Source organism: Dama dama, chromosome 11 (genome assembly GCF_033118175.1).
Source record: "Dama dama isolate Ldn47 chromosome 11, ASM3311817v1, whole genome shotgun sequence".
NCBI classification, from domain to species: domain Eukaryota; kingdom Metazoa; phylum Chordata; class Mammalia; order Artiodactyla; family Cervidae; genus Dama; species Dama dama.
In genome coordinates, this window is record NC_083691.1 from 28,467,308 (window position 1) to 28,539,396 (window position 72,089).

Below are 72,089 nucleotides of genomic sequence, written 5' to 3' on the forward strand. Positions count from 1 at the left end.
AGTAACCCTTGAAAGACAAGAGTAAGCATACCCAGCCCCTGCTTTCCAGAGCCAATAATTGATTAACTATCACGTATCTTAGTAAGTACCAACATACGCCAACTGTTGACGGATGCTCACAATCTCCACACGATCACACTCCTGTGTGCCCAGATGTGCCTCTTGCCTAATGAAAAACATACATGGAAAAATGATTTGTGGATGATTCTGGAGATACTGAAACCATTAAAAGAATGAGGTCAGAGAGAGAATGTGTGTGTGTAAGATGGAGAGTGAGTGCAAGAGCAAGCAAACGAGAAATCATATTTGCGATAAACTCCCAAGGTCAGCAATGAAAGTAACTAGAATAAATACTCTTAATAGGGAGGCAGACAAGCAAAAGGGAAAGAAATGTAAAAGAGATATAGCCTGTGACTAGAGCAGCCATGACTGTGATAGAATTTGCAGAGCTGTATTTAAAAATTACCCCCGTGATGAAGGGATCTGGGCCAAACCCCAGCTTCTTCACTGCACTTTTGCATTATTGACCCATCACTCTTTCCTACCACTCACAAACTTGTTTGGGGTGCTTTTTGGGTGTAGCAGGAATTGGAAAGCAATTGGAGCTGAAAAAATTCAGAAAAGCCGGGAAATTAAGAATAGGTTATGTGAAACCTATTTCCCTTAACTGCCGGCATAAAGGCCCAAACATGCAGGCGTATGAATAATCGAAGTAAATTTTAATTAGTTTTAATCTTTCCTTGTTCTCCTATAAATAGGGTGAGTGGTTTCCAAGGTTCTGACTATTACCTTGGCATGTATGTAATATTTACTGGTACACAGAAACACTATGCAACAATTTAGGATAGATATTAAAGAAAAATGCCTTACTCAATGTAAACTGCAGGGATAATTTAGGCTGGCAGAATGTAATTACCCAAACTGGAACACATTCCTCAGGGAGCAAGAATGCATGAGAAGACGGTGTGCTGTTGCCCCCTGTGATGAGAACAGCAGTTTTGGAAAATGAAAAGAAAATGAAAGTTACGCAAGAAGACCTACCCTCTTTGATGACCTTGAGTGAGAAATGGAGAATTTGAGGAATTGCATGAGCATCACTTCTTCCTTGGAGGAACCTTTAAGCTCATTACCTCTGACACTGTGTCCTTACTGTGTGGATGCTCAGTCTCTACTCAGGCACTGCTGGGAGAGGGAGTGGGTGGCCTCCCCAGAAGGTCACAATGATCTTTTATGGAGGAGAGAACTCACATCCTATAATATCTATCAGCTGGACTTTCTTTGGCCTCTGAGGGTCATACAGTAAGCCTGTCCCCTTCTCTACCAGATAACTTTCAATTATTTCAGTGTTATTTCCATAAACTGTCTGAATCTGCTTCCCCCAGCTAAGTGTCCTCTCTGCTTGTATGTGCACTAAATCATATAATTCTAGACTGTTTTAATCCACAAGATATGCTGTCATCTATTTTTTTTTTTTTCCCAATCCTGGTTTCCAGAATCAGACACATTATTTTGATACATAAGAAGGTTGGCTTACCACCTTTGTAGATCTGTATATTATACTTATGCTAACTCATCTAAAGAAGTTTCCTTGTCAGTCACATTATATTGTTGACTCAAGTTGGATCAAAAACTCTACAAATTCAACTCCTTTTCTGAGTGTTCTAAGAGAGATTGACTCTGAGGTCTCCCAGATTTGTCTTCTTTCTACATATTCTTGGTATGCGTCACCTCTTTTTTCAATACCTGTACTTAAAGTTTCTAATATGTCTACATTATCATTAGTACTGTTCATCATAATCATGTTAAAAATAATAATCCCCATTCTGCTATTTAAGCCATGAATGATTTCAGAGCCACATGCCGAAGTGTTTGGGGGTTTGACCTTGGAAGTCCAAAACTAGCTGATGGGGGTAGATGGAAGATTAAAGCACCTTACATCCCACTTCAGATGAAAAGACATCTTACATCCTATTTCATCTTGGTGTAATAGGTCATATTGTCTTTTCTGTTCTCCTAACTGCACAGATGAAGTCTATAAATTGTGACACTACCCCAGCCAAAAATTAATTAAAAATTTATGGGTCTATAGTTTTCTGTCCAAATTTTTCTTGGCTTTGGTCCAAATTCTATTAGTCTCAGCACCCCTATTTAGATAGCAAGGATATGTCATAGTAATATAATAAAGATCTTGCTGGTTAAGCCTATGGACACAATTTCCCAATGGCGGCCATGTTACATTAATGTGCAGTTAGATGTCAGGGCCCAAGGATGTGTGTGGATGTCTGTCCACACTGTTACTTATCGAGGAAGCATATAGGAACTTGCTTTGAGTTTCTGCCTTCATAGTCTTTTGCTACATGTTCCTTCCTTTCTGCACTGTTAGGTTCAATAAAAAGACGCTCTCTCTGTCAGTTGTTTTTTGGTCAGAGCTAAAGAACAGATTCTGGAAAGAAAGCTGTGTGGGCCTAATGGTTTCAGTCCATCCTGAATGTTGCTTGAATGAGATAGGTGATAACTTTGTGCATTAATAAAAGGCAAATGGGCATTTCAAGGAGCATTAGATGCATAGTTATAAACAGTTTCAATTATGTGTATTTTGGGATGATGTGGAAATGTTCCCCTGAAGGATTCACTAGGATCACAAAACATCCTGCCATACTATCCCTCACCTCCCCAAACATGCATGTGACCTTTGTAGCACTGAATGTTTTTGTGAGAGTCAAGATTTTCATGAATCTATCAGAAAATCCTTGGCCCGCTCTTTAACAGGGAGAAGAGGCTCCTCACCCAACCATCCATCCATTCATCCATCCTGTAGACCAGTACAGTGTGGAGACGCCCATTATTGTGACTGAAGAAGACCCCAGCTAGGAGATCCTGTCAGGAATGCTTATTTCTACTTATAGCTTATGAATATACCATCCAATGTTTTTTCCCAAGAAATTTTCATCTCAGAATTTCTCCACAGTTTACATCTTGATTCTGTATTCTTTGTTTTACCTTTCACTTGTTTTGGGGGTGTGGAAGTCATATTACATTAGAGTATTTGTTATCCAAACAATGTCAGGGAAAAAGAAAATTATTGTCTCCAACTAGAAAATTAGATAATGGAATTAGATTTCTTTGCCTTTTTCATTAACAATTGCTACTCATGTGCTGTTCTTAGGGGAATCAACAAAATTTAATTTCATTGTTTTGGCTCTCTTTGCAATGTAAAAGAAGAAGGAGACTTATGAAATTGCAGTCCTGGGCCTCTCTCCCCTTGGGCAGCCAGGAAGTCTAAGAATATGAACTAAGTTTTCCCAACACAGACCTTGGAAGCTGCTCCTGGCTCCTCAGGCAGGCCTTGTGGACAAGTGTCATCTGTGTCCCAGTGCCAGGCAGGCAATGGGGATATAGCCCTCAACTCAAGGCAGCTAAGAAAGACTGTGACACTGGCATGGTTGTTGGCTCCAGAGGCCACACGTGGAATCTGAGCCCCCAGACCGATTCCTGGGCCTTGCTGTAACCTGGACCCTGTGTCAAGGAGTAGTTACTGACATCTGGGCTCAGTTCCTTAGAGATGAACTTGGTCACCCTCCCTGCAGTCTTCTTGTCCAAACCCGGATGTGAAGAAGGCTCTGAGCCACGGCAAGCAGACATTCTCATCTGGCTTCTCTCTCCTGTGCTGTCAACTCCTCACAGCAGTCTTACCTCCCCTTCCCCGCTCCACACTCTCCGCCTCAGAAGCAACTTCTCTGCGTGGAATGGCACTACTTGGCTGTGCTTACTTTGGCTTTGCTAGAGGTTTTTAACCATTCATGACAGTCTTAAAGGAAAATGACTATAAGTCTCTTATTTCTTAAGCTATAAATAATTATAGATAAGAATATAAGTACTTTTCTCTGCTTAGGTAATTGTAGATAGTTATAACTGAAAAAGAGAAATGGAACTAATTTTTTTTCCAGTAATTTTAGACTTTGTTTTCATCTACTTACATAACTTTTGTAAGCTTACTAATTTATTTAAAAACATACCAAAATATTTATTTATTAACCCAGGATATGTGTGTATATATATATATATATATATATATATATATATATATATATCTCCCAGGTGGAAAATTCTTTTTTGTGTGTGATTTTTTTGTGGAAAATTCTTAAAGAGATGGGAATACCAGACCACCTGATCTGCCTCTTGAGAAACCTGTATGCAGGTCAGGAAGCAAAATTTATAACTGGACATGGAACAACAGACTGATTCCAAATAGGAAAAGGAGTACGTCAAGGCTGTATATTGTCACTCTGCTTATTTAACTTATATGCAGAGTACATCATGAGAAATGAGGGGCTGGAGGAAGCACATGCTGGAATCAAGATTGCAGGGAGAAATATCAATAACCTCAGATATGTAGATGACACCACCCTTATGGCAGAAAGTGAAGAAGAACTAAAGAGCCTCTTGACGAAAGTGAAAGAGAAGAGTGAAAAAGTTGGCTTAAAGTTCAGCATTTAGAAAACTAAGATCATGGCATCGGGTCCCATCACTCCATGGCAAATAGATGGGGAAACAGTGGAAACAGTGACAGACTATTTTTGGGGACTCCAAAATCACTGAAGATGGTGACTGCAACCATGAAATTAAAAGATGCTTGCTCCTTGGAAGAAAAGTTTTGACCAACCTAGATAGCACATTAAAAAGCAGAGACATTACTTTGCCAGCAAAGGTCCGTCTAGTCAAAGCTGTGGTTTTTCCAGTAGTCATGGATGGATGTGAGAGTTGGACTATAAAGAAAGCTGAGCACCAAAGAATTGATGCTTTTGAACTGTGGTGTTGGAGAAGACTCTTGAGAGTCCCTTGGACTGCAAGGAGATCCAACCAGTCCAACATAAAGGAAATCAGTCCTGAATATTCATTGGAAGGACTGATGCTGAAGCTGAAACTCCAATACTTTGGCCACCTGATGGAAAGAGTTGACTCATTGGAAAAGACCCTGATGCTGGGAGGGGTTGGGGGCAGGAGGAGAAGGGGACGACAGAAGATGAGATGGCTGGATGGCATCACCGACTCGATGGACATGGGTTTGGGTGAACTCTGGGAGTTGGTGATGGACAGGGAGGCCTGGCATGCTGCTGTTCATGGGGTTGCAAAGAGTCAGACATGACTGAGCGAGTGAACTGAACTGAACTGAACTGATATATATACACATACTTACACACTTATATATATGTACATACATATACAGACATATATATATAATACAAATATATATGTGCATACACTTGTGTGTGTGTACATATATTTGTTGTTGTTAAATAAACTATTTCTTGGTGAAAAACATTGAAGGGTCACAGAGAGATGAGAAAAATTAGCACTGCCAAGTAACATATCTAAAACAAGAAAGGGTTGGAAATACTCTAATTTAGAAGTATCAAGACAATTCCAGTAAAGCAATGGTCTGAAGTCAGAGCAGTTCCTTCTTTCCTCCTTTCATCATTGAGGTGAATTAACAATGTCCTCTGTATGACTATTTCCTGTTGTTTCTGACTTGGCTTTTCTCTTCATGAGCTTCTCTGCTTGCTTAGAACTGATCCTTGAACCAGAACTCTCAAGATCTAAACCTAACTTGATCCTAATAGTTTTTGCCTTACTTCAGTACCTTGTCTTTAAGAAAGCTTTATATTCATTCTAGTACCTGACACATGGGAAGCTTTTGACAAGTGTTAGTTGATGGAATAATTGCTGATACTCTGACCTCAGCTTCTATCTCCTAGCTATTTTCTGGTCATAGCCACTGATGCAGTGTTGGTTAGTTCTTTGCCTTAAGACTATTTTTATTCTATAAAGTATTTAGAAGATACAGTTGTTTAAGTATATTTTTTAGAAAATTCATTAAATGTTTAATATCAACCAATCCTATTAAGTATATCTAAACATTTATTTCATTCTTCTTTTCTTTTGTGGCCAAATATATCCAGGCTTTCTCACTGAGGAATAACTTTGTCCCTATCCTTAAATAATTCTATTGTGTGCATGTGTGGTATAAATGAGTTTCAAAATCATAATTAAACTTCAACATAAATTAAATATGTAATTCTCTATCCAAAAAAATGCTTTCCTGGTATGTAGACTCTTGCCTGCAATTTAGGAAATGATCTTGTTATAAAATCGGCACACAAAATTAGCGTTCACTCTGTTTCCCTGCTGACTTAACCAGGCTGTGCCCCCTGGAAACTCCAGGGAAAGAAGAGGCAGCTCTCTGCAGGCACAGGCCTGGGGTCCATGATTAACTTTTGGCTTTGAATTTAATTTCTTTCTTTCTGAGTGAAAAGAAGCAACAGGACGTATGTAGGTTGCCGTGCAGTTAAATGATTGAAAATCAGAATTGGAAACTTCACACACTCCTGTTGACCTTTCTGCAGTGAATTGCAAGGGCACCCTTTCCATACAGTTTCCCCAGTTGTGCTTTGGGCACTCTGCTGTTTCTCCTCAGAAGCCCTATGGCACTTCAGGGTTTTCATAATACACAGTCCAGCCCTTAGTGCAGGCGTGCAGTGTGGAATGAGGAACCGCTCTTTGACATGGTGTCCCCTTCCTGATGACAGCGAGCTCATTGAAGGCAGGACTGAATCTTTTTTTTTTTTTTTTTGAACTTTCTAAAGCTGGCCAAGAGCTTTGTGCATAAGTGGGCACAACCCAAATGTTCAGTACGTACTTTCTAACTGGCTTTTCCAGAATGTATATCAGGAGCGGTATTGGCAGAAGACATAGGAACACGGAGGGCTTAGAAAAGAAAATTTTAGGGTTTAGAATATGTGAGTAGTTTTGTTGTTTTCAGATGAGGATACTAGCAATGATCAATAATGACATGTGATTATGGCTATGTGTTCTTCATTGTGTTGGGTTCTTAGAAATGTATCATCTGGCAGGAAGCTTAAGAATACGATCCATTAAACAATATCTCACATTTTCACTTGGTGTAAGGATTCTATGTTTTCAGTTTCTCACTCACTTTCTGGGTCAATGGCTCCAATAGTGAGGTGAGAGGGGAGAGGCTGCAGACATCAGCCTCACCAGTGGCTGATTTCTCAAGACTCTGTGGACGGTCTTTTATCACCAGTGCTCTTCCCTTAAAGGAGGTAGAGTGAGAGGAGTATTGATAAGATATGCAGTTCTTGCCTTTATGTTTCTCATAGAATTCACAGAGAATCAATATTTATACTCACGTTATGTACAGATTGACACAAGACATTCTGGAATTAGGGTAAAAATAGTGGCACTGCTGCTAGCCTTGAAGCCTAATCCTGAGTATGAAGTTTACCATACTGTGCAGTGTCCTGCCCAGAGCCTTGTCTTGGTACAACAAAGCAGCAAATGGTGAGCAGATGGCCCTTTTGATCTGAATTTATAGGCATTCTCTCTGCTGATTGCAAGAGAGCTAGTTTTGCCTCCCTACATCAACACATGATATGGGCTATGTTCTGGTGGCAGAGCAAGAGATTGCCTCTCACAATGTCAGTCACGCCAGCACATTAGTTGATACACTGAGGTTAAATTTGTAGGGAAGAAGAGAATGAAGCTTTATGGTTTATGCTGTAGATTCATTTATACAAGCAATTAAATCAGTGTATCCCAAAAAAGTGTGAATGAATATGGCTAAGATAACTTGGATCAGAGCTCCTATCTCAATGTCTTTTTAATCAATGCCATGTGTGAAAACACTGGAGGCAGGCTAATTACATTTTCATTTGGCCCAAAGTTAGGAAGGTCAATTTAATAAGCAGTTTAATAGACAACATTCAAATAACCTTGCCAAACTAGAATAATAGGCCCAGACATATAAAATCATAAACATTTATTTAACATCTGCTAGACATAGAGGAAGCTATTGTACATACATTATCTCAAAAAATGCAATGTACTATTTATGAAAAGGCTATGAAGGAACTTCTGGTTCCCTATCCAGCATGTCAGAAGCTTGGAGCTTGCCACTTCATCCTCAGTTCAGTTCAGTTCAGTTGCTCAGTCATGTCCAAGTCTTTGCGACCCCATAAACTGCAGCACGCCAGGCCTCCCTGTCCATCACCAACACCCAGAGTTTACCCAAACTCATGTCCATCGAGTCGGTGATGCCATCCAGCCATCTCATCCTCTGTCATTCCCTTCTCTTCCTGCCCCCAATCCCTCCCAGCATCAGGGTCTTTTCCAACGAGTCAACTCTTCGCATGAGGGGGTCAAAGTATTGGAGTTTCAGCTTCAGCATCAGTCCTTCCAATGAACAGTCAGGACTGATCTCCTTTAGGATGGACTGGTTGGATCTCCTTGCAGTCCAAGGGACTCTCAAGAGTCTTCTCCAACACCACAGTTCAAAAACATCAATTCTTCAGTGCTCAGCTTTCTTCACAGTCCAGCTCTCACGTCCATACATGACTACTGGAAAAACCATAGCCTTGACTAGACAGACCTTTGCTGGCAAAGTAATGTCTCTGCTTTTTAATATGCTGTCTAGGTTGGTCATACCTTTCCTTCCAAGGAGTAAGCGTCTTTTAATTTCATGCCTGCAATCAGCATCTACAGTGATTTTGGAGCCCAGAAAAATAAAGTCTGACACCGTTTCCACTCTTGCCCCATCTATTTGCCATGGAGTGACGGGACCAGATGCCATGATCTTAGTTTTCTGAATGTTGAGCTTTAAGCCAACTTTTTCACTCTCCTCTTTCACTTTCATCAAACTTCATCCTAATGACAAGTAAAAAGCAGAACAAACTGAAAATTCAACAACTCTTCTTAGATCCATAAGAGAAATGAGTTCAGGGCAAACTAATGTTCCCAAAATTATAGAGACCAATGGGCAAATACAAAGAAGCATATATCATGATGTCACTTATATGTGGAGTCTAAAAAATAACAAAAATGAACTTATTAATATTTAATAAACAAATAGACACACAGACATAGAAAACACTTTTAACCAGTGTATTATTTCCCCCTAGCAAGAGCATGGAGAAGTATTTCACTAATTTTGTTGCATTGACTTTTATTATTGGTTCATATATATTATATATTCTGTGCTAAAGCCCTTGTCAAATATATATTTTGCAAATTAAAAAGAAAGCTATAAAGTAGGATCATCTGTTCAGTCCAGTTCAGTTGCTCAGTCATGTCCGACTCTTTGCAATCCCATGGACAGCAGCATGCCAGGCTTCCCTATCCATCACCAACTCCCAGAGCTTGCTCAAACTCATGTCCATTGAGTTGAGTCAGTGATGGACATCTCATCCTCTGTTGTCCCCTTCTCTTCCTGCCTTCAATGTTTCCCAGCATCAACGTCTTTTCCAATGAGTCAGTTCTTGGCATCAGGTGGCCAAAGTATTGGAGCTTCAGCTTTGGCATCAGTCCTTCCAATGAATATCCAGGACTGATTTCCTTTAGGATTGATTGGTTTGATCTCCTTGCAGTCCAAGGGACTCTCAAGAGTCTTCTCCAACACCACAGTTCAAAAGCATCAATTCTTCAGCACTCAGCTTTCTTTTTGGTCCAACTTTCATGTCCATATGTGACTACTGAAAAGACTATAACTTTGACTATATGGACTTTTGTTGATAATGTCTCTGCTCTTGTAATATGGAATTATAACTATGCCCAGTTGATAGGTAAGGAAACTGATGCTCAAAAAAGTGATGTAATTTATCCAAGTATACAAAGCTAGTAAGTGACAGAGCCAGGATTAGAACCTGAGTAATTGCATTGCCAGCAGATTCTTGATTATCTGAGCCACCAGTGAAGCATCAGTTAACCACTATGGTGTATTAAATGTTTAGATGTTGATATAGCTTTACCTTTTATATACCTTAAAATTTACTTTATATTTTAGGTAGAATTAGTAGCTGTTGTTCAAGATTGGGCAAATATCACTGTTAATATTTATGAGAAAGGATTTTCAGATTTCAATAACTTTAAGGTCAACCTGAACCAAAGGCATAAGAAGACTATTTGAAAATCCACATGTAAATCTGAGCTCCATGACACCCAGCTCAGGGGACGCAATAATCCCACTGTGCATCAAGACCCCATTTGAGGTGATACTAATTTTTAAAATAATTCCTTAAAATGTGTTGTGTCCAGAAGAAGCCAATAATAAGATTTATGAAGGACCTTGAACACACTGCCAAATTAATCCAACAATATTAGTTTAGTACTCCGTGGTATGCATTATGGTATAATGATGAACAAAACAGTGTTTATCTCAAGAAGCCTTGAGTTTCAAGAAATTTAGAGTATTTATTCCAAAGAAGTAACAAGTAGGATGAGGTGTGATTCAATTATCAAAAACATTAAAATACCTGTTCTATATCATTATGTTGGAGACTAGAGATACAAGGATGCATAAATACACTGTGGTGTTCTTTCTCAAAGAGATCACAGTCTGATGGGCGAGGAGGTCCCATACACTTACCTGGGAAATGATAAATCATATGCTAGTAATATACACAACAGACTAACATAGTAGAATATAGCTGAAATCAGCAGACATGCTTCTGTTTGTTTGAGGATGACACAGAAGGGGTTTATTTGATGGCTTTCTGCAAGTTTTAGGAGCTGTTATTTAGTACAAGAGAACAGATTTTTTTTTTTTTTTTTTTTAAAGAACACTCCTCATGGAGGAGCATGAAAGTTTGGAAATCACAGAGTAGAAAACTTTTTATTAATAGGTGTAACTTCTTTCAAAGCAATGAAAGATGAGATCACAATATAGGTTACCTTAAAAATGAGACAGCTTTTCACATCACCGCACATGTCCTAGCAGAGTCCAGCCCACCACCTAGCATGGGTATTGTGGACTCGATTCCAAACGGATGAAAGTTTGTACTGAATGAATTTTAAGGTCCCTCCAAATTCTGAGATGCTGTTACTGGCATTAGCAGCTTCCTAAATTAGGAAAAGCTGCTTACAGGAAATGTTGATTTGGTTTGTTCTCTAGATATTTTGCAGAACTGGGTTTTTCCTGGCATAAGCCTTCTGGGTAAGGGCCTTGCACCTGGATCTTCCTGTCATTTGGCTTGAGCTCATTTCAGGATTATAGTCTGGTTATTACATTGTCCAATAATTAAAGAGTGATTATTGCCCAGTGAACCTACACTGCAAGAGGCCAAAGCCAGAGACACAGCATTACATTTACCAACTAAAGCAGGCTGATGTCTTCAGCTTTCAGCCTTGAAAAGGGTCAAGCATTTCTTACCTGGTCCTGTCAGTGTATGATCTGGAAATTCTGTATCATGTCAGCTGAGGACATCACACTTTCCTAGGGATCTTTCTTTTAATCCAGATTATTCTAGGGACATTTCTAGTCCTTCATTCCTCTCCTTTTGGAGTAGTGGGCAGTGCAATGCATCAGGATTCAAGAATGGTAGGTTCAGTTTTTGCTTTGTCACTTTATATCTATATGAATTCTCTGCTCTGAGATTTGGATTCCTCTTTTATAAATCATGAGAGATGCGTTGAGTCAGTAGATAGCAGCCCGTCTTCTTTAAAGATTTCATGGAGAGCTTCTAAACGACCTCTTCTGGAGCTTCAGCCTCAGGGAGTCTGATTCAGTAGATCTTGAGTAGGAAAAGGAAATAGTATTTTTAAGTTCTTTTGAGGCTCCTAATGGTACAGCCCAATTTGGGACCTGAGTAAGATAATTTCTAAGTTCCCTATCTGTTCTAACAGTCTATGAGTTTGTGATTCTGTTTTTCCCTTTTCAAAACTTCAGCGATTTTATATATAGTCTTAAAAAGAAAAGGCTTTTACACACCACAGCCCATGTGGAAAAATTCAATTCACTTGTGATTATAGGCAACATCATTTTATTTTAACAATTTCCTTTTCTAATGCTGCTCAGGTAGTTTGAAGAAGTATCCAAAAATTTTTAAAAAGCTGGGAGGAATTAAATAAATATTTAGCCAAGTCAGGGCACAGCTTGCCCCCTCCCATCCCTGCCCTTCTAATTCCTTCCCTTCTTTCTCGTCTCAAACATTTAAGCAACACATAAGAGAAAAACACTCTCCCTTAAGCCCATTTTTGAAATGATTCTATTTTTAAACACTGCAGTTCATCTCAATTGTGCTCAAATTCAATTCACTTGTGATTGTCTGCTATATTATTTTCTTTATCAATTTCTCCTCAGACTCAGTGGGGTAGTGATTGAAATTTGAAAGCTTATGGGGGGAATGAAGTTCAAAATAGTATTGAGGAAAATGTGTCTTGAGTCTGTTGGCTTCAAGGAGCCCTTGCTTTTCCTTAACACCCAATCCACTTTCATCCATAGTCTCTTGATAAACACCATCCAGCCAAAATGACTTAAAAGTAAATTTAATTTGATTCCTCCATCATCAAAAATATTATTTTCTCCCTAGCCTTAAAATGTTTCACTTCCTATTGTTGCATCATGTGCTTAATGTTTTGGCTAAGACTGCCTTGCTTTTGGTTGCTAAATCTTTGCTGTTCTTTATTTAAGTTGGCATGCATCTATGCAAGGTATTAGGGGTGTTGGCTATTGCAGTCTTGGAATGGACAGATAGCACTTATTTTGTTCCCAAACTGGCTTGGCCTTTGAACATAATGAGAACTTATTTCTAATACATCAAGCTTTTTTAGTATCCTATTTGTGAAACTTGTGATTTTGTCTAATTTTTAATTCCATTCTTACTTCTCCCATCCAAAATTTAGTGTAAAACAGTCATCAAGTATATTAGAGACAATGAAGGGGACAGGAATTAACAAGAATAGGGTTCGAACACCAGTGTCAGGATGTACAGTTCTCATGCTTATTTGTACACATCACAAGAGTATTCTTCTCATTCATGTCCAAAGGTAGAAACACCCTCAGCTAACTGCCGCCTCTGTTATTTAACTCCATATGTGACTGGGGCCGTCTCAGTGCCTGCTTTCCTAATATGCTCTCTTGTGTCCTGTTACTTGTAAAATACTTGCTTCCTTGTATCATTGACCCCTAGGGTTTATTATACCTTGTTTGTTATTGAAGAAGTTGGAAGAGAGTACAGGAGATTTATTTTATAGGGGGGTAGAATATAAGAGGCTGATCAGTGCAGTTTCTCTCACCTTGCACACATCCAGATCTTTGTGTGACCTTTCATGTACAGCCATGGTCACCCCCAACTCTATGCTCATGAATTTATTTTTCTCTTTCCCGCTACCATTTACCAAAACTCTGCCCTTTCTTCAAAGTCTGCCACCTCTAAGAAGTCTTCTCTGACCACATACATTCCCACTCAGTGCGCACTTGCCTTGTGTTCTTGTTTATGCCCCAAGCTACTTAATGTTTCCAAGATGTATGTCATGCTTCCCACACGTGGTCAATCTGTGTCCTAACCTTGTCAGTGCTGACAGTCAGCCCATGCCCCTTGTTAGGCACTATCTGTGAAGTGTAAGATGAATAATAACAGATGAGCACTGATGTGCTCTACACGTTAGACCTGCTGTTGTTTAATCACTAACTTGTGCCCAACTCTTTGCTACTTCGTGGACTATAGCCCACCAGGTTCCTCTGTCTGTAGTATTTCCCAGGCAAGAATAATGCAGTGGGTTGCCATTTCCTTCTCCAGGGGAACTTCTGGACCCAGGGATCGAAACCGCTATTATGTTATAACACATCTATGCATTAAATACCACTCCTACTCTAATTTATAAATGCATATTTGATAAATTAGGTGGTTTGCCCAGAGTGCCAAGTGTTGGAGTTGGTATACGAAGTCAGAGCTTTACCTCGGAAAGAATACACTATGATGTGGTGAAGTTTTTCTCCAAAATTTTGCTTTGTGATTTATTCTTTCATATTCTCTCTCTGTTTCTACTCATCAAAACCATCCATCCTCTGGAGGTTGGAGGTAGAAAAGTGGTCTTTTATGGTTAAAAAAGACAGACTTGTGAGGGGCCAGAAATTATCCATGGAAGGCTTAGAGGAGAGTGATGTTGAGGGCAAGGAATAAAATCCCATGTACAATCAGCTAAGGCACATGGGTTCCCAGGGACTTATTCTGTGATGGTGGGAGTACAGTCTTCTCTCAGTATCCACGTGGTTTCAGGGACCCCCATAGATACCAAAATTGGCCTATGCTCAAGTCCCTGATACAAAATGACTTAGGACAGTCATCCTCCATATTCACAGATTCTGCCTTCACTGAAGATGTGGAACTGTGGATACAGAGAGTTAACTGTTTCTCCAACATGGGAGAGGCATCAAAGTGGAGTCTTCACTTCCAACATCTCTAATGAAACAAGAGCCTGCGGAGTCAGCTGATTCTGTCTCATCAGGCCGCTCACCTGGGCCTGCTTGACACGCAAGTCCTTATGCTTTCACAGCTGAAGAAAGTAAAGCAGTACTTCCCCTCTTGTGGATTTGCATAATTGTAAAGCGTCCATGATGCCATTGCTTTTTCAAAATAATTGTTGGAAAGTGATTAGCTACTACAAATCCCGGAATAAAGTGCATCTGTATATTTCCTGCCTGTACAAATGCCTGGAAGAAGACAATGGGCTGAGAAACATCCAAGAGGAGCAGGCACACATCTGCTAGATCAGTAGCCCCTACACCATCACTGTCCTTAGAAGGCGAACCTTAAAAGACCCAGAGCAAGAATTTTATTCATAAAAAAAAAAATAGGAGACAAAGGAGGCAGTATTTAAAAAGTACTTTCAAAATTAAAAGGAACTGTCCAAATGTGAGATGCATTGTTTGAACAGATCATTAAAAGACCCCCTAGCTAGGGTCTTTAGTACTTTGAGGGTGGTGAAATCAAAAAGAAGATGCCTGTGGTGTTAACATGTATAGGAAAGACCTAAAGCCTATAAAAATAGAATAGAAAAAAACCGCATGAATGAAATATCTTAATCTCTGATTATCATTGGAATGATCTGTACATTGAGCCGCTAAAATGTTTTCTAGTCTTTTGACAGTGCAGCCTCATTATCACAGTCTTTCCTATTTGAATTCTGGAGTTTAGGTCAAAGAGACAACCTAGTTTGAGGAAAGTGAATGTTCTCTCCTAGTCCTGACAATGGGAACCCACAGGGAACTCAGCTGCATGTGTTGCTATGAAGCCTGGAGAGGACTGGCAGGGCCCCACTGGGAGCCATCAGCAGCAGGAGCCCGTAAAAATGTGCTCAGCAGTGTCGCCTTCTGCAGTTCTTCTCAACTGCTATTGTGGTGGCCAAGAAAGAACTGTGCTGTCCCCTGAGTGGTGTGAAAACATTAAGGGTATGCGGTTCCCAGTTACTTTTCTAAAGCCACTTTCTTGGGGTATACAGTCGAGTGAACTCTACACACACACACACACACACACACACACACACCCTCACACATTCAGCTAGTATTCATTGAGTGTTTTTAGTATTAGATGCTTGGGAATGGGTTTCCACAATAGTATAGTAAGGGGCCTGATGGAGGGTAAAAGTTGAATAGAGATGGGAGTTCTAAGTTACTGATTGCATTATGGCAAACCAGTTCCCAAACTAAATGGCCCCAAACAGTGGTGATTTCTGATCTTTCACAATTCTGAGTTTGACTAGTTTCAGCTGGGCAGTTCTTCTGCTCTGTACAGTATTCAGTGGGACTACAGTCTTCTGAGAGCATGAGACTATCATGTCCAAGATGGCTCAGTCATGGCTCGCGGTGGGTGCTGACTGTCTGGTAGAGCCCAGCTGAGCCGACGGCCAGAGCTCCTTATTTCTCCTCCTCCTGGCCTCTCTGTGTGAATTATGCTCCACCGAGCATGGCATCTGGGATCCAAGACTAGAATCCCAGCCACAAGAAAGTGGAATCTGAAGATCTTTTTAAGACCTGGCCCTGGAAATTACAGTGTCACTTCTGCTGCTGCTTATTGGTCACAGGGAATCCCAGGACCAGCGAAGATTCAAAGGGAAGGGAAATAGGCTAAATTTTGTGTGTGTGTGGTTAGAGGCAAAAAAACCCCAACTATATTAAAATAAATTATGACTCCCTTTTATTCCACACTGTGCAGGAATGAATATATTTGGGATGAACTTTAGGAAAGCAAGTGGTCATAACAGCAGATCAGTGGCCACAGTTTACTTCTGTGTGTATATATATATATATATATATATAGTTGGGGGATGTGGATTTATTTTTAGCTTCTTACATATTCCATGATAAATTTAAAGAGAGTGAAAGGTCAGTGAGCCATGTATGCAAAGCCAAAGTCACGTGGACTCCATTTTCAGAGGTCAGAGTGTCCTGTCCCTCATGACTGTGGGGCTGTCAGGACTGACTGTTCCCTTAGCTTTGCTTCCAAAGCTTAGCTTTGGGCTGTGCTCCCATCACCAAGGGCAAGGAGGTACTGACCATACGAGCGATATTGAGCCTAGCACAGGTGTTAGCAAAAACTTGAAATAAGTATCTCAATTCTCACTCCCTAGCTTTAGTTCTATTTTTTTTACTCTTTATTATACAAGAAGACCATGTTCCCAATCCCTTGTGTGAGAACTTAATCAATACTATTTATTGATTAAATATATGCATCCTTTTAAATCTAAAGAACACTTTTCTTCTTTGGTTTCTCTGATGATTCTGGTTGTTTCTGATAATATATGCTCAAGGTAAAGACTTCCCTGATAGCTCAGTTGGTAAAGAATCCACCTGCAATGCAGGAGACCCCTGTTTGATTCCTGGGTTGGGAAGATGCACTGGAGAAGGGATAGACTACCCACTCCAGTATTCTTGGGCTTCCCTTGTGGCTCAGCTGGTAAAGAATCTGCCTGCAATGTGAGAGACCTGGGTTCAATCCCTGGGTTGAGAATATCCCCTGGAGAAGGGAACAGCTACCCACTCCAGTATTCTGGCCTGGAGAATTCCATGAACTGTATAATCCATGGGGTCAGAAAGAGTTGGACATGACGGAGCAACTTGCACTTTTACATACTTAAGGTACATATAGAATTCATGGTAAGAATATGGTCGAAATCACAATTTTGTTTATGTACAAATTCAGGTTGTTTTCCTTAGATACAAAATTTTCCATAGCCCTTATGAGCTATAACTATAGTCTTTGCCACTGGCCCAGAGCTGTACTATTGGTTATAAGGGGAATGTGGTAAGAATATGAATGTCTGACTAAGCAAAGCTCTTGGAATTTTCTAGCAGGACTCAAAATGCTGCAGTAGAATTCTTACCATCTTTGTATTCAAAGGAATATATAAATATTCAAAGGAATATATAAGTATTCAAAAGAATAAACACTCATATATGTATATGTAGTGATAAGTATTTACATAATGTCTTGAGAATAATGATAATCCAGGAAATATTTGCTAAATTATTTGAACTGAGCTATTTTTTTTTTTTGCCTTCAGTTAACTCATATCACAAGAAAGGTGATTAACCTCTGATTTAAGAGTTAGATTTATTGTTGTTTAGTCACTAAGTCATGTCTAACTGTTTCACAACCCGTGGACTGGCTCCCATGGACTGTAGCCCACAAGGCTCCTCTGTCCATGGGATTTCTCAGGCAAGAATACTGCAATGGATTGCTGTTTTCTTCTCTGGGGAATCTTACCAACCCAGGGATTGAACATGTGTCTCCTGCATTGGCAGGCAGATACTTTACCACTGAGAATTAGCACACTGAGGTTAGCCCTAATTCTTACTCTGAAAAAGTTATAATGAAATGCCTTTCTTGTCCACCGGTCATGTTGCCAGCGGTCCCATTCAACAAAGCAGTTGAAGTTAGTTAAACAGTTATCTAAGAAGCAAAAAAGCTCTTACAAATCCTATGCCCTTTTGTGGTTTGGGGAGGTATAACTACTTCAGAACAGAGAAGTTAGCATGGTTCATAAAGCTAAGCTTCTTAGGAGAGATCATTAGAAATGGTGGACCAGTAACAGTTTTAGCACAGAGGCAAAGCTGTATAATGGTTAAGTCTATGGTAACACAATGCCTAAGTAGTAGTTCCATGTTTAAATTTGTTTCACCTCCTTGATCTTAATTTCCTAATTTGTGAAATGGGGCTGCTTTATAGGGTTGTTTTAAAGTCTTTGCATCACATGCCTTAGTGTCATGAAACAGAACAAATCAAATTACACTTAAATTATATGGAAAAGTTATTTATATGAAATGGGTACTTTCCTAGTAACACTAGAAAAATAAGTATCAGTCTGTATATCTGCATTTCTATATTTTATGTTTAACCTGACAGGAAAAAAAAAAAAAACCACAAAACACTACTTCTGCAATTCCAAAGACATGCATACAAGATGCATACATTCAGCTCATCTCTGAGCTCCATGGAGAAGGATATAGTATCAAATGCAAACATATAGTTAGACAAAGATACCCAAATACACATGCACACACATGAAATTGTTAACATTCAGGAAGTATGAAAAGAAGGAGCCTGTAAAATTTGTTTACTCCAGAGTTTTGTTCATTTTCTGCAAACAGAATAATGATTGAAGGAAGGTACTTTCACTGTTCTCCCTGTCTGAAATTCTGAAGCCTGGAGGCCATCTGAGTTTTCCTTTTAGGTTTTGGCAGTTATTTGAGAAGTGGCAGAGGAGGGTAAGTAATCACAGCAGGTTCTGGGGAAGGAGGCACCACCTAAATTGCTATTCTAAGGTAGTAAACAGGTTCAGGCAACTTCTGAGAGTCGGGTAACTTCTAAGAGGTAAAACCCAAGATTGAAATGCGATATTTAGCCCTGTTCTATGTGCTTCACTCTTCTGTATGGTTGGCTGGTTTATTATTTTCTCTTTGGAGCATGGGTGCAATTTCAGCTTATTGAAGTAGGTTATTTTAGGCTGCAGGTTACAGGACTGGGTTACTGAAGAACTTTGATGAAGTTAGACAGTCACAGTTGGTTTGGGACAAAGATGAACTTAAGGTTGGATGGTGAGAAAAAGAAGTCAGGACTAGTGTAGTTACTGGAAGTTTTGCATTACACTAGTGTGTGTAGTACAAGCAGTGGTCCTTCTGTACTTGGCAGATCTCTATTAAACTGCTTGGTCATATTCTTAGTCTGGAATCTATACTTGTATTTTCCAGAACAGTAGCCACTAATCATATGTGCCATTTAGCAACTGAAATGTACTGGCCCACATGTGCATATGTGTAAGTGTAAAATACATACTAGATTTCAAAGATTGAGTATTAGAAAAGGGCATGACATATATATCATATTACTAGTTTTAATAGTTTGCATGTTAAATGGCAGTATTTTGGGTACCTATGGGTATCGATACATTATTTAAAATTAATGTCCCCTGTTCTTTTTATATTTTAGAGTGGCTACTAAAATGTGTAAAATAGATGTGCCTCACATCTTATTTGTATAGGATATCACTATTCTTTACAGGGACAGACTCATAAAATAAGTATGGCTTACCCAGCTGTACTGGGGTCTAGTCACATCCCTTGCAGGAACCTGTTTCCCTGACTGGGGGTGTGGATCAGACTGTGATGGATCTGTGTCAAAATGCTGTAGTATGTTTCAAAATTACAATTGGTATAATTGAGGTGGAGTGTTAGAGAGTGATTGAGTATCATCTATAAATGCAGATAGAGTGTCCTACCCAACTCCAATCAATACCTAACCTGCTGGCTGTACTAAACAGATTTATAAAAGATAAACTTTTCTGTATCAAGCATATGAGATATGCTGTATCTCATGAGTCACTGAAAGGCCAAAATCACTTCAGACAGTAAGCAGATCAGCTCTAAATTTGCTTTTAGTTCCAATAATCTGTGCTTGATTTTCTTGGAAAGAACTGCATTCAGTACCATGGAGAGCTCATGAGGAACATGAGTGAGGGTGAAAAGCATAGATTCCTTCAAAAGGAGCTAGTTTTGAAGAATAGTACCAGTGAGAGCTATACATACACACCCACACACAAGGACTATGGAGTTTGGAGGAGGTTTTTTTCCCCTATTTACCTTGTTTTCTGTCATACTTCTATAATTTATTCATAGAACAACCCAGCTGTCACAGGCTAATGGTTGAGTAAACAAAAATCTCAAAATGTTAACTATCCTTAGTTCACATAGAGAAGATAGTGATAGACTGGGATTCTGTTTCTAAGTTTCAAACGACTTACATTCTCAAGAAAGATATGTAGGGTAGAGAATATTTTACCCAAAGAGGGCTCCTCTTTGATTAATTTCAGTTCAGTTCAGTCAATCAGTCGTGTCTGACTCTTTGTGACCCTATGGACTGCAGCATGCCAGGCCTCCCTGTCCATCACCAACTCCTGAAGTTTGCTCAAACTCATGTCCATTGAGTTGGTGATGCCATCCAACCATCTCATCCTCTGTTGTCCCCTTCTCCTCCTGCCTTCAATCTTTCCCAGCATCAGGGTCTTTTCAAATGAGTCAGTTCTGCACATCAGGTGGCCAAAGTATTGGAGTTTCAGCTTAAGCATCAGTCCTTCCAATGAATATTCAGGACTGATTTCCTTTAGGATGGACGGGTTGGATCCTCCTTGCAGTCCAAGGACTCTCAAGAGTCTTCTCCAGTGCCACAGTTCAAAAGCATCAATTCTTCAGTGCTCAGCTTTCTTTATAGTCCAACTCTCACATCAATACATGACAACTGGAGCTTCTCCCAACCTTAAATGGCCAGGGTGGTAGAAATTGGCATTTTCTTTAAGAAAGAGCTCTGGCAAGGAGCTTAAGAGGATAGTTGTGGAAGACAGGCTAACTTAATGCATCAGCTCAGCTATTCGTGAGTTACTTAACCTCTCTGAAATTCACAGTCCTCACCATGGATGTGATAGTGATGCTTACCCATGGTGTCATCACCACACATACACAGGAAAGTGTTGATACATGTAGAGTGCTGAACAGAATAACTGATGCATAGTAAAGACTCAGTGTTAACTGTCATAATCTGCAAAGGCCCCATGAGGATTTAGCTACATAATAACACTTTGCTCTCTTTTGAAAGTTGAAATTCTTGGGGATCTGATTCTGAAATGGAGAGACATTTTCAGAAAGTCTACTATGGAGTGCTGTTAGAATCAACTCTTGTCACACACATAAAAGCAGAATTAGGCAGTATTGATTAGGAAGCAGAGTTCGCCTCAGGGATAAGATATGTTGTGATATAGTTTCTTGTTTTTCTGAAGTCATCTCCCATCCAGCTCTTTTTAATTGAAGTATAATTGCCTTACGATATTATAATTAGTTTCAGGTGTACAACATAGTGATTCCATATTTTTGTACATCACAAAATGATCGCCATAAGTCTAGTTACCATCTGTTATCATATCAAGTTATTACAGTATTATTGACTGTATTTGCTATGCTGTGTTTAACATTACTGTGACTTACTGATTTTTAACTGGAAGTTTGTCGCTGTCAGTCCCCTTCACCTATTTCACACATTTCCCCATCCCTTCCCATATGGCCACCAGCTTTTTGTTCTCTGTGTCTGTGAATCTGTTCCTCTTTTGGTATGTTGGATTATTTGTACTGTTTATTAGATTCTACAGATGAGTTCATACTGCGTTTATGTCACTGATTTATTTCATTTAACATAATACCCTCTAAGTCCATCCATGTTATCACAGATGCTCTTGAACGGCTGAGTAATAGTCTACCTATCCCTCTGTCTAGGTATAGGCATATAGATACGTAGGGAAAGAGCAAATGAGGTAAATGGTGGTGGTCAGGCTCTCTCACCCCATGGTTTCTCGCTCTCCCACCACGTTTTGTAAATACATGGTCGGGTAACAGCTGAGATCACTTACAGCACTGTGCATGTGTGTCAGGATGTGCCCACGGGGCCACAGGCCACGCTTGCTCTGTAAGTATATATAAGCTCTACCTGAAAAGCCACAGAGGCTGCATTTTGGCTGGGTCCTCTGGGTCAGCCATCAAAGAACACAGCAAGGCTGCATTACGGCTGCTGGGCCAGCCCAGAGAGAATAAACATGTCTGCAGTTCCTACGATTCCCTGAGTCTTCTTCCAGCTTCCCTGCTCACGCCTCGTGTACCCTGGGTTCAGTTAACAGTGAAATATGACAAGACAAGATACGTCACATCATCCGTGTCCTTTCATCTATGGATGCACACTTAGGTTGCTTCCATATGTTGGCTATTGTAAATAAGGGTGCAATGAACATTGGACGCATATATTTTTTCAAATTAGTGTTTTTGTTTTCTTCAAGTAAATGCCTAGAAGTGGAATTGCTGAATTATATGGTGGCTCTATTTTTTAGGAATTTCCATACTGTTTTTTTGAGCTTCCCTGGAGTCTCAGTGGTGAAGATTCCACCAGCAATGCAGGAGCCACAGGAGGCGGGTTCGATGCCTGGGTCAGAAAGATCCCCTGGAGGAGGGAATGCCATTCACTCCCATGGACAGAAGAGCCTGGCACCTCTGTCCATAGGGTCACCAAGAGTTGAACATGACTGAAGCAACTTTACACGCACGCACACATACTGTTTTCCACAGTGGCTATACCGATTTACCGGCTTCCCTGGAGGCTCAGCAGTAAAGAATCCATCTGCTAATTCAGGAGCCACAGGAGATGTGAGTTCAATCCCTGGGTCGAGAAAATCCCCTGGAGGAAGGCATGGCAACCCACTCCAGTATTCCTGCCTGGGCAATTCCATGGACAGAAGAGCCTGGCAGGCTACAGTCTAACGGGTCACAAAGAGTCAGATGTGACTGAAACACATGTATGCACACAGGCAACACATACCAACTTACATTCCCAGCAACAGTGCAGAAGGGTGACCTTTTCTCCACATCCTTGCCAACACTTGTTACTTGTTGTCTTTTTGATAACAGTCATTCTGACAGGTGTGAGGTGTTATCTCGTTGTGGTTTGCCTTTTAGTCAAGGCAACTGTCTTTAGTGAGGCAATTCATGCAGAAGGCTGTTTGTTAGCAGTGCTCCCAGGAGCTGGGAACTAAGACTTCACTTCTGAAAGGAGCACTGGGCGCACCTCACAGCGTCCGTGAAGCTGCTCGTGCTTTGCATTCTTGCTTGTCAAGGAGCCCTCAGTATCCTAGAAGGCAATAGTATCTGTTGGGTTTTGAGGGTGATTTTATAAAAAATACATTAATTTTTTCTCCTGAGTTTGAAGCCAGTTGAAAAATAAGATATAGGAATGATACACATGGAGTTAAAATGTCAGGTTTTTTTACTGATAAATGCAAATTGGAAAATATGTAGTTATTATGTTCAGTAATCACCCGGTATATCTCCTGTCTGGAATTGAGCACATCCTCAAACTGCTGGCCTCCCTCTGCCCTGCCTGGAATGTGTGCTCCTGGACAAGCAGAGGACACCTAGGCCCTGAGGGTGATCCATGCAGAAAGAAGAAGCATCCTCAGAAGTAGCTGAGCCTCCTATGCACCATACCTTCTAATTTTATCTGAGGTCGTAGAAGAAAGCAGAAAGTGTTTCCATGCCTTTCTCTCGTGAGGCATAGAAAATGAGAACATACTTCATTGTGCAAAAATAAGGAGTGAAATTTAAGCATTCCTTCTTAATTCTGCTACTTCCTCTGGCTACTTTTGGTCTTTCCCGCAGGCTTTGTGTCCTCAAAATAGCTCAACAGAAGATGTTATCTTCATTGGCATCTTCTAACAAGGTCCTTCTGTCCCTGAGGCTAGCTTCAGGCTTCTAAAAAGAGAACGTGTAACTATGAGTCTGAACTATAGATATGAAATGCTTTTTTTTCCCCCCCACATAGCACATTGTTTAAAGATGCACATTCTATCAGACTAATTATGAAAAACTATGATTGTCTTACCATCCCCATTCAGTTGCTGCTCTAGAAAATGGCAACTTTCAAATATTTTGTTTTCCTTTAGTATCTACCTTTATGTTTCTTAATAATCCGCTTACATTGGCATGTCTTGATTTTCACATTTAAAACATTATCTGTTGACTTCTCACTATGGAAGAATAAATACTAGATTTTTGGTTCTCTTGCTTCTCACTTTTGACATGTTCCCTTCTCACCCCCCATTCTACCATCATGATTATGACATAATTTTGTTTAGATCAGATTCAAGGCATTGCATCATTATCACTATGTGTGTGTGTGTGTGTGTGTGTGTGTGTGTGTGTGTGTGTGTATGCATGCTGAGTTGCATCCTACTCTTTGCGACCCCAAGGACTATAGTGTGCCAGGCTCATCTGTCTGTGGAATTTTCCAGGCAAAGAATACTGGAGTGGGTTGCCATTTCTTATTCTAGGGGATCTGCCCAACCCAGGGATTGAACCCGCATCACCTGTGTTTCCTGCATTGACAGGCAGATTCTTTACTGCTGTGCCACCTGGAAGCCTGTCATTATCAGTCAGTGTTATTCACATTTAAGACATGTCCTACATTATGACTATTTTTTCTTTCTTGCAAAACTTCTTGGTTTTCTAGGAATTAAGAATGGTCTTACTTTCTGTGTGTGTAGTGTCCCAATGACTGATCACTGGTTTATTCCTAAATTCTAATATATTTTGTATAAATCTCTTCTCAATATGTTGAAAAAAGTCATACTTTAAATTACTTTCATTTTCTGAAAGAAACTTTCTTTTTGCTCTTTCTTGCCTGCTCCACTCTGAGCTAATTTGTCTCTAGGAGTGCAGTGCTATTTTTATTCTGATATTTCCTTCCTTTATCAAGTTGGGGTTTTCCTTTTCTGCGTTGATTACTATATCCCATGTCTTTTAATTTCCTGATTTACTTCTTTATATTTCCTCTTCTAGCATTTTCCTGAGAAAGGGTACTTAAAAGGCAAAACTATGACATTACATGTTACAAAATATTTATTTTCTTCTATTTTCTGAAAGGTTATTACAATTATATACAATTTAATGGTCCCATCCCTTTATTCCACTTTATCATTTTTGCCTTCTTATATTTGTTTCCAGATATTTTTTGTTCTCTGTTTATCTTCTTTGTCTTACCACTCTATTCTATTTGAGGAATGCATTTTTTTTTTCTTTTATTTTACTAAGTGTTTTATTAGAGCAGGTGTAGGTTTTTTGTTTGTTTTCTACATTTTCATCTCCTGGAAGATTCTTTGTTTCCTCCAAGATATTGTTACTGTTTGCTTCATTCTTTGACTCTTGGCATGGCATTATCCTTGCTTTTCATGTGATACCTTTCACTAAATACTCATTTAATAGGATAATGCAGAAAGCCTGATCAAATGCTAATGAGGTGTGTATGTTGGTGGGCTGTTTTATAGATGGAACTGGTTAGACTTTTCACTGAGAGCTTTAAGTTTTTTTTCTCTTGGACTGTGAACTTTACGCCTGGACTATATGCTTCTGGCTGCAGACACACTTAAGGCTTGTGGGAGAGGACTATCGTACCAAATCTCCACTCTCAACTGTATCTGGTCCTATACCCCATCCAAGGATGATACTTCCACCTCTAATATACCTGCAGAGTATGGGGAAGAAGTTGCTCAGCTGAGCCAAGAGAAGATGGGAACCTCTTATCTAGCTTCCTAAATGATCTTCTACCTAGTCTTTTTCTTCTTTGCCCCCACCTTCATTTCCATAGCTCTAGATAGCTGATATTGGTGATTATTAAGCTTACAGGAGACATGTTGTGGAGGGTAAATTGGGTTACTCCTCTGTTGTCGCTGCTACCAGTTGAAATATGCCCACACCTGACAGGTTAGATTCTCTCATTCTCCTGCCTTTTTGCCTGTAGTCTTTGGATATTTTCATCTTGTGTCCCATTCATTTTGTACCTGGGGTGCAATTAGTCCCCTTACGGTTGTTTTAGTTAGGTTTTTTTTAGAGAGATGGCAGAGATGAAAGTGTTTGCTCAATATGCCGTGTTTAACAAAAATGTCTTCTTCAATACATCAGCGCTGTGTTTTCCTCAGATGCATACACTTACTCTCTTTGCTTTATCATCCATATAGTCACATCTTTACGTTTATAAAACATGTATTTACAGATCTTATCAGATCTTAGAATCTTCTGAATCTTCTCAAATGAACATACAAAATAGAGACTTGATTTCCAACTGCTATCTGCTTACAAACTATCCAGAACAGGTCTTATACATTTCATCTTAATGACTACTTTAGACCCAAAATAATTTTTATTGATAACAGTAATATGGTAATTCATTACGGTATGCTGTTACCCAAGTGCTAATTAAAAGGAAAGATAGTTGAAGGATAAAAGAGGGCTTGAAAGCACATCACACAAAAGTTCCTTCCTAATATATTTCCTGCCTATCACACTTATTACTGCAGGGTGGGTTGACAGGTTAATTATGTACTAGGCAGGAGAGCTGGTACAGAGGATGTTACAATCTCAAAAGCAAACACTTTAATCATTTTATCTAAATATAAGACAAACTCACCTTGGTGAAGGACTGCATTTAGTGATTATATGTAAGGCGACCTCCCTATGTATAGATTACAGGTGGAACCTAGTTAAATGTTACACCATAGAGCTGGTACTTAAATGCTGACCCTGCAGCAGCTACCCAGGACTCCTGTCTAGGAATTCTGTCAAAATTTGCAAATTAGCTTCATTCTTCCATTACTGATAATTCTGACTTCTCTATTTCTTTCTCATAACCAAAGTTTTTAATAGCAGATTTTCCACATGATGTTCAAAAGGTATATATGGTATATAATTGAAAAATCTTCTATTCATAGTGTATATTTAGTTTAAAATGGTGAGAACTTATCATTTGCTTAAGGAGGACCTTTATCCCATGAAGGAGTCTCCTGTCAAAATCCTGCTAGTGGCTCCCATCCTCGTCTATCTTGTCCTGAAATATATCTGGGCCAAGAAGCTCATCTCCATGTTGGACAGCTCACCACACCAATTGAGAATCCCAATAGAAAGTTCTGGGTCTGTTTTACTTTGTTTTAGATTGAGAAGATCCTTCTTTATAATTTCTTTCCAATGACATTAATTCTTACCTTCTGGACTTACACATCAACTCTCAACATCTTTCACAGGACAATTTTCTAATATCTGAATATAGTTGACACATCCTTTGAAAGTTCTGTTTTCTCTTCTGTATCCTGCTCATTTTCTTCTTTGTTTCTACTTGTCATTTTCCCCAGAATCTTCTTTATGTTAGTTGCCATTCCCTGGAAGATTTTCCACGATCCTTCAAATGAATAGCTTATAACTTAATATAACACTTTAGATGTGTGTGTATACACACACACAGTGCAGTCCAAGGCTCCAAGGGCTGTGCTGGCAGCAATTTCTCACTGTGTTGGCTTATATGAAGCACCAGATCTTTTCTGTCCCCTCAACTCACCTGTTCCCAAATAAACATGATTTTTTTTTCTACTTCTCACCAAAAATATTTTCAGACTTTGGAAAAATATTAGCAATGTACTGTTTTATGACATTCTCTCAATTTATTTCCTCTTTCAAAAATCACACTTCTTCCAGCAATGGGTACATTTTCTTTTTCTTGTGTGTACACTGTACTTAGAATTTATTTTAACTCATTTCTCTTCCTTCTTTGGCAGTTAGAATATGGTGAATGGTCAGTACTACTTAATTCACTTCAACTTAACAATCAAATACATATTTATGGGACAAATACAGCCCCAAGTACAGTATTAAGCCCTTCTTAGGCACACATTAGCAAACCAGTGTGTCTCTGGGACAAGACAAAATGTGAACAGGTAACATTCTAACAGAGTGACACTTACTGTGGAAGGAGTATTATAACTATAATAAAATGATGGTGAGGTAGGATGACTTGTCCCATCTTCCAGGCTATCCTGAATATGTTATGCCTTTGGGTGGCTAAAATTATACTGTTGGGCCATGAATTGATATGACACTTTGATAACTTTGCCTAACTTGACAGCTTATGATAATACCACCGCAGTAATTCTGCTGGCTTGTTTATATGGCTTTATTGGTGTCATCAGATGCTCGACTTTGAGAAAAATAGTAACCAACTATGAACAAAGCCAAATACAAGTTATTTAGATTCATTGTAAATACCATCTGAAGAACATGAACAATGTCACTCTGTCTCTGATCAACCTTGACCTAAATTCAAAGCTTTGCTCCTTGAAAAACATTTTCACACCCTCAATTCTCTTTGAGTCTTATAGTAACATGATGAGGTGGGTAGAATAGAGATTACTGTCTCCACATTACAGATGAGGAATCTGAGGTGGTATGACTTACTAGACCAAAGTTGTAGAACCAGTACAAAGAGCCAGTGTTCCCTGAATCCTGGCTTTTTCATTCTACCAGAAGTCAGTCTCAGGGGCCAGCCATTTTTCTGGCTGTCTCTGCTACATGTATTGGAAGAGAGAATGTTTATTTAGATAATGCACAGAACTCACAGGGGTTATGCGTAACTTGTGACCTTTAGGAATGAGGATTACTCAACACAGATCCAAGGTTTAAGAGGCGAAGCAGGCCAATCTAATTTGGATCTTCCTTCGTGAAATCTAAGCCAGTGAAACCATGTGATGGATTCTTTTTAATATGGTATTATTGTCAGGGAATAGCTTCAATATGCACCGTAAGCATTAAATGCTAAAAATAATAACAGCAATTATAGATTGTTCTGACACCGGAAGAGTAGAATTATGCTTCTTAACTGCATTGCCTTTAGCCAATAAAATGCAAAATCGCTTTTCTGGAAACTGTTTTCCTCTGTCCTAGATTACCAAGAGATGGCAGCATTCCATCCATCATTCAGCAAGTATATATTCTTTGCTTGGTAACTGAGATTTCCTCTTTTCCCAATGAAGTGTTGAGCACAAAGAATAAAATTTAAAATATGAATCTGTCTCATAATCACCCGTTTTCACACAGTCACACGGCTCTAGATTGCCCAGATCTAAATTTAGATGCTCATGGTACATAACTGTAAAGATTCAAATGACCTACTTTAAAATAAAACATGGCATATAGTTGATGGTAATGCACAAAATCCACTGAGTGATTCACAGAAAGATATGGTGATATATGATTCCTCCTGGATGTACTTGAAGATTTCCATGTGTAGGTTTCTCTTTTCTGCATACGTTTGGTAATTCAGTATCACAAAAGTGAATTACCAACTCAGTCATGTCCAACTGTTTGCAGCCCCATGGACTGTAGTCCACCAGGTTCCTCTGGTCCAAGGAATTCTCCAGGTCAGAATACCGGAGTGGGTAGCTGTTCCCTTCTCCAGGGGATCTTCCCCACCCAGAGATCAAACCCAGGCCTCCCACATTGCAGAGAGATTCTTTACCATCTGAGCTGCCAGGGGAGCCCGATTCAGTATCACGTGTACTGTATTAATAAAGCTGAGACCAGTTTGTTTATACCTTGACATTCTGTTGGGGTTTAACATTGTTTGCCGTTGGAAAATTTTAGTAAGTGTGACATCACAATCTATCCATATGTACTAGTCAATTAAAAAAGCCTCAAGATATGCGATCATAGGGAGAGGTGGAAGCAACTTTTTTTTTATTAGGGCAGATTCAGAAATGGTCATAAAGTTAAAATTTTCAGAAGTTTATATTTCCAGTGTTCAGCTGGTCATAAAAACTTCCTTCATTTTTTTCCCCATAATTTGAGTTATTACCTTATCACAGAGGCCAATGGAAAAAACAAATTTTGAGGCCTTTCTCATAACAAAAGGAATGCTTTTAAAGTATATGGCTATGTTATTGGTCTCCTTTTTCTTTTCTTTTGGTAACTATATAGTTTATTTTACCAGTAATTGTCTTCAGTTGTCAAATATCACAGATTTGTCATAAGGTTAACTTGTCCACCAGGGGCTCTGACTGAGAAATACCTTAGACCCAGTTTTGGAAACTGCAGACTCGCTGCTAATGTGTCTCATTGCTTTCTGCTTTAGTGAGATCATTACAGCTTCCCTTGATCAGAACACCATGGTGCTGGGCAGCATCTGCGTTATTTATCTTCATCTCACTCAAGAGATGACTCATTTATCCCGGATTTGAAGGAAGGTGCCAGAAGTCACACAGCCAGTTAGCAGCAGAAGTAGGCACACCCAACTCTAGTCTTCTGACTTCCAAAGCAGCGGGCTTTCATTACACTAAAAATGTTCAGAAAATGACACTGTGGCTTTTAAGGTGAGCCAGTTTCACAGTCCTCTTTAGGTATCCTAGTTAATTGGATTGGAGGGATTTGAGCCATTCTTATGTGAGGTTTGGGAAGAAAAAGCAGATGCCACAGAAGGAAATGATGGATCTCCACATGGTCAGGGAAGGTGCTGGTGACTCCTGGGTGCTTGCTGGGAAGCCAGAGGTCCCCATCTTAGACCAAAAGCTTCAGTAACCTCAGATTTTCTCCATGTCCGAAGGCAGGAATCTTCATCTCTTGTAGGAAACATTATGTTCATGTTTCTATACAGTCCTGACAGAGGGTCAGCTGAGCAGGACTTCAGTGAAAGTGTTAAGGCACTTAGTCATGTCTGACTCTTTGTGACACATGGACGGTAGCCCACCAGGCTCCTCTGTCCATGGAATTCTCCAGGCAAGAATACTGGAGTGGGTAGCCATTCCCTCCTCTAGTGGATCTTCCCAACCCAAGGATCAAACCTGAGTCTCCTGCATTGCAGGCAGATTCTTTACTGTCTGAGCCACCAGGTCCTCATGGGCTTGTCAATTGTTTTTGTAGATGAGACATTTTTCCTCAGGAAACTCATAGCTTTGATGAGAGAAATATATCCTTCCCTCCTCGGAGACCCCGGGCTAAGTTTTCCACAGATCAGGTGCTAGGCACAGGCTTGTCAAGTGCCACGGGTACTGCTGTAACCAAGAGAGGCCTGAGGATGGTTCCTACATGGCTGATGAGCAGATTTACTGACCCTCCTTTTTCTTCCATCAGCAGTGCCCTGGGGGGTTAAGAGGGGGTTCCCAGGGACATGGGGTTTTTATTGGTGGTGCTTATCTCCTTGGTTTCCGTGCATGTACCTGTAATACAGACCCAGAACACTGGAATTCATAAAGGAGCTGTCTCCTACAAAGCTCTTTTACCTTTCCACAAGCAAGTCATTATTAAGGCCTGCATAAGGGGACCTAGTTTTCACTCTCCCAAGATTCACTTGGGGAAAAAATATGAGCAATTTTTGACAATGATGATAGCCTTGGTTAAGTGTGAGGCTATCACACTTAATAATACATTCAGAATAACAATACTGAATGCTTTTCATAAATTATTATTCTGAATGCTTTTCATAAATTAGTGTTTATTCCCCACGAACAACCCTGTGGAATTGCTGCTATTATTACTTCTGTTTTGCAGATGGAACTGAGTCTTAGAGAGGTGAAACAACTTCTTGAGGATTTGAACACTAAGAGACTGACTCCAGACTCCTGACTTGTAACCACACCACACTGTCTCCATGCCTGTTTGTGCCCCATCACGGGTAGCATTCTATTTCTCTCTTCAGAAAGTCAAAATGCAGCTAGCGATGGTGTCACCTGTTTGTTCCTTATCTGTATTGCCAGAGAACACAAAAACAGTCAGGGCGTAAGCCTAGACAGCTGGAGATTTGATTCCTGGATTGGACATTTACAGGCTCTCTGATGTGGATATAGATGTGGCCCAACCCTGGGGACAGCAGCCTCCTTGCTGGAGCTGTCCTGCCTCAGACGGCCACAGCTAGTCCACTGAGAGTGAGGCTGCCACAGGTCAGGCCCAGGCGCTGATGTAGAAAGGTTATCTGCCGTGTCTTCCCTCTGATGAAACAGATCCCGTAGACATTGATTTTCCAACAAGCCCCAGAGTCATTTTGTGGTCAGACTTTACCTGTTTGAGTCCATCAGGTTCATCTTGTTTCCACTTATTGCTGGAAACAGAAATATGACTCTGATTTACACCCTCACAGAAAGTAACCTTTTCAGCTGTTGCTTTCCAGAGTTTCCTTAAGGGGAAGGGAGGAAGGAAGGGCCCTCGTGGAAACATTTCCCTAAGGACTTTTCTCCACCTCCCCACCTAGTTTAGCTGTGACTAAACACAGACCCTATTAAAATTCCAGCTCCTGCTTTAACTTCTGTAGCTGCATACCACTCTCCCCACTTCAGGCATTTTATTCCAGCCTTTGCTTCAGGGTCTCCACCTCCATAGCGTTGAGTTGAGGTGAGCTGAGTCTATCTGTTCATGAATCTTTTTTTTTTTAATTTGCTTTACAGTGTTTTGCTGGTTTCTGCTGTGCAGCAACATGAATCAGCCGTAATTATATATATAAATCCCTTCCCTCTTGAACTTCCTGCCCCCTCCCATCCCACACACTACCCGCCATTCTTGTTCCTGTACCATTAGGCTCAGGACAGTCTTAATTCAAGCTGTGCGCTGCACATTGACACACGGAGGAAACTAAGCATTTAAGTCAATCAAATCTATTTCTAAGATACATTTACTTTCTTGGTCATTATACAGATTCAGTTACAAGGCTAAGTGTCTCTAAGTAGCAATATTCAGTGGCTAGGTTTTATCTGTTCTGTTCGATTCCATCGTCTTGCAGGTGACTATAGCTGGCCTGCCCCAGAAGAAGATGATGAGAGGCTTTCTATTAAATTAAATTCATTTTGATAAAAAAAAAAGCTGTAGTTAATAATAGTATCATTCAATAAAAGTATAGTATCATTTATTGACATGCAATGTAAGCCAATAATTATACTAGGAGTTTTAATCATATTGTCTCATTTAAATAAAAAAAAAGATAACCCTGCAAGGTAGATACTGTTAATTGTCTCCATTTTACAGATGAGAAACTTGCCCAAAGCCATATTGTTAGTAAGTGGAAAGCAGAGGCTAGAATGTGGAAAGTCTGACTAGGGAGGTGGCATTGTAGACAACGATGCCTCTCTGTGTCTGCTTGGGGCTGTAGTTTGGTCCTAGAGTGCAGGCCCCATGTTTCTTATCCTTCAACATACCTGAGGCCTGAAACAGTAGAAGGTGCAGAGGAGATACTTATATGATGGAGGCAGATTGGGTTTATGGCTCTCCTCTTCTCTGACTTATTCAATGTGCACTTATAGATATACTAGGTTTTAGAATGCGTTCTACTCCTTTGACTCTGTTTACTTAGACTTCATACCATATTTGTGTTTTATGTATACTTTTATCATACATAGATTTTAAGTTCCTTAGAAGTAGATATTTTGTCTTCTGCTTCATTTACTAGCTAAGACCTTTGAACAGGGACAGTCTTATAGTGTATGTGTGTGTGTGTGTGTGTGTGTGTTGATGTGTGTGTATATATAATGGTATTAATAAGGATGTTTACTTAGTATTGTGTGTGTTAGTCGCTCAGTTGTGTCTGACTCTTCGTGACCCCATGGACTGGAGCCCGCCAGTCTCTCCTACCCATGGAATTCTCCAGATAAGAATACTGAAATAGTTTGTCATTCTTCTCTCCAGAGGGTCTTCCCCACCCAGGTATCAAACCCAGGTCTCCTGCATTGCAGGCAGATTGTTTACCATCTGAGACACAAGGGAAGCCCATCTATAAAACTACAGGAAACACTAAAAGTATGTTTGAGCAAATGGAAAGACATCACTTGGAAGCACCAAAAGAGAAGACATCAACATGAAGATAAGGCATGGCTTGAACTATGTCGCAAAAAGTCGTTCTGGGGTTAGCTTGCTCAGTTGTAATGAGAGATCTGGCATAGGCTTTATTATTTTCCTTTGTACCAAGCTTTTCACAGTATCTGGTATATTTTACAGTAATTGTGTCTGTTCAATTTTCTGTCTTTCTTGCTGGACTATGATATCTGGGAAGGCAAATACCATTTATCCACAAAACTCAGCACATGATTGCTCATTAAATATTTGAGGAATGATTGAAAGTGCTTATCTGTGGTTATCCACATCTTCAGATACTAAATACTCTGTATGAGTCATTTGGGCTGAATGAACTAAAGTCCAGTCCTGAGACTTATGGCTGGCAAGCACACAGAAACTTTTCAGAAACAGGTAGAAAATGAATTATGTGGCATTCTCAACAACAGTAACAACAAAATAGTACAAATTTAATTCTGTGTGGATGAATTTTTAATTCTCGTCCTTCTGATCAATACTTCAGTTCAGTTGCTCAGTTGTGTCTGACTCTTTGAGATCAACCCTTAAGAAGCAGTAATTAGTGAACATGAGCCTGAAATTGTGCACACCACACTGACATTGAATTCTTCCAAAGACAAATGGCCTGGGCCTTCCTGAAGTGAAGATCTTGACTTATTCAGTACACAGATATGCTAAGACAGAGCCTGTGAGTTTGGGGGTCTCAGGTGAAGGTCACCACCCTAGAGGGGTGAGATATAAGCTGAGTTGCATGGATACCAGTGACAGAGCCATGTGCTTGATTCTGGGGATTCCATGATTCAGGGAAAAGCTGGAGAATCCTTTTATTTTCAAGGTAACAACAGATAAAGGGTTTAGTAGGCCTCTCTCTATACAAAACTCTAGTCAGACTGTGAGTGGTTTTTCTCCTTAACACAGATCCCTGCAGGAACTGGCTGCTCATTTAGAAATGGCAGTACCAGAAAAAAAGCTGCTCTAGGCTGAATAATTATTTCATGTCTGATCCCTAAGTCTAATACCAAGTGAGTGAAGCAAGCCCTTTAGTAAAACAAATACCCACATTACGCCGAGAGGAACATGGAGACAAATAGGAAGAGGCAGCCAGTTCTGCTGCCAGGCAGGCACCAGGGAGGACTGCTAGAGGGCATCTACCCCAGCTAACAACAGAGCCCATCACAGCGTGTCATTCGGGGTGCCGCCAGCTGCTGGCCTGTGTGGACCCCCACAAGGAGCATAATGCTGAAGGGTCTTTTAGGGCAGCTCTGCTTCCAGCACGGCCATGGCGTTTGGTAAATTGATTTCCATTTTACTAACTGAAAGCCAGTGGCTAATGGGAGAATGATTTCTGGCTGCCATATGGGCACATGGATATTTTCTAATTTAGTGGCTGGAATATTAGCTGTTGCTCTTTATATTAAGACATTCTATTGTAATTATTTCTACTGCCCCCGGCGGAAACAAACAGAGCTCTTTGTTGAAAGGTTAAATCAGGAGAGTTGATGACTTCGGTTCACGTTTGGGGAATCAAAAGAGATATGACACCCACATTATTTCAATTATATTCCAGAAAGCACATCATGTCAGGAGAGAGTGTGGTCTGCAGTGTTGATCAAAGCATGGTGATAAAGCTCAGATCTCATTCACAGCCTTAGAGTCCCGGGCAGACAGGGTGGGAAGAACCTTAGGGATCATTTATCCAAAACTTTTCACATTAGAAATCAGAGCCTGGAGAAGGGAGGTGACCCTCCCAAGATCACATAGCTCTGGGCAAGGTTAAGGATGTTTCAGGTCTTCTGAAGCCGTTTATGAGCTTCCCACTTAACCCCATTGTTCTGTCTCCTTTCAGGTGAGCTAGGCTCGTTTTCTGGGTACGATGTCATAATCACACTGGTTGAATACTTTGAAACTTTACTAAGACGTAATTTTAAAACGTTTTAAAAATAGAAAATTTAGTACTCTATGTGTTTGTTTTCTCTGATGAGAACTTTCAAGATTGATGAGGCAACTTTCAAATGTGCAATGCAATTTTAACTGTAGTCACCATACTATCTATTACATTCTTATGACTTACTTCTTTTTTTTTTTTTTTAAAGAGGGTTTTAAAAAAGCATTTATTTGTTTATCTGGCTGCATTCAGCCTTGGTTGCATCATGCAGGATCTTTCGTTGTGGTGCATAGACTCTCTAGTTGTGGCACGTGGGCTCAATGACTGTAGCACACAGGCTCCAGAGCACACAGACTTCATTAATTGTGGTACGACAGGTCTCTGGTTCTGGCACGAGGGCTTTAGTTGTTCTGCTGCATGTGAGATCTTAGCTCACTGACTAGAGATTGAACCCAAGTCCCCTGCATTGCAAGGTAGATTCTTAACCACTGGGCCACCAAGGAAGTCCCACTTATTTCTTTTATGATTGGAAGTTTGTACATTTTTATATATTGTCTTGTAATAAAAACTAACAGTCAGTAACCTACCACCAGGGGGATGTGATGATTGCAGTACTTACATGAAACAAACTGTTATAAATGTTCCATCCACATTTACAGCTGAATTTCCTAAGAGCACTCAGTCCTTGACCTTGTTTTCTAGGTTGCTGAGGGTGGAGGAGCAGAAGAGATGCTAGGGCCCAGCTCTTTTTTGATGAACACCTGTCATCTGCTGACAGGTCCACTTCTCCTAGACAGACAGGAATCTCTGTCTCACACACAGACACTCATCCAAGCAGGCATGCATGTAGACTCATGCAAAGTCAACTCAGTCAGGAATTTGACAATTGCTGCATAATTGATTCACTAAATGCTACAAAATTTAAGCAGACAGATAGGCATCTTTCTCTTGGAGAAGGAGTCTTAAGAGTTCTTGGGACTTGAATGTTGAAAGATGAGAAGAATTTGGAGAATATTTCAGAGGAGAGAACACAAAATGCAAGAGAGAAATTGATGTGTTGGCGATGGGGTGGGGCTGGGATTAGGAAGAATGATTGGCTTTGGTCTCCCTGGCCTGGGGCTCACATGCAGCCTGGAAGAAGCTTGGGCTGTGCTTTCAAGGAGGTCCAGGAGATTACTATTATAGTGAAGACACACTAAGACGATAAACCAAAAAGCTGACACTCTACACTCAGTGTGGGAACTTTGGGGTTACATGTACATGTTTTTGTCAAGAATTAAAATAAACTGGATTCTATGTGAAAGAGCTGTCTTTCTCTTCGGTGACTTGTAGAAGCAGCTATCTCTTTCCTGACTCCCACATCCATCTGGCCTCAACCTTTTTCTCTGTCAATCTAAGTCAAACTTAAAGGAAGAAAAAAAATTCTGTAATTGAAGTTGTCTGTTTTTTGCTAGTTATAGCTGTCTCTGCAGTGCTGTCTATGATTAAATCAAAAGCTCAAATAACTGCCAATGCTGATAGTTTAGGTTAAAACTTTTTAATCTCATTCAAACACATACTGAACAAAACACATATTAAGTCTTACTGGGTGCCTGAAATTGGGCTGGAACTTGAAACCAGAACAAAATAGGGATTCAGTCCTTAAGCACCTTGAATCTAATAGGGGAAATAAATGTTGGGAAATATTCCAGGTGTGATATCAGAAATCTGTACACTGAAGCAGGGCATATCAAGAGCAGTTAGTAGGTGTCTGTTGAATTGAACCCTCCTCTTGCACTCTAGTTCCTGTTCTTTCTTACTGTTTCAAGGACTTGGCTCCTGTGTTTCTCTCCTCCCCCATTCACTGAGATTTCCCTTTCTATAAGATCAGTCCCATTAATATATAAACACATTCTAATTATGCCTACCTGAAAAGTAAAATGAGGGAAAAAAAAACAAAACAAAACTCTTGACCTCACAGTCTTCTCCAGCTATTGTCATCTCTCCCCCTTTATAATCATTTCTCCTTCTTCACTGAACATCCTTACTTGAATTTATTCCAAGGAGTCTTCATGCAGTCCTCCCTGCTTCACTGACACTGCTATGATTAGAAGCATTAGGAATCCCTTTGTCACCTGTCCAAGTGACATCTCTCTTTTTATCTTACCTGATCTCCAGTAGCGCTCAACAAAATAAACTCTGACTTCATGGAGTATGTTTTCTCTTCGGATCCTGGCATAGACTCTCCTGGTTTTCTTCCAGGCTAATGTGTCACTACTCAATCTTCAGGGCTGGCTCCTCCTCTTTGCTCTACCTATGTTTTTACATCCTGCTTCTGTGTCTTTTTGCATCCCCCTCCTTTGGTGATCTAACACATACTTTGGTTTTAAATACTTCATATGTCTCAATGACTCTCAAGCTATGTCTCCAGTTTCTACCTTGCCCCAACAATCCAAGTATGAATATCTCCCTCTCTATTTGACATTTACAGATGGATGCCATATAGAAATCTCAAACTTAACAAGATGAGTATCATTTTCTTAGTTCCCCACACTACCTCTCGTGTTACATAAATTCTCTACCTTTCAGTTTACAGCACCACCATATACCTATTTTCTTAAACAAACAAACAAACAAAAAATCAGAAATTATCCTTGATTCTTCCATTTTCTTTAACTTCTAGATCAAATCTATGGGTTAAAAACTATATGTTCTAGGGAATTCCCTGGCAATCCAGAGGTTAGGACTTTGCACTTCGATGGTTTGATCCTTGGTTGGGGAACTCAGATCCCACTTCATTTTCACTGCTGCACCCTAGTCAAAGCCTTTGTCACTTTTCATCCAGACTAATGCAGTAGCGACCCAACTGATGTTTCCTGTTTCCCCCCCCCCACTTTTTTTTAACCCACCCAAAGTTTTCTGCAACAGAGCCAGACTGTCTTTTAAAAATGCAAATTGGGTTATGTGCACATCCTACTTAAGACCTCTAATGGCTTCCCATCACACTTAGAATTAAATGGAAACTCCTGGCTTACAAAGCCTTTGACGACGGGTCCCTGGTTACTTCTCCAGTTTGCTCTGGCATCTTCGCTGTGGTTTGCAGCAGCTGTCTAAGAACGGGTTCTCTGAGTGGGGGCAGAGCCTGGGAACTGGAGGAACCCTTGATTTATACCATCTGCCAATTTCTCTGCTATAACCACTCCCACCACAGCCAACAACAGGCTACCAAAGTCATGTCAGCGGGCTCACAAAATTCCTGAAACTGTAACAATTGTCTCTTGCTAGTGGACACACTCCAGTCTCAGCACCTGGTATAACCTTCATCACAACCACATAGCATAGCCACTCTGCTCTTCACTTGTGTCCTCAAACACCTTCATTACTCAAGTATCTGGTTTAGGCCTTGGACGTCATTTTTCTCTCTGCCCGAAATGTTCTTGATCATGGTATGGAGCAGGAATAATTTCAGTTATTTAAGTCTCAGCCAAGCTCAAAGAACTCCTTACTGCAGTTTTTCTTAACCATCCCCTGCAGAGACTATTTAGTTATTCTCTAGTATATAAGCTGATATGAATTCTCTCCATAAGACCTCAGGGTATCTGATGTTTACCTAATATGTCATTTATTTATATTCCATTTGCCTCGCCAGAATATAATCTCTACATTTACAGGGTCCTTGTCCATCATGTTCGCAGCTGCATCCTCAGCGTTAAGACCAGTGCCCAACACACTCACATGCTAGATAGTCAGTTTGAAAGGAAAAAGAAAAAGTCAATGACTAAGATAACGTTTCTGGAACAGTTGCTGTCTGCGTGTTTATATGGTCTTTCTGATAGTCAAATTGATAGTCTTGTTAGATAGTCAGATTTCTCAGACATAACTCGCTTTTCTTCTATTCTGCCTTTTTGCAGTCACGCATCTCCTAGCCTATATCTTCCCCAGTGGCTCAGATGGTAGAGTCCACTTTGTAATGCGAGAGACCTGTGTTCGATCCCGGAGTCAGGAAGATCCCCTGGAGAGGGAAATGTCCACTCACTCCAATATTCTTGCCTGGAGAATTCCATGGACAGAGGAGCCTGGGGGGCTACAGTCCATGGGGACAAACTGAGCCACTAACACTTTCATCTCCTAGCCTTATGGTTCTATACCTGTTCCTTGTTTTTTTTTTTTATCATCTTATCTTTTTACCCAGAAAGGCTCAGATTTCAGCCCTTCTTTTAGGAAGTCTTGCCTGGTCATTTCAGGCTATAGAGTCCCTCACTTCTAATGGCCAGCAGCACATTTTACCTGCATACATCCCTGCTAATTACTCACACACTGCCAAGTGACACCCTGTGTTGCTCTCTTGGACTATGACTTTATTTTTATTTAATGTTTCCAGTGCCCACATAGTCTTCTACCTGTTTTCTTCTGAGCTTCTGTAGCTCCAATACAGGCTGGTACTTCCTTCATTGTTCTCTAAGATAGCTAGTGCCAGTCCGTAAACACTGTATATTTAGTAAATGTCTGTTATATTTGCTGTATGGTTTTGCATGTCCATGAGCTGGATCTTTTTTGGTTTCCCAACTGAACTGAATAGATAGCTACTTCATCTTTCTCTGCTTTGTGCCCTAGGAGATTGATGTATTTGTACTTCAAAGAGCCCTTGTTCTGTCTGACTTTGGATGGGTTGAGCCTAGGTCAGAGATCAGGGGCAAGAAAGGAGAGTAAGGTGAGAGTTGGCATTTCCCTGGCCCCTGCTCACCTTGCATGGTCACCATGGACTTTCTTCAGCATGTGTTGTAAGGCCTTGCCTCTCATCATAGACTATACTGTGCACAATGCTGTCTTTCTGAGTTCCAGTGGCCAGTTCTTCCCCTCAGCCCACCAATCCTAAGGTGATTACTGGATCCGTGGTGCCTCCTAGTTCTTTGTGATTCTTCCACACGCTGCCCTACAGAGTCTTCCCTCCACTTCAAGCACTTTTATTTCTCAGATGCCCCTATTCCCTTCTAACAGGGAGCCTTGATGTGTAGTCACCATTCTTCCTTCTCTCATTCTCAGTTAATTCTTGCGTATCTTTCTTACGTGGCATTTTTCTCCAGGAAGTATCCATGATTTTTCTAACCTGCTCATATCTCCTTATTTCCAAACAGCTTCTCTTCATAGTACTCATTGTTGTTGCAGCTTTACCTAGGTTGGGTGATTATTGATATTGTATCTGTATCCCTTAGTAACCCACGAGCTCCATGATCACCACGTCTAGATGGTCTCACTCTTGTCCCCTCACCATCTGATAGCACTGGGAAGAACTCGGTGCACATCTGCAGGGAAAGCGTGTGATCCTGACTCTGTTGTGGGGATCACCTCCTATCTGGTGATTGCATCCACAGTTATGTTTATAGTTCTCTTGACAGGTATTTCTCTTTTAATCAGTTAAGTCATCTGACCAATACATCATGATCAAAATAATATAAACTATTTCAGGTTCATTATAAAGTGGGATAAATACAGATAAGTAAGAGGAAAAAAAAATCCAGAGAGGAGTAATGTGGATATATTGGTGTATACCACTGAAGAATATATTTCTGTATTAATCAGGAGTCCTTTGGGCTAAATTGAACTTAGAAGTAGATTTACTGGAAGGACATCGGGTAAGGGCATGTAGTCAAAGAAGGAGAGGTTAATATTCCAATTTAGGAAGGCCAGGACAATAATTGGAACCCAAGTCTCAAATTCCATTAGCTCTTCTGTCCTGCACCTCCCTGACTCACCAACCCTCTCTGGCTGCTAGGATCATTATCACTTTCTGCAGTCCATCTTCTTACAGGTGAGGCAACTTCTGACTTCAGAATGAAACAGACTTTCCTGTTTCTGGTTGAAAAAAGAATTATTATTCTGGGAAAGTTTTCATATTGGTCCTATTGGCTGGAGTCCGATCCTGAACAAGCGAGTTGGCATCTATAAAAATAAGGTTGGTCTTGGGGGAGGAACAGTTATAAAAAGAAAAGAAGTACCTCGAAAGGCAGGTGGGAGTGTTCATTCCAATGTGTGTGTGCCTGTGTCTGTTTCATAACCTCTTACCTCCCATACTGATACATCATGACCATCTTTAAAGAGATGGCTCTGTAATTGTAGCATATCTGTCATCCTGACAGCCCAGACAAAGCAGAGCCCGGCCTTGGGCTGGGTGACGGGAGAGAGCAGTGTTGCTCTTCATTTTCATTCTTTCAGTGAGGGCACCACTGCCTAGCAAAAGGTGGAGATGAGGAGGCCGCAGGGCAAAGGAGGAGGTCTAGAGGGGGCTTGAGCAAAAGGATCCTGGATTTAGGCCACAAGGAGGAAAAGTCATTCAAAGAAAAGGCAAGCAGCCCAAGTGAGCTCATTTCTGAGAGAGGAAACGGGAGTTAATGAATAAAGATAGAACTAAGAATCCGAGGAGATAATTGGCCTTACTAGATATAGGGTCTCTTGCCAGAACAGTACATCCTATAAATGCTAATTCAGAGCCCCAGAAGATTGGAACAGCCTTAGATAAGAGCAGGCTCATCAGTCCTATTTGCAGAAAAGTCCGGAAGGGCTTGGAGAACAGGGATATAAATCAGCATCTCCAGCCTGGGAAGGAAGATGTATGTCACTCATTTTGCTCTGGCTGGGCCGCTTTCTAAAGTCTCCTGGGCTCAGCTCCTCCCCGTCCGCTGCTCCCACACACTGGAGGAGGTGACGGGATGGGGTCTCTGATCCCTCCCCGTGGTGGCTACTGTAGACGCCTTCACCCATCCCCATGCAGCCGTGCCCTACATCCCAGAGTCTCCCAGGAGTTCTGAGGGTACGCTTCCAGCTACCTGTCCCCATCCCTCAGGAAGCTTATCGGTCCCAGGGGCCTGCAGCCATGACTCTGGATGTAGCCAACACCAGCTCCCCCTGGGCAACATTAGCGTTACTTAAATACTGTTTCCCATTTTATATTCTCATGGCAGGTAACGTGATCTCAAATTCATGAAGCATCTGCTCTCCTCATCCATCCACTCTGGAGATAACTTTTAATATATATATATATATATTTGTAATGACTTTACATTTAAAGCTTTTTTGATGTGGAAGTTTGGGAGACTTTGAAAAGTCATGCTCAGCAAAAGAAAAAAAAGTAATTTATACTCTCTCTAGTTAATAACCTCTTATGTGCTTTAATAATTTAAACCAATTATCAATGGGAAGGTCTATAGTGTATACTTCAATGATTGCTTTTCGTATATTTCCTCCTTTCTTTCATGCCGTATGCCACTTGTCCTCGATGTGTCTCCAGTGCCTATTATCTCTGCTACACACATAAAATAACTGCTTTAACTAGGAGAACATGACCTTGACATGGAGAAAAGCAGTCCTTTAAAGGATAGCTCAATTAAAATCTAAGGCCTCTGTTCCTGATTGGATTTCATTATTATTCATAAGACTGTGCAGTACTAAGCACGTATTTGCAGGGTCCTGAAGGCTGGTTTCAGAAAAGGTGCATTAAAGTCATCAGTAGGATGCCCGCCTGGAGCCTGGTGATGCTTAGTCACCAACAAACTCATTAGCCTGACCTGGCTGGTGGAGGCTTGACTCCTCCAAATGAATCTACTCTGTGTCCATTAGACTGTGAACACCTTGAGGGAGGCTGTGTAATGGACTAGTCAGGAGCACAGGTTATTACCTACATACAGATCTAAATTTAGTTTGAAGGTCTGGAATTTTATAAAGCTGGTGATCCTGAGCAATTTATGTTAATTCTCTGAGCTCAATTTACCCACCTGAAAAATGGGAATAATCATATGTTCCCTGCAAAGATGAGGTGGTGCATGTAAAATATTTAGTACAATTCCTGGCCCATAATAAGCATAAGCTTTGGAGATAATAATAATAGTAATAATGATGCAATGTCTTACTCTCTCTTTCTTTCTGTGTGTGTGTGTGTGTGTGTGTGTGTGTGTGTTTGTGTGTTAGTTACTCAGTCGTAGCTGACTTTTTGCGACCCCATGGATAGTAGTCTGCCAGGCTCCTGTGTCTATGGGATTCTCCAGGCAAGGTTACTGGAGTGGGTTGCCAGTTCCTTCTCCAGGGGACCTTCCTGACCCAGGGATCGAACCCTAATCTGCCACATTTCGGCAGATTCTTTACCATCTGGGCCACTAGGTGTATGTGTGTGTATATACACACCTATATACATATATACACCCAGTGTCCTTAATGGCTATTCGTTGCTGAGAAAAGATAATCGTCAATGATCACTTAACACAAGATGAGAGGATGAAGGCATTTCACACTAGTGCTCCCAGACAAAAAGAGAGAAATGTAAACTAGAGCAGGTAGGGATGGCTTCCTTGCAAAGATGGGATATGAAACATGTCACAGAGGTCGGCTATGGACCTGGAACTTTTTAGCACACAAAGGACCAATGATTTGTGCCAAGTCGACAGAAAGTGTTTCATGGATGAAACACATTTAATTCTAAGGATAAGACATTTGACCTAATCAGAAAGAGGCCAGAGAGGGTATTGCCAGCAGAATCTGTCCATAAATTATCTGAAGGCTTCAGAGAGGAGGGCCACAGCTGAATTATGCGCCAAGTTCAAAGCATCAACTTAGCTATTTTAAAGGCAAACCCTGGTCTCTGTTCTCCCATACAATAGGACCTTCTGCCCCATAGAGAATATTGTGTGAAGTGTTGCATGCATAGAATGAATATGTAGACCAAGCACATAGTGCAAGATGGAATAAGGGTTCATATCATGAGGATGATGTGTCAGTGAGAGAGAGGCCTGAGGAGCATGAATACCTACCACTTGAGGTAGAGGAGTGCTAAGAGGCATGCCATGACTCCCAGGTACAGCTAGAAAATCATTTTAACTTCAGGACTCTACTGATTCTAGGACAAGGTTTCCCAACTTTGACCCTTGACATTTGGGGCCAGATAATTTTCAATAGCAGGGACCTGTCTTGTGCATTGTAGAGTCTTTAGCAGCATCCCTGGCCTCTCTGCCCAGTAGATATCAGTAGCAGCCTGTCAGTTGTAACAACCAAAAATGTCTCCAAACATTGTCAGATATCCCTCCATGGGGGCCAAAGCACCTCAGCTGATGTTATCACTCTATACAGCAATAAAAATCTGGGGAGATAGGAATTCCTAGACACCCTTGTTCCTGCTGCCCAGTCTCTGATCTGAATCTTTTTTTAATGCTGAGGCTCAGTTCTGGCATTTCTGAGTCTAGTTGACTTTAGTCTATTGACAGATGGGCAGCTTCACGACGTGAAGCCAAATGCATCGGCCTAACAGAATCAAGAAGAAGCTAGCTAATATTAAAGAACTCAGATGAAGATCTCTTTCTTAAGTATAACTTTCCCCACCCCCAGAGTTTATTACAGCCTTTGGGCAAACAGTAAGCAACATCCTATATTCCCGGAACAAAATTCTATATTCCCTGAACAACACTCCTTATGTCAAGGTCAAGCCTGTTTGCAGCAGGGTTGTGCTCTTTTGTGACATCACAATTTTGACCTGCATTTCTGACCTTTGGCTCTATCATGACAATGGAGAACTCAACTGAGTACAGAGGCAATCATGGGTGGAGCAGAAGAAACACGTTTCAAACAGTGCTGGCTTAGGTGGTGTTGGGGGAGGTTAAATGTAAACTTCTTATCTTGTTCTAATGATTACGACTTAGTGGGGCCATTTGAAACCAAGCTTAATGGAAGCACTTGTTTCCATTACCCAGGTCCACAGTATACACATTCCCCTTAAGTGTCTTTCCCAAGGCTGAGTAGAACTGAGTTCTAAAATTGTAATCATCTGCTAAACACAAATCATATGACTTCTCTTTATATCAAACTCTTCTTCAATTGTTATTCTTGGCCAAATGCACTTGGAGGTTGTTCCATTTGCTTCTCCTCAAGAGAACCAGGGCCAGCTCTGCATCTCTGATGAAGTGTGACTGTGTCTCAGAGCCTATTGGCAGCAGCCCTAGCTATCAGCTCTCAGGATGCGCATTAGTCTGGGTCATAGCTGGAAGACCAGGCACAAAAACAGAGAGACTAGCGAGCCCTCATTTTTTTTTAAGGTTAAGATTATACTTGGTGAATCATTCTTTTTCTTTTAGTTAATGTTTCTCATTCTCTCCTTCAGTAAAGTTTGTTTTCCTCAATGTTTTCAACATTCTAGTTTGTACTTAGCTTTCCTCTTAAATTCATCATCTTAGTCAATGACCAGACTTTCTGTTCAAGGTTTAATGACAGACCCAACAGAGACTATGGGTGAAATAAAAGTTCTGTAGCTAGCTCTGTACTTTGCTCCAGCCTTTCATTCCTTGCTATTCTAAGTTCTTTGAATTCATATCCAGTCCTTTGTGTTTCTCATCCAGGTGGGATTTGGAGTTGAAACCCTAAATCAGGGATTCCTCAACCTCTAGGATCTAATGTGTGATGATCTGTGGAGCTGATATGATAGTAATAGTAATAATGTGCACAATAAATGTAATGCACTTGAATCTTCCCTAAACCATTCCTACCCCCAGGTCCCAGTCCGTGGAAAATGGTCTTCCACAAAACTGGCCTTTGGTGCCAAAAAGACTGCTGCCCTAAAAGACACATTTCCATGTGAAACTTAGACCTGCAGATGGTGGAGTTTAGAATGGGAAATGAAATATTACAGTGAGTTCCAGTGTTCAAACCACAAATAAACTTTGAAGAACTGGATATGTTGCTTTTGAACCTTGAACACCCAAAGACTGAAGGGTCATTGACACTATATGACTACATTTTTAGCTTTAAATATGATTTAAACATTATCTTACCATGGACAGAGACTGCTGATCCATATAGAAATTAATTGCTTTAATATCATAAGTTTTAATATAAAAGCCATTGCTATTGTTTGATCATATATAAGATGATAAAATATGTCTTTTCTTTAAAAAAAAAACAAAAACTAACATCTTATTTTTTTAGATGTCTTCATTGAATTTGTTAGAGTATTGCTTCTCTTTTAATGGGTTTCTTTTCCTTTATTTTCTGGGGTGGGGCATGAGGCATGTGGGATCTTAGTTCCCCAACCAGGGATTGAACCCTCACTCCTGATTGAATACCTGCATTGGAATATCGAGTCTTAACCACTGGACTGTCAGGGAAATCCCTATCAGTCCTTTGTTCTCACCGATTGCTCAATAGGACCTATTTCTGTCTTTTACTATTTAATATGGAGAGTTGTGAGACCTGGTTTACAATTGTCGACACTGAAAAAGATGGGTAGTCATAAAAATTGTGAAGTTAACCAAGACCAAAAGCCCATTATAAGTCACAGGAATTTCCTGAAAAGAGGTGTAAGTACCCTTTGTATTACTATGTGATTAGATGTCTTCTCCCACCTGAGCAAAGCAGCTTCACTTGCTTACTAGTCAGTGTTTTCTTACAGCCCAACAGTGACTTGTGGACAGATTAAGGCCATAGGAGCCACATGATGGTGTGAAGGGGGGTACTGGAATGAACACAGTACCAGCCTTGCAGTGAATGCTTGTCATTCACCCACCATGTCACAAGTCCTCTGGTCCAGAGGAAAGGATAAGTAGGTGGTGGTGGTGGGCCATTTGGCTCAAGAGTTCAAAGGATGAAAAATCACAGCTGCTTCCCTTATAAAGCATAAGGGTAAGATCACTGTTAAAGACAACTTAAGAGAGTTAAGGGAGAAGTAAAATCAACGTGGAAAATTGGAGCCGCCTTAATGTGCTGAGCCAGCATCTGCTGCAGAATCAATTAACTGGGCGGGCAAAGCCCAGGCCATGCCGAGAGACTCCTACCCCTTGCCAGGCCAGGATCTTGAAGAAAGACCTGCACATCTGTTGGCCTGTTCACTGCAGGTCTGAGACCATGAAGGTTCCTGGGGTCGGATTATTAGAACATGGCTTTTTCTGAGTCCAAACATCTCTCTGAGGAGAAAGACGGGCAGGAGATTGTCCTGTGGGCAGGACAGGGGGCTGCAGGCCCAGAAATGTAATGGGCTTATCTGATGCTCCAGGTACCTATGAGCTTTCCACTTCTACAGTGTTTGTTCCTTTTGTTATCATTAATATACAGATTATCGCTTGCCAGCTCCCATGAGCTTCCTGACTGTAAGGAAAGCGTTTCTCTCATCATCAGCTAATGAGGACATTTTGTCCCTGTAATCCCTGAAGAAGTGTACTCCTTCCCTAATTAATCAACAAATATTTATTGAGCAGCTTTGGGCACACAGTCCCACTGCCTCTCCCTCCCAGGCTGTCCTGTCCTCTGTGCTCTCCAAGAACTCCCTCTGCTTGTACTTTTGTTGAACATTGACTGCACTGGATGATCGTTCCTTGCTCACATGGCCGATTCTCTTACTAGACCAAGTGTTCTCAAGGATAGGGCCCATATTTTTCACTCATCTCTGTAAGTCTAGTGCCTAGAATAGGTCCTAGCCTAGAGTGGGTGCTTGATAAATGCTTGTGGAAGAAAGGAATCGACAGATGAATGCACAGAAAGTTTCACTTCCTTGGCTCTGGGAAAGGTCCAGGAGAAACAGAAGCCACACCCTCTACTCCTTGCAGAGCTCACAGTCCACGCGCAGGTCAGAAGAGAATAAACACAGCAGACAATAAATTACTACCGAGGTTCATGTCATATGTATTATGGGTGCTGAGATGGGGTGATCAGGACAGGCTTGGAGAAACCAGGTGAGGTGCTCAGAGTGGTGGCGCTTGAGTTGTGTTTGGAAATTGGAAGTGGTGATGCTGGGTACCAGGCAGACAATGGGGATCTCCAGCCCTCCTGACCCACTGGTCGTTCCTCGTGAGCACTCAGTTTTACCTGGTGTGTAAAATGCAGAGCCTCACATTAGACTTGGGTGCCGAAATGAAAAGTCTGTGATTTTCTGTTAGGTGGTTTACAGTCTTTCACATAGAGGCGGTCAGGGAAGGAATGAAGTTAAGCATGAGTTCTGTTTAGGAAGGCACTTTTTCAGGTGCTAAATGAAACAGGAAAGACCTCTGTGCCCTTGTGAATGTTCTCAGAACCTGACCAGGCTCTGGCCCCTCATCAGGCCTCCTTTTCTTTTCTCTTCCTTACTTCACCGGGCTGGGGAGATGCTCAGGCTTCTTTGATCTAAACACTCTCAAGACATAGTCAAGTGTGTGTGGAAACCTTGAAGACAGCAGCAGAGAATAAAAAATGTAGAACATGATAGGTGATGGTCGGTGGGATGAGATTTTAATGGAGGCCAGCAGTAGCTTCTTCCTCCACAGCTGCATTCTCCTCCCTCGTGAGGTTCTGTTCCAACTCACATTCCACATATCCTCCTCTCTGGGATGTCCACTCAGTCAGGACCTTCATGTCCCATCTGCCAATCCCAGGACTAGGTCAGTATCCTGCAGCTGGCCTTCCCTATCCAACTGGCCCAACAAAGAAGGCTCTTCTCTGTTCCCTTCTCTGTTCCACTTCAAGCATAGATTAGACCCAGCTCTGCTTCACCCGGTTCAGGGAGTTCTTGGTAAGTTCTAAGCCACATACGTCACACTAGAACCCTACTGCTCATCCAGCTTGGTGTCACCCAGAGAGAATCCCTTCGTGGCTTTCTCTCAGAATGCACTAGGTCCTTTGGGCCAGTTATTTGCAGGAATCCTTAGAGAAGGGGGCTTGAGAAGGAATTGCAAAGAACTGATTAAAATAGAGCCTATTTATTGACTGGTGTTGTAACTGGGTACCTCCACGTGACTCCTGAAGATGTCTTGTGAGACCAGGCGGGATATGGAGGACAGTTCTCTTCTGCTCCTCAGTGTGACAGACCACTTTCTAGTTTGTTGTGGGAGGCTGACTTGTGGACTGGCAGCCAGAACCACACTTCTTTTAGATGTGATTTTGAGTCTTGGGAAAGAACTTTCCAATGTAGCCTCGGATACCTTTCTCTTCACATAGCTTAGCCTGAGCTCTTCTTCAGGGCTGACCTCTGTTGCAAATGTGCCTGGGACAGGCACATTTTACAGAAATGAGGTCTGGGTTCAGGAAAGTCAGACAGAGCAAGTTTAGGAATCCAGGCTGTGGATCTAAAATAAGACATATGGTTTCTGCTTTGTGTTCATTTTTATGGGGTTTCTGTGGGGATTATCCTCTGTAGGATGGCTGCCCTTTGGCTGGAGCTTCAAGTGAGGGTGAGGGCCGTAAGAACTGGGAGAAAAGATGGGGAGGCAGGGGAATGACCTTGAGAAGTGAGGTGGATCAACATCCCTGACAGTCTTCTGACCCTAATAATGCCTGTGAAAAGTTTGTAAACACAAAAAAGAGTACAGAGAAGGATGATATGGCAGAGGTGGGCTTCCTTCCTCATCCCCTCTGCTGCCTGTCTCTGACATATCCTGGGAGCCGGGTACAATGAATACTTTGGACTCCAGAAGAAGTGCATAGTAAAGAGCTCTTGTCTACAAGCAGAAACTCCCTGTCACCTAGTTAGTATGATGTTGAGGGAGCCCACCCTTATCTGAGTCTTACATATAAAATGAGAGACTTGAAGAAAGTGGCCTCTGAGGGCACTTGTGGCTAAAATATTTGTGGATCCGTGGCTTCACCTTGAGAAGCTGATGAGAAAAGGCTGATGAGGTGCATTGTGGGTTAAAGTGTGGATTCCCAAATGCCGGCCATTTAGCTGTTATGGAGAGTGAGAGCTCTAGGTAGTAGCTACCCTGGTTACTTGTCAGGATAGCTGGTTGGATATCAGGCTGTTGGCACCTGTGTTCACTAGGCGAGTCCCATCCCTGGGAATTTAGGCAATACATATTAATAGGCTTTGTTATTCATTTATTCTGTTTTTAATTGACCCATCCAAATGTTCTTGAATGACTACTACAACTGGCTTTGTGTTGAGGACGTAAGAAAAACAAAAGCGAAAACAGGAAGCAGTCCTTACCCTCAAGTTGCTCAATACACAGTGAACAGAACAGGATCCATAACTCAGGAGGGGCCCCCAGTCCAGAGAGTCAGACAGAAGAGGCTTCTGGCAGAAGACTCTCAGAGCTGAATTTTGAGGACTCACTGGGCTTTGATAAGGTTGGGAGTGTTGGAGGGGAAGTAAGTAAAGGCCAGGAGAGTGTTGAGAACAAAGGGTCTACTTATTGGATTTCCCAGTGCGGAGGGTGCCTGAGTAGAGATGGGAGACTAAAAGTGAAATCTTCTTCCTCCTGGGCTCCCTGACCTCACACAAGGGACAGGACGGGGAGACTTGAGCCACAGAGGATAAAGAAACCTGAATCCGGCATCTGTCGTGTTCCTGCCATGTTTTGTGGCTTTGTGCATCTTGCCTGGGGTACATTCTGCAGCTTGTGGACGCTTATTATCCATAACAATCATAATAATTAATAAAACCTTTTAAAGGGGGCTTTAATCATGCTTGTGCTTTGCTTCCAAACACATAATAAAAAGGAATTACTTATAAAAGTGACAAATTTATTCCTAATTATACCATTATTTTGTTATGCAATACAAGTAAAGCAATCTTTGAAGCTGGAAAAATGTCTCATGCAGAATTAATTAGAACAGTATGCTGTTTGGAATTAGGCAATTATTTTATTGATATTTCACAACTAGAACTTTGTAAGAGCACCTCAAATATTTTCATTAATGCCAGTAAATAGTTATTTTAAACACTTACCAGTATGAGTTCTCAAGATATACTTTGGACTGTTTTTAGACCTTATGAAAATGTTTTTAATCTGAGAGAAATTTTGTAAGACACATGAATCTCTGCGACCCCCAGGGAAGTTTTGAGGAAGCAGATGACAATGTTCAGGGAATTAACTTCATGACACCACAGGGGAGTGATTGCAGAGACATAGCATTGGGTCCCAGCCGGAAGGGGGTCCAGGTGTCATCACCTTGCAAATGAGGGAATCAGAGAGGGAGAGTGAGTCCCAGGTCAAACAGGAAGTTATGGGCTAAGATCATAACTCTGGTCCCTGGACTCTCATTTCTGTGTTCTTACTTTCCTTAAAAAATATTGACTTATTTTTCAGGTTATGGGAGTAATATACCTATTCATATCCAATCCTCCTTCCTGTTGCCTTCAGACCCATGCCCACACTGACTTCTTTATTTCATTTTTTAGTAGATTAAATAGCTCATGAGTACAGCCATGTATTCTTACTTTGCCTCACACATGTAAAACTTGCCTATTTGTCCACCTATTCCTAGGGAATTTCTCTCTTAGTCTTCTCCTAACAGCCTGTGTTAAAGGCCTGGCTCATAGCACAAATGCTATAAAGATTTGCTTAGCTTTACCAAGCTCACAGCCCATAACCAGAGTGTAGGAGACTCGCCATCTCATGAGATTCTTGTAGGCTGACTTCTTGGGTTCAGAGAGAGGTGGTGAGTGAGGAGGCAGCCGTATTTGTGAGACTCCATCCGAGACTATCCGCAACCTCTGGTGGAAATGGATATGCTCATGTAGTGGCCGTGGCCTCATTCATGGGTTGTCTTTGGATGTCACTGAGGGAGCAAAGTACCTTTTGTTTCCTTGTGTTGTTAAGAACAAAACTTTTTTTTTTCCCTACTGGATGTAGCTAATTCTGGTAATATGCACACCCAGAAAACATGTTGGCAGGCAGGGCATTGGCATTCAGATCAGTTGGTTCCACACTCCAAAGGAGGAAGAAGCAAAAGAGCTATGAGAACCGCATGGTTCACAAGAAAGACTCAGGCAATGAGTTCACTGACCTCAGCTTTAGTCTGCATTGTGACACTTCCGCACTGAGCACCCTGAAGTAGAGAGATGCCTGCTTTGGGCCTCAGCTGCCCAAAGTGTAAAATAAGGACATCAGATTCCCAGTTACCTGGGACTTGTCTGAGATTCACTGCAGTTACTTGCCACACCCCACATGGTGGCTTCTTTTTTTTGCCAGAAGCACAGGTCTTGTGCACTCTGAGTAGCTGAAATAATAAAAACGTTCTTCAGTCTTCCACGGCAGCTTGCTCAATCATTGCAGCTCTGTCTCGGCTCGGCTTTGCTACCTAATATTTAACCTAAACCTTTTTGCTGCTTTTGTTTTAGTTCATCGTCACTTGCTCACTTCTATCAATCTACCTATGCATTTCTATGCCACCTCTCACCAGAGTGCTTAGCACCTGTCCTTTCTGAGCAATGAGGTTAATATTGAAGGTAAAATCCATTTCGTAGAGATAATGTACTATAGACCTTTCAGAAGAGCTCTCTATGATAATGAGGAATGAGTTACCATGCTGAGGTTGTTTAAATGTCATTTATTTTAACAAGTGACACTCTGAATTTATTTAAAGTTGACTACAATGAAGGAAGGGTGGAAAGTTTTAAAGTTTCATGAAACAATAATAGAACTGCAAAGCAAGGAACCCTGAAAGATGGATCTGAATGGCAATTCTGATTACAAGCTCCACGGGAGACTGGTGGGGCAGAATGCTTCCTGTGGCTTCGGGAAGACTCCAGAGACATGGAGAATGAGGATGTCATACAGAGAGCACTGATCGGGCCCTGACTGCCTTCTCTTTTCCGTTGTGCTCATGTTTGTACGTAGGCACCCATGTGTATGCAAATGTCTGGGCAGGTATACATGTGCGAGTGAGCTAGCAAGGGAATATTCTCTTTCCTGTTGATTGCACTATTTAACACTCTTCCTGGTGCTGAATCAAGGCTACGAGTCCTGAGGCAGCTGTCACTCAGTTTCTCTTGCTTTCTTGTCTGGAGAAGCCGTTGACTGAGAATTGAGACCATATTTTATGCTCATCTCTACCAACAGGAATTAGCAAAGTTAGACATAATGATTTATGAAGTGAAGTGAAAGTGTTAGTCGCTCAATCATGTCCAACTTTTTGTGACCCCATGGACTATAACCTGCCAATCTCCTCTGTCCATGGAATTCTCTAGGCAAGAATACTGAAGTGGGTAGCCATTCCCTTCTCCAGGGGATCTTCCCAACCCTGGGATCAAGCCCAGGGCTTCCTGCATTGCAAGTAGACTATTTACCATCTGAGCCCCCAGGTAAGCCCAATGATATATGCTTATTCATTGAAAAATTGACCTTGGGAAGGTAGACAATGGTTAAGGGCTACCGAGTCTCCTTGGGGAAAACATGGCGAAGGGCTGAGGAATTCCTTTCCTTGACTTGAATGAATGTTCTTAAGGGTCTAGGAGAGGATTCATTTGATTGCAAGCAACAGAAACCAGTAAGAATTAATTTAAGAAAGAGGTGGGTGGAATAAAGATGGATTTGTTGTCAGGATGTTGGTGTACCTTGGTGACATAGGGCAGCTGGGCCTTTCAAGGGCATGGAAGAAGGGGTTGGAATGGTGTCCAGGAACCACTGTAGTAGGGACTCCTTTCTTCTTTGTCCTTTGTCTCTGCCTCTCTGCTCATCTTCTCTTCTTCCTCTCTCTGAGACTAGCTTTCTCTCTCTCTCTCTCTCTCTCTCTCTCTATGTATATTTTGAGCAGAAAATAGCTGCCCAGAAATTCCCAGTTCTATCCTTTCAATTCCAGCTACACATGGAGAAAGCACTGGTTGAATTCAATTCCACTTCCATATTCCTAGGAGAGATCATCTGATGGGTTTGACTTACTTCAAGATTCCACCCTTAAGAGCTAACTATGTATATTCCCCTTGCCCTTCTCTCTACTAGTGTAAATAAAGAACATCTCCCCATTGGTAAATAGTAATAGCAAACATCATTTTTACATGGAAAAAAAAAAAAGTCTACCCCTGGTCCAATCATTCATGGCCAAGAAGAAAAGGTCAAATGAAACAAACGTGGGCTACTGGGACCTTGTTCCTGTGTGTGGAAGAGGCAGTTCTCATGGAAGGTGGCCAGTCTGAGATGGGCAAAGAGCACAGAATGTTTCTAACACACCAGGGAACTTTAGAGCATACAAAACGCTGACCTCAGAATCCACTCAACCCTGTCTTCCTCTTGAAGGAACGTGACATAGAGTTAGCCTATCTAGGTGAAATGATGTCTGAGGTGGGTGATTTCATGAAGAGTTAGATCATAACAACATTTTTAAAGTTAAATAAGTTATTTTCTTTTCAGTCCAATCAATTCCCTATTTGAACATTTAAGATAATTATAGGTTACAGGTAAATTATATATTATACACATGCTAAATTATAACCCATCTCCACCAATTAATATTTATTGAGCAATGAATGGGCAAAATATGCTAACTTAGGGATTCCAGACCTGAGTGTAATTAGGTATTTCGGCTGGGAAAGATTATCGCTGCATCTTCCCAAACATCCCTCCCTTCTCTCCCCAGTGTATGTGAAGGGAAATGTGGAGATAATATGCTAACCCTTCGCTTATCTCTGAAGTTGTTTACACAGGGAGAAAAATCAATTGCTTTAAATATTTTAGATTCTATTTCCCAGTAACTAACCAATTGCAATTTATGATGATCTTAAGAGCCAAGTAGAAGAGTGAAATGTAATGTTTAATATTTTTCCTTCCTTTAGGGCTTCTTGTGAGCCTCTCACATGCAGGCATGGAGGAGGTGACCGCAGAGTTGACAGTCTGGTGCTCCTGAGCCTGGGATCCAGTTTGGGAGACAGACTGGTGAGTCCTCTTGGCATCTCTGATAGTGTGGTCCAGTTCGGAAAAGGAGGTTATCATTGTGCAGAAAGTAGAAATCACAGGATATCTGTGGCTTTGCTGACAATGAATGGAACTTAAAGTTTAGCAATTAGTAAAGTGTTTTGAAATCCAGAAATTAAGGTTTAAACCATGCAACAGATGACTGTTTTAAAGGAATGACTATAATCATGGAGGAAGATATGGCAGTAGACCAGTGATTTAACATTTGTCAACCCCCTGTGATGACTTTAGGACTTCCCTTGTGGTTCAGATGGTAAAGTGTCTGCCTACAATGCGGGAGACCCGCCTTCGATCCCTGGGTCGGAAAGATCCCCTGAAAAAGGAAATGGCAACATACTCCAGTACTCTTGCCTGGAAAATCCCATGGGCAGAGGAGCCTGGTAGGCTACAGTCCATAGTGTTGCAAAGAGTCAGATAAGACTGAGCGACTTCACTTCACTTGTGATGACTTTTCTTCACAAAGAGGATTAATACCCAAACCTTAAGGATGCTCTCAGTCTCTATGGACTGCTTCGGCAGGCAGAAAGGGGAGGGCAGAGGGAATCAGGGAGGGTTGGAGGTTGTCCATGGCAGATGTGACACAAGTGGGGCCTTACATAGAAAGCACATTGACCATCAGGACAGCTTGACAGAGAACATATTTCCTGGCCTGAATCCATTAAATCTGGAACCCTATTGATGGTAGGAGTTCATATGCAGTTTCTGTAGGACATTCCAGTTTATGTCTGTCTGCATTTGGATGATGAAATACTTTATCCCTTTCTTATCTCAGGCATCAGCACACACAGAGGTTTTAGAAACCACCACGTGTGATGGACTGATTCACTCTTCAAGTTGCATATATTAGTGGAATCCTTTCTAAGCCTATATATTCCCTGTTCCACCTGTATTTGTATTTCTGACAGCTCTAAATATCCCTCCTAACATACAGATGTGCACTCATGGTGTGATTTCTACTTCCCAAGCTTATTCTATGAGTTTTTCCCTTTGAATCTTGCAATTACCAAGGGACAGGCAGAGACTGGGATATTACTGCTCAGAGATATTAAAGCACTTACTCAAGGTGATCATGGTTGTCAGGGGCAGAGCCCAGAGTAGAACACAGACTCCCAATTCCCAGGTCAATGCTTTTCCCACCATATGAAGGGCAATGCCACATACAGACTGAGGTTTCTAGCCCGTCTCAACTATCTGGGTTTCCCCGTCATCAGTATCCTATGTCGTCATTGTCCACAAGGCTTATAGAACCAAGAGAGAGACAACAGAACTACACATGTGGCAACTTGGACTACAGGTTCACTGTTAAGTGTCTATGTTACATGACTCCTCTCTCCTTTTAAAAACATGTCTGTTTCTTTATTTCTTTCCTATAAAGTGAGAGCAATGAGATTAGTCCTGTCTACTCAGGAGTCGTAATGATAAATATATCTGAAAAGAGTGGGGTAACATTTAGAAAAAAGAAAATGCTCAATATTTAAAGTAAACAGATACAGAAATATAATAGGTTATTTTCCCCAGAAAAAGCCTTAAATGGTTGTGCAGAGAACGGCTACTTCAGCCTTTGTTTAATCACCAATCCAGTACTCCTAAAGCCCTGAGTGCTCTTGGTCGCCATTCTCTCATCTCTGCATGTCACGTGCAAAGTGATTGTGTGATGCAGTGGGTATAAACCATACAAACTTTAATTTTTGTAAAAGAAAATGGAAGGCATGTCCTACACATAATGTCCATAATCTGCATTTTGGAATTGAGAAAGGCATGTTTGTCCTTTTTAGAGGCACATTCATTATCCACACGCTTGCTTAAGGGGCCATGGCTTTCCCTTTCACTTCCTCACTGGAACTGTTGGGTGTGCTGCTGTTTTGTTCTAGAGAAGGCATATCTGAGTCCAAAGGAAATGCTAGCAATTTAATAGGAGATAAAGTGATCCAACACAGCTCACACGCACAATAAATGAAATGAGAGGCGACAGACTTGTAATATGTCCTTAATGTAATCACAGCTATATTCCAGGGATGGAGGTGTGATCTCAATTTGTATGGATGCACACGACTTTCTCATTTGAGATCATCATTAGCAGGTTGTACGCACCTTGTTGAAATGGGAATCTGCCCCATGGAAATTTAATGCTCTTAATGAAACTAGAAAACATCAATTGTGACAGAAGGGACTGGGCTGAGTCAGATCACCCACACAGCCGAATGGCCTGATTTTCAGCGGTCAATACTAAAGAGTCTAAATTCTGCCCTTGACTCAGAACAACACAATGCACTCTCTTCCCAACACTGATGGTGAAGAGAGGACCAGCCACCGACTGCATTGATATCACAAGACCATGTTTATGGGGTGGGACGTCATCTAACATCTCTTGTAGATGTGATTTATAAACAGGGTTTGATTCTTGTTCCTATTCCTCTGCAAGGTTATTTACATTTTAAAGAAGGCTTTTGTTGCTCATATTTCTTACACCCCTAGATATTACTACAGCTTTTTATCTGTTTCTTATCACATTCAACCTGTCTCCTAGTTATTTGTGTCTGCATTTTATTTTCTCCGGCAAACGTAAACCCTTTGATATTAAGGTCCAGCTTGTAATCATCTTTGCTATCCCTCCTTGTACCTTAGCTCAGGGCTTGAAAAAGAGACAGCTTGCATCCATGCTTAGTGAACTGAGTTGAAACCCTTCCTTTAAGCCCAGCAAGCAGGGCCATCCCTCTGGGTAAAAGTCTGTGCAGGAATTAAATTAATCAGTGTATTACTTGTTTTTCCCTCCCATGTTAACTCAAATTGTGCCATATTATTAGCCAAGAGGGAATTGTATTTAGGAAAATACTCTCCTATAAATTTCTGACTGTTTACAAATACATTTTATACTTTCCAAACTTTGCTAATGTTTCAAACTCTTTAATGGATTGTACTTATAATTAAAAGTAGATTCTCCTTATCCAGACTTCATCACTAAGCGTAACCCAGGGATTTTGAGGATTGGTATCATATAAGGAAATCAGAAGAACTAATGCAGCTGAGCTCAGTTTGGATTGTGTAATTTGTTCATCACATGGCCTTGGGCAAGGGGCACCTGTGGGTCTCAGCTGGTTCAGGACTGAAACAGTTATAATCATACCTGTGCTGTGTGCTTCACAGGGTTATAATGAAACTAATGAGGTGATTGGTGTGAAAACACCTATAACCTGCAGAGCTATGTGTAAATAAGAGAGTTTATGGGAAATAAAGATGGGAAGGATTAGATATGCTAATGTCCCCACGTCACAGTAATTCAAGACTGTTTCACTCTAGGATTCAAACCATCTGACCAAGACTGGCAAGCCCATGGGGCAGGGACAAAGTGGTCTAGTTGTAGGAAAAATAACACAATTCATGATAAGAGAACTGAACATACAAGGATGTTCCAAGGGCAGGGAGTTGTGGACCAAGGTGGGGGCACCTGCCAGTGTGTGACTTATCAAGCTCTTGGCTTGCCCCTCTCCCATAAGCCACAATTCCAGAACTCTTAGGAGAACCCATGGAAGTAAAGGATATAGCAACAAGGAACAACAACAACAAAAAAAAAAAAAACACAAAACATTCCACTGACATCACTGTGAGATTATGTTGGTGAGGAAGCCCTGTTCTGGTTCCCATGTTGTAATGTGTAACTCCAAGGGGGAAATGGAAGCCCTTTTCTTACTTCAGAGTGGGAGAGGGAATGAGTTGGAATGCAGTTAGAGTTCCAGAAGACACAGCCTGGGCTGGGCACACTGAGGGCTTCAGCGCTTACAGAAGGAGTCATGGCAGTGGTAGCACCCGGGGTGGGTGCACACCACTTGGGGTGGCCATGCCCAGCACCTGCTTCAGCAAGAGAGCATGCACCTATGAATGAAGCAGGATGCCAAGGACTCGGGAATGATGGGCACTGATGGCCTTGCTCTGGACATCACTGTGCCCTCCTTGAAGACAGGAGGCATCAGTGTGGTGTCCCTGCATGAGGGACACTAATGTATGGAGGGCTTGGCATCCTTAGCAGTTTTAGCATCATGGCAGTTTTGGAAGGCATGGCAGTAATGGCACCTGAGAGGATTGGTGTTAGCAGCATGGTAGCTAGAATAAATTTCATGAACTAATGGAAGAGCACCATAAATATCAATTACAGAAAACTGAGAGGGTACATGTTATGCAAGTGGTGGTGAGAATCAAGTCTGGGAATACCACAAGTGACACGGGTGATAGGAAGAGCTGAGTGTCTATATTGCTTTAGGTAAGAAAGGGTTACAGGCCACTGGCCAGTATAGCTCCAGCAGCATCCTATGATTCCAAGTTATTTAAATAGGAGACCCTGTCTGCTGCTGGTATGTTGGAAATGCTAGTAAGGAATGCGGGGGCTCTTAGAGCCTGGGTAGGAGGTGGTTATCTGCAATAGTAAACAGGATGGGAGAATGCTTTTCCTGTTTCTTCCATTTACCATCCCCAGAACTACAACCTTCTCTGGCCCAGGCAAGCACCCCCTGATACCTTAGAATTTACATTTCACAATGTTAAAACAAGATCAGTTGTAGATAATTTAGCCCCAGGAAGCTTAAGCCAGGGACAATCAAGCAGAGCTTCAGTAAAAGAGAACACCAGGCCTCTTTACTTCTTTACCCTGGGACTTTATTTCTGAGCCAAGAAGATAACACATCTTAATAGCAAGCAGCTGAGTTAACTAGATAAAAGGTTTCATAAACAGTTAGTGAAATCTTGAAATCAGAGAAACGGGAGATTCACAGCCTTACTTTGCTTGACTGGATCTAAATGTACATCACTAAAAGCAACACAGAATGAGATGGTGAGATACCCAGCACTGCTCCCACGAGCCGATGCACATGAGCTTCTGTTCATTCATTCATTCATTCCACAGATAGATATTGAACACTACACAGTTTCCTCTCAACTTACGTCTGAGGATAAGAGATGCCAGAAGAATCAATCAGCTAAAATGGATTTAATGATCTTACAAGATAATGATTACATTAAATCAATGAGTACATGGTGCTATAAAAGGCCACTTTTCCATTCTACTAGTCAATAGTAAAGAAATAGAAAACCTAAAAAGCTTAGATCCATAAGTAAAATAATGGTACTAGGAATTAATATAAAAATGTGCAAAATGACTTAAAATGAATAAAATTGACATGTGGCAAAAGGATCAGGATTATAAATTGTGGTGATTTATGGTTAAAGCTATGGTTTTTCCAGTAGTCATGTATGGATGTGAGAATTGGACTATAAAGAAAGCTGAGCACCGAAGAATTGATGCTTTTGAACTGTGGTGTTGGAGAAGGCTCTTGAGAGTCCCTTGGACTGCAAGGAGATCAAACCAGTTCACCCTAAAGGAAATCAGTCCTGAATATTCATTGGAAGGACTGATACTAAAGCTGAAACTCCAATATTTTGGCCACCTGATACAAAGAACTGACTTACTAGAAAAGACCCTGATGCTGGGTAAGATTGAAGGCAGGAGGAGAAGGGGCCAACGGAGGATGAGATGGTGGGATGGCTTCACTGACTCAATGGACATGAATTTAAGTAAACTCTGGGAGTTGGTGATGGATAGGGAAGCCTGACATGCTGCAGTCCATGGGGTCTCAAAGAGTCGGAGATGACTGCGCGACAACTGACTGATAATGGTTAAAAGGAAATGATAGGTAAATGAAAATAGAAAAATTCAAGAAAAGAGAAGAAAAGTTACTTGATGGGAAGAAAGAGGTCTGGGAACCTTTTAGGAAATTGACTTTGGTGAAGGGAGGGGATAGAAGTGAGACTAGACTGCGAGCCTGGGGCACACATCAGGGGGCTGTGGGCTTGTGAACTACTGCTGGCCCCCAAATGGACCACCTATAGCCGAAAGATTTTAAATAAAGTACACATTCAAGAAAATTCCAATTACTGTGGCAGCAGCTAGAAAAAGGGAATATCAAAGGAAATATCGAGGGGGAAAAATGATTGATTCTGAACAAAGGAAAATTAAAGATCAAAAGCAAGAAGATAAAGGAAATCATACTGGTTTTGGACAAAGACTACACGCATTCCGAACCTATAAATAGATAAATAGGGAGCAATTTTCTGAAAAAGTTAATGAAATGGAGCAACAACTGAGATATGGAAAATAATGATTATGTGACGATGGGAATAAAGCCAGTCAAATGCTACCACATCAATTAAGGAAACAGCAGGCCTCCAAAGCAGAGACAAAAATAATACAACTTCTGAAGACCCAACATTTACAAGACAACATGAAAGAACCAAGAGAAACATGTGCCTTTCAATGCTAATCTGCCTTTATGTGAAATATTACCAAAAAATACTTTTAAAAAACATGAAAATTATTCAAATTGCAAAGCAAATTCTTCAAAGCCCTGTGCATTTCATCAGAGCAAGTTTCACTCTGTGCTCCGGTGTGATCTCTGGGCCCTGGGCCCTCGTTTTTGTGGGTGACCACTCTGCAAATGATGATACCAGCTCTGTAGATGTTCAAACCCTCCGGTGGACACAGAAGGGCCATGGCCTCTGTGTTCATTGAGCTCTTGTGTTGACTCCTAGCTCCCCTCAGGGAAAGAAGGAATGCTTTTAGTTATTCCTTTTCTGGCTCCCGCCTCCCAGTTTCTGATACTAATGAGTAATCTGTCCATGGCGCCTGTCTCTAGACACACCTGCTGAGCACACAGTTGGATGAACAGTTGGACTGAAGGATTCAGTGTCCCTGACGACCTCTTTCTTCCCAGTTACCACACCAAGGCAGATACTAATGTTCTTTCCGATGTCATTAATTAGCTGTGCTTCACTGGCTGTGAGTGGTACAAATGAAATTTCGTCCTCAAATGTTCACTCTCTTCCTGGCTTCTCTCATTTGTTTTGACATCTGTTTATTTCCTCTGCATCTTCGGTGACTAGCAGAGTTCCTAGCTCATTGCCAGTGTCAGTAAAGTTTTGCCGAGTCAATAGATCTTCATACACTGACCTTCTTCCATGTTAAATCTGCCACGCTAACCCCTGCCTCCACCTGTTCCTTCTCTGTTGATTTTTCAGGCTCTTTCTTACAGACTCTGTCTCCAAACCATGGGGGTCTCCGAGTGTTTTGTCTTAAACCTTTCTCTCATCCCATTTTATATTTTTGCCCTTTCCTTTTTATTGTCTTTTAATCCTGTTTATGTTTGTTTTAGCAGAGTGAAATAGTTAATCTCAAGGCAGTGGATAGATCACCAAAAAGTGAAAAAACAATGAATGCTTTTGTAAATCCAGAACTCAAGATCTTATTTAATTCCTCATAGGTACATCTTCTTTGAGTATGATTTGCTAGAAATGGGTAGGGCTTCCCACAAAGCTTATTTAAAAATAGCAAAACACAAACTGAAATAGCATACATATTTATAAAACATAGTATGTGAAATAAATATAAATATTACAAGTTAAAGAAAATAGTAACACAAATCTGTAATTATAGCTGAATATAATTTTCTACCCATTTATAATTATTTCCAGTAAAAATAATTCTAGTTTTCTGTTTATGCTTGTCATTTCTTCAACCTATACTAAATTTAAAAAATTTGAGTTATAAGTTTCTGGTAGTGGGTTTAATAGCTCCTGATAGTATATGTTTGCTTTGTAATTTAAAAAATTAAAAAAAAATATTAACGTTATATATGAGCATGATTTAAAGTGTCAAATATGTCTTCAAAATTTCTTATGAAAACCTACAGTCCCTGCTCCCCTGCAAATATTTCCCACTTCTCATGTATGTGAGTGTTCTATTGTCATAACAAATTATCACAAACTTGGTGGCTTAAAACAACATACATTTGTCATCTCCCAGTTCTGGAAGTCTGAAGTCTGACATAGCTCTCACTGGGATACAATGAAGATATCAGTGGGGTTGCATGCATTCCTGGGGGCTCTAGGGAAGAATCTGGTGTCTTGCTCATTCAGGTGTTGGCAGAATTAAGTTTCAGGCAGGTGTAGGATGGTTGCTGGCTGTCAGCCCACAGCTGCCTGGTACCCTGATCCTTAAACTAGCCGCCTACATCTCAGAATAAGCCACAGGACTTAGGATCCTTCTCATCTTGCCATCTGTCTCTCTCATCTCCTGCTTTTCTTGTCTACTTTTAAGGACTCATAACCAGATTAGGCCTACCTTGATAATCTAGGATAGTCTCCATTTTAAAGTCCTTAAGCTTTCTCATATCTGCAGTTACTTTTGCTGTTTAAAGTGATGTTCATAGATTCCAGGAATTACAGCTTGGGCATCTTTTGGGGTAGGGGCATTATTCTGCCTACTATATCATAGGTACCCATATTCAGATCTTCGAGGTCATTAATTATCCTAGTATCTCTAAATAGAAACCCTTATTGTTTTTTTTCAGTTTTTGTAATTGCATGCTGTGTGTGCCATGCCTAGTCACTCAGTTGTGTCCAACTCTTTGCGACCCCGTGGACTGCAGCCCTCCAGATTCCTCTGTCCACGGGAAATCTCCAGGCAAGAATACTGGAGTGGATTGCCGTGCCCTCTTTCAGGGGGTCGTCCCAACCCAGGGATTGAACCCAGGTCTCTTGCATTGCAGGCAGATTCTTTGAAGTCTGAGCCACCAGGGAAGCTTGGCTTCCAATTATACAAGATGAAGATATAGCCACTGTTTTCTACTCAGCCTCCTATAAAATACATTCATTTTTTGTCCCTTTATCTTTCTTATTTGGTCAAATTAAGATGTGATCAAATATAGTTTTTATATTGTTACTTTATAGCTGAATTATGTGTTATACTATCATAACATTTTTCTGGCAAAACAACTTGTTCGTTAAGTTTCCTCTGTGTTTATCTCTCACTTATATCATACTGCCTCCCAGTTGTGTAAATTCCTTTCCTGTCCTGTTTCTTCTAATCATGTTAGGTATTGTCAGTTCCATCTCCTAGAAGAACTCCCAGGATTTTCTGGTCTGTTCAATTTGCATTTATTTTTTTCTAAGCACGCTACCCAACTGTGTTATGGGAGTCTCCCGGTAACTACATCCTTAACATTCTTTTCACTACCTCTTGTGTGGGTTCTCACTTTTTTTTGTTCTTTTCCTTTATTTCAGCTGAATACATTCTTCAGGAACTTCTTGATTAAGAATGTAAGGGAAGCAGAGTATTTTAGACTCAGGCATCATTTTCCTACCCTCAGACTTAACTGAGAGTTGACTGGTTTTAAATTTTAATTGGATATTATTTTCCATCAGAATTTTGGTCCAAACATTTAGTTGGCAGTCTTAAGCTTGATCAATCCCCCTGTTCACATAGCCTTCATTATCCCTGTCCTCAGTGGTGTTCGGCGTCCTCCAGTCTAGATTGTGTACACTCAATGGCTCAGTTGTGTCTGACTCTTTCTGACCCCATAGACTGTAGCCCACCAAGCTCCTCTGTCCGTGGGATTTCACAGGCAAGAATACTGGAGTGGGTTCAATTTCTTCCTCCAGGAGATCTTCCCCACCCAGGGATCAAAACCACATCTCCTGCATCGCCTGCACTGGCAGGTGGGTTCTTTACGACCTTCTATTTTATTCTATCCAGAGAAAAAACCATTAGGCTTCTGCAGTGAGCAAGAAGTTGCTTGGAATGAAAGGAGGAACTCAGAGCCTAATTGCTTCATAAAATTTTCTATTAACCACCTTGTTTTTAACCATATATTCCCACCCTTCAATATACATACACATATTCTGGGTACCTAGTGCTTCAGATTCCAGAGCCTTGGGGATTTTGTAAATGAGGATATTTCACTGTTCGCCTGGTAGCTCAGCAGGTAAAGAATCCACCTGCAATGCAGGAGACCCCAGTTAGATTCCTGGGTCAGGAAGATCCACTGGAGAAGGGATAGGCTAACCACTCTAGTATTCTTGATTTTTCCTGTGGCTCAGCTGGTAAAGAATCTGCCTACAATATGGGAGACCTGGGTTTGATCTCTGGTTGGAAAGATCCCCTGGAGAAGGGAATGGCTATCCATTCCAATATTCTGGCCTGGAGAATTCCATGGACTACAGTCCATGGGGTTGCAAAGAGTTGGTCACGACTGACCGACTTTCACTTCACTTCCACAGGTTAGGATTTAGCATTCTCCAACCAGCTAAGGCAATTAATATTGACTACTTTCCAGCTTTAAAATACTGTTGTTATTGTATTCACTTCTGTTCTCTTTACCAGTGTGTTATGTCCTTTTACAATTGCTTTCCCTGAATTTCTATCTTTACTTAGTATTCATTATGGCTGAATTCAGTTTCTGTGATCAGCCATCTATCTTTAAATGACAATCCCCATCAACTTTTAGAGTTCAACTATTTTTTTTTATTACTCTTGGTAGGAATGTCAGAGTTTCTATTAATAGATATATTAGCATATTTGAGGTCTGCTTTAAGTGGTCCGTTTCCTACAGGACAACTTTACCTAGATATTTGGTCAAATTATAGCTAAAACTCAACTGGAAAACTTCAACATATTCCCTGTAGCCCAGTGCTTCTTCAGGCCTTCCCTTTATGGCCATGGATATCCTATTTTCCATATTCCCAAACTGTTCAGCCAGGTTGCCAATTTATCCCTTAGTTCAGTCTGTTAGTAAAGCACATTGATTTTTTTCTTCAAGGCATTTCTCAAATGTGCCCTTCCTATCTCTCACCATTTCTTTCTTCCTTGTCTAGGCTCTTGATATGTGTTAATAGGATTATTGCAAAACAGCATATTGACAAGTACCGTTCTCTCCCATCGTTCCCCTCCCCTCCTTTTTCCCCATTCTGCTCAACCTTACTGAAGACCACTGCCACCGTGATAGCTTCTACCTGTGTATTTGCCCTCCCTTTGTGGATCAAATTTAGACTGAATTGTCCATGTCTGGATATAGAAAACACTCAATAAACACTTGTGAAGGGAGCAGCTAAATGGCATTCAAAGATCTCTATCAGAGCTTTTCACTTTGCCTAACAACATTTTTCTCTAACTGAATAAGGTGGATCCTCTCTGCTTGTCATGACTTTTCTCCCCGTTTCCTGTGTAAATCCTCATTCCTACTTTAAGCTTGACCTTCCCTTAGTCTTTTTACCTCGCCACCCAAATCTGCACTTCCTCAATGCTCTACTTTATCTCTAAACACTCAAGGAATCTTGCCCTGAATGTCAAGAAAATATGGAGCTAGCTGTCCTAAAAAATATGTTTGTCCTCTGCTGTTTTGCCTGCATCTGCATTTTCTTCCTCAAGCTCTTTGAGGGCAGGGATTACATCTACCATTTCTCTCAAACTCATCAGTATGTACGTGAGTTGGCAGATACAAACTGGTATATTTTAACCTCTTTCTACAAAAATATCCTTATGCAAAGATGAGTAAGGACTTCACTCTAAGTCATGTGCTTAAAAATTTTGTCATTTCATTGAATTTGCCTAAGTTTTTTTTTTTTTTTTTTTGCATAAACTGTAACTTATTTGTGTCAGTGGAGTCCAGTGGAGTCCAAAATTTGACTCCACCACTTAGTACTACTATAGCTTTTCTATATATCGGTTTTCTCATTTTTAAAACAAAGATGGCAGTTGTTTCAATCTTTGTTGATATGGGCAAATAAATTAGTTAATCTATATAAAGCACTCAAGACAGTGTGTTAGTTGCTCGGTTGTGTCTGACTCTTTGCGACTCCATGGACTGTAGCCCTCCAGGCTCCTCTGTCCATGGGATTCTCCAGGCAAGAATACTGGAGTGGGTTGCCATTTCCTTCTCCAACTCAAGGCAGTGCTGAGCAGTTATTATGTGCTCAATAAATATTAGCTACTATTTCAAAAAAGATTATTTATTTTCCCTGATAATTGCATTAAATTAATGCTTCAGAAACATGAACCATATTTATCCTGTGGTTTCAGAGAATCAGGGTGGGGCCACACAGCAGACCTTCATATAACAGAGTTGTTGAGTTATCAGGGCAACCATGGTGTGGTCCTGCTTGGAGGGACTGAAATCCAACAATCTGAGCCTTGTTCCACATCACAGAGGAGCAGAGACCCACATTTCCCACTACTGCAGCCTCAGTGTGGCCATCTCAGCCCACAGCCATCTCCACTCTTTAAAACACGTGGATTTGGATAATTGTTGTCCCTCAAAAGATTCCACGTAATGACACCCCTACACCCTGTGTGCCTGGATTTGGCGTTTATTTTAGGATTTCAAGAGTGCCCACTATAAAGAAGAAACACTTCTATCTCATGCTCAAACCTGGCTCTTTTGTTTTATTATTCAGACTGTCTCCAAATTATGGTCCAGTGTTATCCCTCTGTGACTTTCAGGGGATACTGGAGCAGGGTAGGTTTTAGATTAAATCTTGGAACCTTGGTGTTGCAGTAAGAAGTGAGGAAAAGAGATAACAGAGGGACTAAAAAAGGGATTAAGAAGTTGTTGTTGTTTTGTCACTAAATCGTGTCCTCGTTTACAACCCCATGGACTGTAGCCCACCAGGCTCCTCTGTCCATGGAATTTCCCAGGCAAGAATACTGGAGTGGGTTGCCATTTCCTCCTCCAGGGGATCTTCCCAACCAGAGATTGAACCCACATCCTCCTGCATTGCAGCAGATTCTTTTACTAGTGGCCCACTGGGGAAGCGTGCCTGAGATGTAACCCAGAGTGCTATAAATTACCTCTACTTGAGATTTGCTTCTCAATGCATGTCTGCTCTAAGTATAAGTGCTCTCGTTCCCAAAATACTTCTTCATTTTTCATGTCCTTTGATAATCTCATTCTCTGAGATATCTCAGACTGGTATGAATGGATAACTGTCCCTTTATTCTCTAAAGTTGCATTCAGTGATGTCATTTTAGCAGATCAAGAGGTGTTTTAGGAAGCATCAAGATTGTGGTGTCATCTTCTCAGTTGTGGCACATGGAGAAGCCGGTTGATTCCTGGAGGTAGAGAATGACGTCTCTCCTGAAGATAGAAGAGTCTGCCATGTCCACTTATCTCAGCACAATATCCATTGAGGGAAACACTGTGCTCTGCCTCTGTTACGGAACTCGTGTGTCCTTCAAGATCTCATGCTGTAATGAGAATTAGGACAGGATACGACACCAGATCATGAGTTCCTTCAGGGCAAGGATGGCTGAAGCCAATTACCAACTTGACTTTTTCTAAAGGAAGCCACGTGGCTTGCGTGCTGTCTCTGGGTCCTTAGTCCTGGAGTCCTTCTATGAGGCCAAACTTTGAACGTAGGAGAGAGGTGACTTATCTGAGATGCTCCTTCTTCCCTCTCCACTCACTGGTGGTGCCCTAATACTTTTACCTTCTGCTTTAACCAGATATTCTCCCAATCACTGCCCAGTTTGCCTTGGGCTCTTTTCTCTATGAATAATCTTTCACTAAAGAGATTTGAGGGAGCAGCTGGAGCATTCTAGAAGAAAGACTTTTTTTTTTTTTTTAAATAGGGGTTTTTGTCTACCTACCTACTTCTTCTGTCTGCAGTAAGGTCGTTGTAAAAATGGCAAAGCATAGGTCTTTCATGGTTTCTGTTTTTCACTTGGCCTGAAATTCATCTCAATAGCTTTTTTTTCCCCCCAGTAAATGCTTCCCCCTTTAAAAGTGGTTGACAAAAGGCATCATCGAGCGCATACCTGAAGCCTCTGTGCATATGAAATCAATGGAAAACTCACAGCAGTCTCCAAGGACTCTTTTTAAAACCACCTCGGACCCCATATTTCAGAAAGAAACTCAAAGAAGCTAAATATCTTTGCCATGCATGAGGCATTTCACTACTTGCTACTTTAATTTCAAAAAAAAAAAAAAAAAGAATACAACTCTATTATAAGGAGCACATAGTCTATTATCTCTTGATAATAACCTTAAATAAATGTCAAACACAGAGGTCTAAAATTATTTCTGGCCTCATACATCACTTATGTTCTATGGGATGGCCCTGCAATTGACTAAAAATAATGAAATGTATTCATTATGCAGAATTGTGTGTGTGTTTAACTCTTCCAGACCTTGGTGCCCAGATACCCTCTCTGATAATGTTCAGCCCTTGCATAAATGGAAGGGCCCCAAGTGAGCCAAATTATGATAAAATGCCTTTTGTCTCCCTTCTTCCCTTTGTTTGCCACCTCCCTTTGATTAGCAAGTCCTGTTCATTGATCTTCATCAATCCAACCTAAAACCCACACCCCTTCCTCCTCATCTTCATCCACTCCATCTACATCGGCAGGTATCTCCACTGAATTTCTGCTCCAGCCTTACTGGTTTTGTCTCTAGTCCCTCCATGCTACTGCCAGAGTAATTTTTTTTTTTTTTAAACCTGTGAAACAGCTTTTATATTCCAACTTACTTTCCCAAGGTTAAAGCTAAACTTCTTTATATTTCAAATACAAGCTTTTATGATACTGCTCCTGCCTGTAAGTCTGTTTTGCAGCACAAACCTATAACTGCTCCCCACTTTAGCTATAGCTATAATCTTGTAGGCGCTTGAACGCTCCATTCTGCTCCATGTCTCTGGACTTCTGTTCATTCTGTCCCACCTGCCTGGAATCCCTTTCTCCTCACTGTGTGTCTGCTTATCTCCTTGAGATCCGTCTAAGGTCAGTAAGTTGTCATCATCTCCACCAAGACTTCCTACACTGCCTGTGAATCTCTCTGAACTCCTTCTTGTTCCCAAAACACCCTCTATGTCAAACAGTCCTAAACTCATTTCCGCAACATCATTTTTGTTCGCCCTTCTCTTTCTTTTTCTTTAGCAAACTCCCAAGCCCTTCTCTAACCTCCTGTGTCAGAATCTGGGAATGAGGTCCAGGAGTTTGTATTTTTGTTTTTTAATTAATTTTTAGTTGTGCTGGATCTTCGTTACTGTGTGGACTTTAGTTGGGGAGATCAGGAGCTCCTATCCAGTGGTGGGGTGCGGGCTTCTCATAGTGATGGCTTCTCTTGTTGGGCAGTACGAACTCTAAGGTGCACGGGCTCAGTAGTTGCAGCTCATGGGCTTCTGCTTGCAGGCTCTGGAGGGTGAGCTCAGTAGTTATGGTACAGGGGCTTCATTGCCCCTCAGCATGTGGGATCTTCCTGGACCAGGGATCAAACCTGTGACACCTGCACTGGCAGGCAAATTTGTAAGCACTGAACCACCAGGGAAGTCCCTCCCTTCTCTTAATAGCTGTATTTTAAATCTCTTCTGGGAAATCATGTTATCTTTGTAGTCCTAGTATTTAGCATAATGTCTTTAGCACATCTTGCACCAAATTGATGTATTTAAGTGAATTAATGGTATGGACTTGTACTTTTAAAAGATAAGTGGGAATTTATGTCTTTAAATAAACATTGTCTTTTATGACAGAATTTTCTTGGAAGTGAGAAAAACCTCTTTAATCCAGTGAGGAAAACCCCAAACCTGATGGAAACTCCTCTTTGGGGCCTGCTTTTGGAGCCCAGTTAGAAATCACACAAGGAAACTGGGCTCAGCTTCACTAGCACATGGTCGATGTGGCAGAAAATGAACTCCCAGCTTCATCACCCCACTTGACTCATCAGAGTGGGCTCTGAGTGACTTTTGAATGAGGTTGAGTTTTATTTTTTTTGGCAATAAAAGACATAGTTTGCTAAAGTTGAAGATTTTTAAAAATTCCTTCTTAAAGAGGGGTCCAGACATTATAAACAAAGATAATATCCTTGGAATACATATATTATCCTTGGATAACACACAGTACATATCCATATTCTTAGTGAGAGTGAAGTCGCTCAGTTGTGTCCGACTCTTTGCGACCCCGTGGACTGTAGCCCACCAGGCTCCTCCGTCCATGGGATTCTCCAGGCAAGAATACTAGAGTGGGTTGCCATTTCCTTCTCCAGGGGATCTTCCCGACCCAGGGATCAAACCCGGGTCTCCCGCATTGTAGGCAGACACTTTAACCTCTGAGCCACCAGGGAAGACCACATCCTTGGATAATCATAAATAGTCCTGTGGTGACTATTGGGAGAATCGATCTCAGTTTTTGCTGGAGACATTGTCTGCCCATTTAGTAGTCCTGTGACATGGAGGTAGCTTGGGCCTGGTTACAAAAACATGACAGTTTAAATTCAGAGGCTTTGGGCTTGATTTCTTACCCTGTTGCTTGCTACTTATGTGGCTTTGGATAAGTCAGTGACTTTAGGAGAAAATGAATTTCAGATTATTGTGCTAAAATGAAGATGTGAACTTTCCAGAATGTAATAATCAAAGTATCTATTATCATATAATTTACTTTTAATGATTGAGCGTCTACTAGGAACTGGAGCTTCCCCAGTGGCTCAGAGGGTAAAGAATCTGCCTGCAATTCAGGAGACCTGAGTTAGATCCCTGGGTTGGGAAGATCCCTTGGAGGAGGAAATGGTAACCCACTCCAGTATTCTTGCCTGGATAATTCCATGTACAGAGGAGCCTAGCAGGCTACAGTTCATGGGATCACAAAGAGTCAGACATGATGGAGCTAAGCAACTAACACTTTTCAACTAATACTATGAAGTAAAATTTTCATGAAAATTTTCTCATTTAATCCTCTCAAAAAACAATTCATAGATAAGGAAACTGAAGCTCTTGGGGAGGTCAGAAATTTTGCTCAGGGTGACAAAAATTTTCTCTCAGTCTGCCTCCATAACTCATATTCTTAAGCACAATTTTCCCTTTTCTCCAAAATTATCACAAAAATCTGGACCCTCTAGCAGTGTGGATTCAACATGTTGATGAATTTAAATTTTAGACTATTTCTTTGTCAAATTATAATCATATAAATCAAAGTTTTTGGTGGACCTTATTGGTGAACACCCTACCTTATATACATATATAATTCAACACAGACATGAATTTACTCTAAAAGTTCAAAATACACTATGTAACTCCCCTGGAGATTCCTTTCAAACCATCTTCTTGGTAAGTGATGTATCTCCAGAAGGGAATGGCCTTTTTTATATTTTTGTAGAGCTGTCATGTGGAAGAGGATGCAGATGGATTCCAGAAGGCAGAAGTAGGACAATTGGATGGAACTCACTGGAGACATGGTTAAGTTTAATGTGAGAAGGAAACAGATGACCCTCAGGACAGC